The sequence below is a fragment of the Pholcus phalangioides genome, unplaced genomic scaffold (genome assembly GCF_987345545.1).
Source record: "Pholcus phalangioides strain wild (caught in Gottingen) unplaced genomic scaffold, Ppha-v1.0 ptg000002l_1, whole genome shotgun sequence".
NCBI classification, from domain to species: domain Eukaryota; kingdom Metazoa; phylum Arthropoda; class Arachnida; order Araneae; family Pholcidae; genus Pholcus; species Pholcus phalangioides.
Genome location: NW_028301595.1, coordinates 4181226 through 4253314, shown reverse-complemented (window position 1 = coordinate 4253314; position 72089 = coordinate 4181226). Strand labels below are relative to the sequence as shown.

Genomic DNA, 72089 nt, shown 5'->3' with positions numbered 1-72089 from the left:
CGGATCCATTTGCAGCATATAGTGAGAGTTTGTGAGGTTTTGTCAAGTTAGTCAGGCGTTTCGGAAAACAACTGATTGATGCGCCAGTGTCGATTAGAAATCGGAAACCCATATCAACGTCGATGACAAATAGGCGACTATGGAGAAGGCTTTTGTCAGCTGTCGCAGAAACAGACGAGCCCACTAGTTTTCCTGAAACTGACATGGAGGAATACATTTATGAGCTTTTTCCCCAAACTGCTCATGGTACCAGCAAAGCCTACCGTTTTTCAAAGCATCGCCGAATTTATTTCGGTTACGAGATTGAGATCGTTTGCGATAACCGCGAGATGGTCTAGGAGATCGCGAAAGCCTTTCAAATGATTGCCGTAGCGAAGCAATTTCGTTTTTCAAATCATCAAACTCTGAAGTGTGAGACACAGCTGAAGTATTAGATGACACATGAGAAACCTCACAGATTTTGTCAGCTATTTTCGCTAACCCAATTAACGGTTCGCTAGAAGCTTGTAATATTTGTTGGGAGTGCAAAGGTAATCTCTGCATCCAGAGATTTTTCAAAATGTCACTTTCCCTTTTACCCTCAGCTAACGTTTGCATTTCGTGCAAAAGCTGGGACGGGCGTTTGTCACCTAGTTGAAGCTCCTGGAGTAACATTCGCAATTTTGAAGATTCTGATTGTTGAAACTGCTCGAGCACGCGAGTTTTGAGAGTCTCGTACATGTGCTGTTGAGGAGGATTGCGAACGATATTAGAAACATAGTTCAAAACTTTGCAATCAAGAGCTCCTACAACGGCGTGAAATTTAGTTTCATCGGCGGTTATGCCTGCCGTTTTGAATTGCGACTCAATTTCAAGACACCAAATCTCTGGATTCCCAGAACGGAGGGGCTCGAAAGGAAACACGTGAAACTTCAGCTGATGCAACAGGTTGAGCCATGACAAATGTACATAAGTATGGAGACCGGCAAATCGAGAGTAGAAAGTTTATTCCTCACCTTGAATTTCCAGGAACGTCTCTATATTGGGTAGAAACGAGTAGGCTTGGCTTGAAAAAAAAATATCCAAAAGACTAGGAAATTAGAAAAGTTTCATCTTTGAAGAGCGTACGAACGGAAAGCACAAGGCGCGAAAACGATATGTAAACGATGGAGAAATTAACTTCAATGTCCAAAATCAGATGCGTCCTATAGGTCACCAGTGATCCAATGCTTATAGTGACAAGATAAAACGTAATGAAAACTTAACGATTTAATGTACGAAAGAAACATAACGAGAAGGAAGACACGTGTATACAAACAGGTGATACAATTTGAACTGACAGTTTTCTTTTTTTACAATCACCAGGAGCGTGAGGAGGGTGCGCCATCTATACAGATAAGAACGCACTACATAGCAATGCAAGCCTTCAACCGCAAGGAATTCACCTGCGCAATGTGCTTGGACATTAGCAAGGCTTTTGACAAAACGAATCACGTAACTCTGTTGGCCAAGCATGTTGAATACGGTTTTCCTGACCACTTCGTGTTGTTCTTCAACAGCTATCTTAAAGAAAGGCATTTTCTGGTAAAAAATGGAAATGCTTGTTCTTCTATTCGTCCAATAAGAGCCTCGGTTCCCCAAGGATCAGTTCTTGGGCCTCAGCTCTTCTCCATCTACATTCTACTCTTCTCCATCAATGACTTTCCTCCCCCACAAACGGGAGTACTGGGATTAGTTGCGGATGATGAAATTATTATCACCAACAACAGAAAATCTGACAAATACAGAGAAAATCTTCATTAAACTGTAGAGGAGGTTGAAACCTGGTGTGGAGGTAATGCTGTTGAGCTTAATCATGCCCCGTGTCAGTTCATCTGGCTAACAAGAAGAACCAAATTATCACAAAAAAATACAAAGGCGAACTCTTCGGACGACCAGACGTAAACATCACTCTTCATTCGTGTGAGTTCTGACCACGAGGTCCTGATGACGGCTCTCCATTGAAGAGCCGAAACGCGTCGACCATTCGACCAGTGTAATTTATTTGTCTTAAAAACGTGGCAATTTTTGTATAAATTAAAGAACCAAATTCAATAGAGCACCAATATACTTCGGCAGAGAAGCCATAAGAACTGTGAAGGAAGTGAAATATTTGGGATGTATTCTGAACCAATCATTATCGTTCGTTCCTGAAATAAATCACGAAAGAACTAAGGCCACCCAAACCATGGGAATGATGTCACGCATTACATTTCCAAGTGCAAGACTAACTCTTAAATCAATCATTAGACCTATCATGACCTACGCCGCCTCCAGAATGGGCTCATGTTTTAAAATCCAACATGCAGCGTCTGCAAAGTCAACAGAATAAAATATTGAGAACCCTTGCCCCAAAGTACATCAGAGGGGTTGACATTAGAAAAGACCTAAAGATTCCAACCATCCTCAGCTACATCCAACAAATCTCAGAGGATCACTTTGAAAGGATGGGGAACTCAGAGGACGAGCATCAGAGAGAGCTGGTCGATTACGACCCACGTCAACGACTAAAATTTCTCAGTCCTCAAAACGAGTTGCACGTGCCATGGTCGGTGCGTTAGGGTCTGAATTACTGAGTTGTATAATCTTTGTTTATCTATCATAATATTTTTGTACTTTTATCTTGCTATCGAATTTATTGACCAACTCTATTGCATTGAGAGACATTGTGGTTAAATATACATGTCTGATCTTCCATTGGTATAGTCTCGGCTAACACAGTTGTTTTTCTATTACTTCTTTTGCATGTTAGATTTATTATTATTATTATTTTCTCATTAATGCATTACGTAACATGTTGGTGAATTGCTCATAAGAGATTTCATTTTTGTATCCATTATAATACTTGCATTTTCGCATAATATTTCTTTTCTTACTATTGATTTTGCTGATCAACTCTATTGCATAGAGTGCGTTTTGATGAAGTACGCATGGCTGATCTTTGTATATTGTAGTATTCTAATGGTAGCATTTATCGGACTGTATGTTTGTTTTTTTTCCTTCTATTAACTTAAAAGCACTTCACATCTATACAAACACGCACAAACTTGTCTATAACCCCCTTCATAGCTAGCAAGGGCAGTCTGTGAGTCGCCAGGCAGCCCCTTCGGGCTGGGCAGCGACGAGAAAAATTAAATTCTGTCTGTCTGTGTCTAGTCGTTCTTTATACTTCGCATCAACTAGCAACGGCAACTAGTCGTTCTTGAATTTCTGTAATTGTAATAAAATATAATATGAAAAGCTGAGACGGCTACACCTTACGAGCTTTACTAACGTTACTTTACAATATTCAAACATTATCTGTTAAAATTTAGAGACAAATTTGATGTTTCCATGTTACACTAGGTTTTTCAAATAGAATCATCCGATTTAAAAAACCATAACTATTCATCTTTTAACCCGTTTTGATCGAATAAGGTATGGGTAGAAAGCGGGAAATCTCGAGTTTCACGCACTTGCCGACAGGTAGCACTAACGCTCTTCCTTTGGCCGCCACTTCGGTGTATGTCAAGATTGGCTTTTCCCACAGTTAGAAACCGATTCGGATGACTTCACTTTCCAGCATGACGGGGCACCACCACACTGGAACTTGGACGTTCGAGAATTTTTGAACAATTGCATTCCTAAACGATGGATCGGCCGGACGGGACCTGACGATTTGGTTAAACATCACTGGCCTCAAAGATCGCCGGACCTCACAGTGTGCGATTTCTTCTTGTGGGGGTTTATAAAAGACTACGGTTATGTGCCTCCCCTTCCAGCTACATTAGCCGACCTGAAGATACGTATAACAGCAGCAGTGGAAGCAGCGGATGCAAACATGCTCGCATAAGTTTGGGAAGAATAAACATATGCCGTGCATCCCAAGGTGGACATATTAAGCACCTTTAATTTGGTTTGTAAAAAAACTTTATGATTAGCCATGTAATATAAAATTAATCTTAAGTGTCTATGTTCAATATTTTTCGTAATATACGCATTTCAAATCGGGTGATTCTTTTTGAAACATCCTTTATTATTGCTTTTGAAATATCAACTAATATGATATCATATTGCTTTTTTTTCATGCGTTACATTAGTCAAAAACCAGTTACCAATTTCAATCGAAGATATCTAACAACTTTATTTGATAGGTGGCAGCACAAGTTCCAGGTTGAAGATGTTTCTCATAAATCATAATATAGTAAAATCCGGACTATCTGGCTTAATGTGGCGGAAGGACGAGCTGGATAACAGAAAAGCTGGATATACCAGAGTTCGAGGGACGAGGTACATGTATGGTTTGGTAGTGGTTCTAAACCTTTTTTTAGCCCATGGCCACACTTTGAACTATATATTTTGTCTCGTGCCCCTCTCCGTCTCACACAAGGCTCCTTTACCCTCATCCAGGAGCGAGGTCCTTCCCACTTACTGAATTTAATTGAATTTGGTCAAAACTGAATTTACAATAAACAAAAAATTTATAAATTAGATGGATCTCAGGAGCGCTGCGCCCGGGCACGGATCCTGAAGATAGGTGATCATTCCTCCCGGAATTATGAAGGACAAATGGGTCGGTGTAATATACGGGACGATCAAACTAACCAACACAATAAATCGACTCTCCTGACCATCACCCTGGATTCACTCTTGCCCTGGGATAGAGTTTAGTGAGCTTCCCTCTCTCGGGGATTTAAGAATGGCCGTCTCAACATCATAGAACTCTCAGGCAAAGTGATATTATGGGAAGTAATAGCTTACATACGTACTGCTACATCCGGAAATCAAGTACGAGACCTCATTATGTGAGCCTCTATGGGGATATGAGGCCTGGGTTCTATGGACAGCTCTGCTGAATTATGAAAGCAATCACACTTTTTCTCACCATATTTCACTTGAAAACTTTATTTATTCACAATTCTCTGTGCCCCCCCCCCTTTAGCCTCTTGTAGCTCCCCTTCTTCTGATTTTCATCGTGACCCTCTCTCTTAGAATATCCCAGGACCACGGGGGCATATGGCCAAGTTGAGAACTACTGAAACGATACGATGTGCCTCCATCTCGGGGAAAAAGGATCAAAGGGTATATTTTAAAAAATTATACTTTTTTTCCCTTTCTCCGCGAGCATCTGGGTGCTCATGATGTCCCCCCCCCCCCTCCAAGACTGAGAGCTTTGGTGGGGGCCTCTGCAGTGAATGTATAGTGTAAAAACAAAAACACAATGAGATTTGTCGAGAGCCCCCGTGATAGAGTCCTGCGAGCCCTACCCTTGGTTACTCCTGTGGGAGGAAAGTGCTCATTCAAACCATTGAGGATGGATACTCGATTTTGTATTCAGGATACACAGTAAAACCTCTCTTTTGCAGACACCGCGGGCGAAAAAAGTTCGTCCGTAAAAGAGGGGTTTGAAATGCATACTTTCATCACACAAGGGGAAATTATGATTTGGCCGTGAAAGAGGAGTGGCCGCATCTGAGGGGTGTCCGTTTACAGTTGTTTTACCGTAATAACCGACTACTCGGAAGAACACCTTATCATCCCCCCCGTCTCTCATCAATCAGCCGATCCTTATTACTCATTCAACTGATTTTGGATTTTTTGAGCGAATTGACATTGGAGAAAAATTTCATGAGAAAGTTCGACCCCTGATTTAGTGAACGGCTTTAATTGGAAGGGGGGGGGGGGTGTTCTATGCAGTGCTGTTCCAACAGCATGGGTCCTTGGGCAAAAACGATTTTCTGTAGCTCCCTTACTTTAGCTGGAAGCGACGACTTAGGTATTTACTTTCTCTCGCAAACCACGGTACCGGATCTCATCGTGTAGGACCCATTATCGACATCAAGTTCATGTGTTAAGATAGCCCTGGTTTTATTCAGGGCCATTTTAGGTGCATCAGCCCCCCCCCTCCCAATCTCACTGGGAGTACAACTTGTACACAAAAATTTACATACTTTTTCTCGAAAATAGTATCAAATTTCATTACCGTTTTCGGGCCTTCCCACGCACTCGATGCCACGGACTGTGTCTGAGCGGGCTCGTGGGTTTGGATGGCCCTGACTCTATGGACATTTCTACTTCATTCTGAAAGTGATCACACTTTTTCTCCCACCATATTTCACTTGAATTTCATTTCCTTACATCTGAATTTTTTTTCCACAGCTATTTGCGGCCCTCTTAGTAGCTTGCCATGGCTTCCGGACGAGTTAATTTTCACTTGTGGCCTCCTTGGAGTATCTCAGTATCGAAATGGGGCCACATGGCTCGGGTTGAGAAACACTGAGTTGAAGCATATGACAGAGTTCTTGTGCGGGAGCATTTCTATAGGTGATGGCTATAATTAAAGCTATTGATTCGCGAATATCCCTCCCAATAGGCTGACAGGGCTCCAACCTCGTGAGTCCCAACGACGAGTTCAACCAGCCACTGCGCGGGGGACTCATGGCCCTCCCATCCTGCCGCTGTGGTGGTCGAGTGGTCATAGCGACGGACTCGAAAGTGCCGGGTTCAAACCTCACCGTCGCCGCAGTGGTGGTTGGCCGAAGATAAATACCGAAAGAAATACCCTTTTTATGCTATCAATTTCTGTTAATTTTAATGCATTTTGAAGGTTAAAATCGAAAAATTCCTCTTTAAAAGAATCCTTGTACTTTGCCCCCAAAAATCTTTTGTGCCTCATCCAAAGGTCGATCCTACGTACGCCCCTTGCACGGCCATGCGTTAGAGACTCCTGACTTGATCGATTGAGATCATACCATTTGTTTTAAATAACGTAGTTTAATAGTTTTTGCAACCAGTGACTCCCTTGCCCGATACATGGGTAATCTGTGACTCCCCCAGAACTGTTCAGTAGATATTTTCCCTCATAAAAGAGCCACTCTTCAAACATTAATAAGTACGCAAATAAATATCTCCAGCCAGAATGAAATGAATTGACAAATGAAAGGAACAGTTTCACAAAATAAATGAAAGAAACAGTTTCAGAATTGATGAAAATTCAGAATTTATTTAAAAAAAAATTCAACATACGGTGGAAATCCAGAATTTATAAAAGAAATAATTCCAGAATTTCTTCTTTCGGGACGAAAATGCAAAGTTCCAGAGTTATTTCAGTCTATATGAAAATGAAGATTTCCAGAATTTATGAAAAAAAAACTATCGTGACCGTAAATGCGGAGGCCCGGTGCGACCGCACCTGTCGCACACCCCTAAGGGCGGCTCTGCTTGAGATATTAATTATCTCCGAAGCATAATGTACTTAGTTTAGTGATTCGACGCATATATACACACCCAATCCTTACTAAGATACATCTGTTTCCCACAACAGAATCGATAGATTGAATCATTACTTCTCTCGTTGGCAGTTTTACTCTTCTCGTCTCGGAAAAATAATTACCATTATACGTGCAAAAAGGAAAAAAATAAGAAATAGCTTCATTATCTTCGCCGAACGAATGTCTCACGTCACCGTCTTATAGTTACATCAGCACCGCCAGTAGTAATCTTCGAAATTGCAGTCAATTAAATAGCTTTCCCATACCATTCGTTGCAGTGTCACTGCTTTCGTCGTCGCGTTAAAATATCGGAAGACTCTATTCCCCCATCGAGACGTAATAATAAATTGAATCCGAACACGCTTTCCTCATTCGTAATAGTAATAGGCAAATGACGTGACTGGAATCGATGAACGGCGTGAAAACCTGCGTTGAGAGCATATACATACAGTATATATTCGGAGTCGAAGAGAAAAATTGCGTTTGCACGTTTCCCTACAGCAGGCATCTTCTTACTCGCGAGCACCACGGTGCTCCCTGATGTGCCCAGAGCGCTCGATGCTAGTGTTCAGTTTCGTGCTCGCGAGCACTTTATCAACGTTCCAATCAAACACCTTGGAGCAATTGTATTCAAGGATTGAAATCATCGCCTTCTCATGCATTCATGTGTCAAACTTGCCGTAAGGATGCTCTTCTTTTGATGATGGGTACAGGCAGTGCTCGCAACTGGAAAAAGGTTGAAGACCTCTGCTCTACAGGGTGATTATAATTAGTTCCCGTATTTCTGAGTAGTTTTCTTCAAAAAAAACTACTCATCCGAATACAACCAAATTTTCAGGATGTCTTAATGAGACCATGGGAGAGAGATTTATGCAATAAAAAAAATAATTTAATTTTTGACCACTAGGTCAAAATTTTACCAATAAATCGTGTTTGTTTATGGAATTTCCATATTTCCATGGTCCATATAGCCTATATATCGAGTTTCAATGGAATACGTCCACCAGAACGGGCGCAACATAAGTCTGAGTAGTTTCACTGTACTAACACTGCTCAGAGTATACTGACTCTATATGGACCATGTAAAAAGGAAAATGCAATTAAAAAAAGCGCCATCTTTTTACCTGGTGGTCAAAAATTGAACTATTTTTTATTGGATAAATCTCTCTCCCATGGTCTCATTAAGATATCTTGAAAATTTGCATGCGTTCGGATGAGTACGGGAACTTTAATTATTAATCACCCTAATTATTAATTTCCCGAGGACAGGTAAAATGTCTTCGACGGACCACTTGTGTCCCGTGTAACGGGATGTCCCAGTATTTTCAGTTGGTCCGAATTGTTTTATACATTTGTCCAGTTTTTTCATTAGTGCTTAATTAAATTTATATTGCTGACTAAAATCGTGAATAAACAGCGTTTTCATCATCATTATTAAGACAATTATGGCTATAAATACAAATATTAATCGCATGTATTTGTCAGGTTCAACATTTTTTCTCTCAATTTTTCAGTGATTTTAACTATAATTACGGATTTTGCCGACTAATATATGGCAACGTTTTTGATGATAATTGTCGACGTCCCGTATTTTACCGCATTTAAAAGATTCTAGTTCCCCTTATATTTATTAATGAAATATGGTCATCTATTCATTTGAATCGTTTTTTTTCCTTAAAATATAATTTTGTTTACTGCGATTTGTACAAAAACCGTTTATTTCCCCCACCCTTTACCCATTTTTTGCAGTAATTAGCAAATTTGCCATAAATTACATGTTTTGGCTACAATCAGTGTCATCCCGTATTTAGGATCGTAATGTTTACCTGCATTTTCCTTGATGAGGTAGGGTGAACCAAAGCACGATGGTACATTAGAACTCATCGATAACGGACACTCAAGGGGCCAAAACTTTTGTCCTCTTAACGGGGAGTGTCTGCTGTTGGGATACGATAGAACCTCGTTTATACGACTTTCATATTTATACGACGCAACGTATAAATGAAGAGTCGTTTGGATTCGGTTGTAATTGGTTCCTACATGTTACTGTGTGTAAAAGTGATACACCGATGGTTATGCATAATCATCAATGGTCTCGATAAAGAAAGCTTGACTAAATTTCGCTACGTTTATCACTTTTACTGGCGATTATGCATAATTCGCAAATAGTTGGAAAGTCGGATAAATATAGAAAAAATTATAACATTTCTTCTCTTCATTAAACCAGTTAATTAACTTTTACCCGTACATGATATTTGCACTACATAAAATAAACAAATTAGAGTTTGCCTGATTTTACAGTCCGCTATCGAGAGTCTTCTATCTAACGGGGAGTGTCCGTTAACGGAGGTTCTCCACCGTACAATTTTTATTTCAACCCATATGAAGATATTAGTAATGTCAATTACGCGACAACTGAATAATATTTCATTGAGTTGGAATCGAATTACCAAGTCTGCCTGTGGAGCACCTATGCCATCGTTGCCGACCATAGGTTGAGAAACGCTGTGCTACGCCATTTCGTTTGCATAGCGATCGAATAACCAAGATGAATAAGATGAATATGGGAAGTTAGTTTACGGGAAAACAGTTATTATACGGGCTATTTATGTGTTGGATTCGGTTCTAACACATCCCTGTTATACGGCTTTCTAGTTAGATCTGATGGATATAGTTAAAGAACGGGCATCTATTTCTTTACACGGGTTTTATTTTGGCCCCACTTTTATAAAACTTTTGTTTAATCTTATGGTAGAAAATAACAAATAATAAACACCGAGATTTAAGGCAATTTTCGGATAGTTCTCTATCCAAGTGGGACCATGTAGTGTACCAAGTGTACCAGTAATGGCCACTTTCATGAATGAAAATGGTACATGTAATAAATTTTGAACACCAGTTTTGGCCACCTACCATAATTGTTAAAAGTAACTAATTTAGGTATGAAATTAGAATAGGAAGAAAGCTCGCGTTCCGAAATCTAGTAGTGTCGATTATTTTTAGAAGAAATACATTTCTGAATGCCTGATGATAAATTTTGTAAAACCTTGCTCTTAAACGAAGAACTTAACACTTGTGAGCACGCACTACAGGTTTCTGCATTTACTCATTTTGCAAGTCACGTGTTATGAATAAATTAACCATGAGATTGTAAATGATAGAATTGTGTTTGCTGAAGATGTAAGGGGGAATGCATCTTTTTGGTTAATATCAAATCATAGGCTAAATACTGTGACAAACTGGTCTGGTGTGCATAGGCGGAGATAGACTTGGAAGTCTGGGAGGGGACACGGTCATTATTTCTGGGGGGGGGCACGATGATGATGATGCCAATTCATATATGCATATATACGCCGCTGTGGTGGTCGAGTGGTTATAGTGACGGACTCGCGATGCGAGGATCCGGGTTCGAACCCCACGGTGGTGGTCGGCTGAAGTTGGTTTTCTGTGGTTCCCAACTTCGAGGCACAAATGCGAGCCGATCTCCCCGTTAAAAAGTCTCGCCACAGAGAGCAACAGTCCTACAACGATAAATCATTCAATCATAACACTTCACTCATAGTTAGAAAAACTGGTGGCAGATGGCAGCACTACACATAACAAGCATTACAGAGAAACAAAAAACTTCACGTCAGGTTTCACTACACGTACACGCACATTCCCGCATGTACCGATTCGTTGGGGGTTCCACGGGGGGGGGGGGGGTGCATGTGTGGTGTAGCAGTAGTAGGTAGGGCCTCCAAAAAATGGCTCGGGGATCCATGATGTTCTTAAGTCAGCCACCTCGTTGGCAATTTGCCTGTTGTGGCGTGGTATTTGTATTTGTATACATTAGATCAGTCAACTTCACCTTTGACGCTCTGGGGGGGGGGCAATGCCCCCACGCCCCCCGTATCTCCGCGCATGCTGGTGTGTCCAAAATTAGTACCGTGACCAAAAGCGGTTCACTTACCCAAATAAATACTGAGATTTAAGAGGTAGATTTTAGATAGTTCAAACCTTTCGGCAGAGTTTCTCAACCGCCGGGCCGCGGCCCAGTACCGGGCCCTAACATGAGTCAAATCAGGCCGTGAGTGGTGAGGTTTACCGTTCTTCTCTAGGGTAACTTTGTTCCGCATCAAATATTCCTATTTTAAAACACTGTAAAATATGATTGAAGCAATGGAAATCCACTGTTTTGGGAGTAAAAGTACTCTTATACAAAAAATACATGTTATTTATTTTTAGATTGAACTGATACTTCTACACTGATACATTTCTCAAAAAGAAAAAATAATGTGTATTACAAATCCATAAAGTAAAAGGACTGAACAACATCAGTCTTATTAGAAGTCTTACATAGGTACGGTACCTATAAGTATAACCTTTGTGTCAGTCGTCTTTTATAAATTCAAAAACAACTTTCAATTTTTGGCTATACAATATTAACATGAAAGTTCTCTTTTCAATAAGTAGGCTTGATCACTTGCGCGATATTAGACCATTTGAAAGAAAAAAGTGTCTTTTTTGTAGTTTCTCCATTCAATCCACAATAGTGTCAATATCTGGTACACTCATAACCAGTCCCGGGAAACATTTTTCCTTCCAAGAAACGAGGCACTTCAATATTTGCTTCATCCAAACTGTAATTTAGAGCAGCGGTTCTCAACCGGTGCTCCGTGTGCACTTTCCAGGGGCTCCGCGGCCACTCGAGAATAATAAAATAAATCAATACATTTGATAAACAAACAAGAAAAGAGGCCCAAATCGTACCGCCATATAAATAATATACAAAAAAGGGCTCCCAGAGTTAAACAGGGCTCCGCCATAGAAATTATTCACTGAAAAGGGCTCTGCGAGTCAGAAAAGGCTGAGAACCGCTGCTTTAGAGAATGGGTTTCAACACTTTGTGGTGAAGTTGATTCTAATGGCTCATTTTCCTCAACACACTCGTTCTTAGTTTTACCAATACAAGTTCCCGGGATTGGCTCAAGCATTTTCCGCTGTTTTGACTGTTTTTCTTCGGGGACAGCGAAGTAACTTGATTTTTGGAGTTGGCAGTATTATTTTATACCTTATACCTCTATAATTATTCGTGGACTAGGAAGTGTGTAACGCTTCCCCTAGCTGTTTACGTATTACAGATAATTTGTAACTGCATTGTTTATTCATTTATTCTCAGGTAAAAATAGTGTATTGTTAGATATTTGGGATTCAACAGACTTGCACGTGTACTCTTCTCCTAGCCACTAATTCTGCAATCTTTTCGCAGGTGCACCATTGCATCTTTTCTCAATAAGTTTTTATATTCAGTATCATCTCATGCACTTTTCTCCCTTTCCAGTAGTGACAGGTGTAATTTCATGCATACCCAATTTTGTAAGCAATGCAATTTTTTTTTCCTGCAGCCCTTGCTTTTAACTGTACATGCATTTTTCGATACTTTGTTTCTAATACGTCGTTTTGACACTTTCTGCCCCTATACGAATTGCTCGTTAGCCAAAGTTCCACTGAAATGAGAAACTTCTATGGATTGAGAAGTCCGTTATTGAAACGTCATCTAAAGTACGTATAAATGAATTTTTATGTTTCTTCAGTCCCCACACTCAGGACATACGTACAAATATATTTAATTATAATTTATCCGCAAGTTGAATACAAATACGTTTTGGCCCGATTCTCGACTCGCATGTGCATAGTGTCATTTGTGACATTTTTACGTATCGCGTGCGTTTGTGGCTATCGATCTCTCTTCACTGTCTTATTATTTGTTAATGGTAAGGCTGAAAGGGATGTTCTCTAAGGCCCTTTGTTCATTGTCACTGTACGGATATCATACGTTCTTGTTCGTATCATTGGGTTTTGATTTAGCCTTGGACGAACGCGAGACCGTCCTTGGCAAAGACCCTGTTGAATAGACAGAAAAAAAGGGATGTGGCCTTTTTTGTGTTTGTATTTTTCTAAGAACAAATGTTCGTCTTCGTATGAGAATCGCACGTGGATATCTTAACATTATTATTAATGGGATTTTTTCCATTGTCGATGTCAAACTAAGCTGAATCCATCTAAAAATGAAGATTTCGTTTCCTATATCCCTTTCAGGTCCTGGTGCCGCATGTGGGTTGCTTTTTCCTTAATATATAATTTTGTCTTTTCACCTCAGAGGAGTTAAGTCCTGACTTAAAGGATTGTGTAAGTTTTGGGTTAGGATATATTGAATATGAACTTTGGGGGGCTTTCAACAGAAGGCAGTACTCAAAGTTGAACTTTCAGGGGGATTTTTAAGATGTCTTCCAGGAGGAAGTGCCCCTGGGGAAAGTGTGATTTACTACATAAAATTTAGCTATAAAATTCTGGAAAAAATTCTATATGAAGATAAAAATATCCTGTGGTAACTTGGCTGAAAAAACTTGAACGAAGTGAATTATTTCTTCACAAACATATTAAAAATTTGAAAAAAGTGCAAAAATATAAATATTTGATGACATTTATGTTTTTAAGGTATTTCTTCAATATCAAAAATGCAAAAAATCTTGAAAATTCAAAAAAAAAAAATTCTCGGGTCTTAAAGGTCTATAGTCATTTTTTCATGTTCAAAATGCATGAAATCTATTTTATTTAACTGATTCAGTAATATATTTTGGATTTTTACGTCTGTTGATGTCTAAAAAACGTTTATTTTATAAATATTGTAATAATAATTCATGTAGAAATAATTAAAAAAAACATAATTGATTTAAATATATCCCATTTCTTCAGTTTCATTTTTTAAGACGAACATTGAAACACTACGTAAAATGTTTTGAGAAGAGATTATAACTCAAATAAAGTATAAATATAATAAGAAACACTCTGAGAAAAGTTGTGAATAATATATCTGAAAAAATAAATATAATCCAGGACTGTCACAATGATTTTAGATTTGACATCAATAAACTCTATCTTTACAAAATATTATTCTTTATTCAAAAAAATCCCGATCGGTTCGAAATTAAACACCAGCAGAGACAAACAAGACAACACGGAATTCAATACGCCATAACTAAACCAAACAAAACCATAATACAAAAACAATTCATATACATAGCACCTAAAGAATATAATAGATTGAATGACGAAATAAAAACGGAAAAATCACTACACAAATTCAAAAAACTACTCATAAACAAAATCAACACAATTGAATAACAATCCCTTATACATGCATCTTTTTTTCTCTCTTTACGAATGTATTGTGAGGACTGAATATTATATCTTAATTATATACACCATTGGTCTGTTGTCAACCCCAATATATACTACACTATCAATATGCCCTGGACGGATTATGTAATTCCTTGGGCTAATATATAAATATGTTTTTTGTATATTGCGTCTGTATTATATGTTGTACATGTGTGTGTGTGTAATAATAAATTTCAAATTTCAGGAAAAAAAAGAAAGAAATCATGTTCACAATTAAAATATAATTGAAAAATCCACCTGAATAGAAGAGGGGACGTGAACCACTTCACCCCGTAAGCGTTGGAATTCCGATATTCTTTGATTTTACATAATTGTTTACATAATTGTGACAGTGAGGTCTATAATGATTTTTGTGTAATTTTATCTAAAGATTTTACTATTCTAAGATTTTTTATTTTTAACCGGGGTTCTTAAGAAGTAATCCTATGATATCTTCATCGCTAGTGGTTTTAGAGAATTTATTCGTCGAGAGATAAGGACACCGTGGGGAGAAAATTCATCGCCATGCAATTTTCCGAAAAGAAAATTTACTGCTGCGAATATTTACCGTCACGCAATTCACCGCTAGGAAAATCCACCCACAAGCTATTCATGCAAATGAGTGAGAAAATAAGCGAGTTGATGAGCAAGTGAGAGTGAGTCACTTTTTATACGGTCACTCATTCAGTCATTCCCTAGCTTATTCATCACTCATTTCAACACTTGCTCGCCATAACTAGCTGTTTTGGTAGTCATTTAACAACTTATTTGATAACTCACTTGCTCAAGCATTTAAAGCCGAAACGCACTACACTAATGTGGCATTTCTAAGCCTACTACTCTCCATGCACGTTTCACGCACGCCTTTTGAGTTTTTTGACGGTTCACACAAGTTTCCAACTCATTTCCAAGACTCAGTACATATTTGAAGGGTCACGCACGCCTTCTAGGTTTTTTTTATCGCTTCACACATGCTTTTAGCCAGAGCTAGGCGAGCTCCTCACGCATTTTGAGGGTTACCCACGCCTTCTAGGTATTTTGGTGGTTCACACACGCTTCCAACACATTTCTATAGCTACTACACTGCGTTGTGACTTCAAGGGTTACTCACGCCTAGGTTTTTTATTGCCTCACACAAGCCAACTAGGACTACGCAAGTTCCTCACTCAGTTTAAGGTTCACGCACGCCTTCTAGGTACTTCGTCGGTTCACACGCGTTTCCACCTCATTTCTAAGGTTCCTACGCTCCGTGTGCATTTCAAGGGTTACGCACGCCTTCTAGGTATTTTATCGGTTCACGCACGCTTCCATCCAGGGCAACGCAAGCTCCTCGCACACTTTAACGGTCACGCACGTATTTTAGGTTTTTGTCCGTAGGTTTCAACAACGTCTCGAAGACGATTAAAAGGTGCGTACTTTCTACGCATTTCAAGGAGTACGTTCACCCCTCCCTTCGCATTTTCAGGTTTGGTAAGGAGTATCATTAGTATATATAAACGGTTGGAATTCTGTGGTGTTCTAATGAAGTTCTTTAAAATTTTTGGGGAATTCTCTAAAACTAAAATATTATTTCAAGGGTTCCGTTAAGCTTACTGTAAAGAGCTGCTTAAAATGATGTATTTGCACTGGAACACGTACGAAGCTATAACACTGTTCGATCTACATGTGTCAGCAAAAAAGCCTATACATATTCATATACGGTTGTCATTAATGTGTTCAGGGTGGTCATACAGTTTTACATAATTGGTCTTTTAAAATGGACACCATCATCACCATCCATGAATCAAAATCTCCTTGACAGTGACAAGGTTCCCCCCACCCTCCATCAATGGTGTCGCAGAACCGAAACGGGAATGATTAATCTCTTACCACGTGTGTCACAGTTTCGGTTCTAACACGAACGGATGTTTGCGGTTAAAGTTATCATTTCCCACCCCATGGCCATCTCGTCCATCTCTTTATACATTACTTCTGGCCATCACATTCCCGGCATAACTCGATAGTTAGCGTTATTATATGACCCGAGGCCCGTAACAAGATTAAAAAAAAATTATCCAAACAAGTTCCCCATGTAGTATTGAATTACAATCAAAATCCTGATTCAATTAATCAATCTCAACACTGCACGGCCATCAATCAATGGACGCCCTCTCTCTCTCATTCCGACGCATTATAGATGACACGGCCGAAGAAGAGGGCAGGCCGGACACCGCACCTGACTGGGCCGCTTCCCAAAAGGTGTTTTTTCTTGGTCACAAAGGGCCTCAAGCCAATCGCCACTGTCGCTTTTGTGATTGCGTCAGTCTAAATCGATGCGTATAATATACGGTAAGTTAATTGGAGTCCTTTCTTTTCCTCGAATCACACCAAACAATCTAGAAGGCCTAGATGACGACTAAAGACGGCCTTGTGATCGACTCCACCCGTTTTGTACCTACGGGAATCCGTTAATTTATTGATAATGCGTTATGTTGTTGTTATTATTATTTTTTGATTATGACTAAGGTCAACGGATTGCGTGGATGACTATAGAAAAGTAAAAAGCGATTATTTTTAATTATTTATGTATTATTATTATTTATTTTTTTCTTGTAAGTTGATGACCTTGTGGGTTACAAATGACAACATAACCTACGGTTCTTAAAGACCATATAAATTTAGAAGATTCCACTAGAGTTCACTGTTAGAGGTTTTCCATCCTTTAGTCGGTTAACACATTCCAGCTCTCATTAGCCAGCCAGTAATATGAAGGTAGGTCCGTTGTGTGTATCTATATTACTCTGGGGCATCTAGGAAATGAAATTTTGGCAATTTTCCTGTAAATTTTGAAAAATTCATTCAGTTGTGAATTATTTTGCATTAATTGTGAAATGAAATTCAAAAAATTAATTTTTTTTAAAATTAAATGTAATTTTTATTTGAAATTTTGTTTAAATATTTCTTAGTTTATAAATAACTTATTTAAACCTAAAATTCTTCAAATGTTAATTTTTTTGTGAGAATTGCCAATTTAGGAAATTTATATATTTAAAAAAAATATTTGCGGCATGATAATAATAATTGAGGGAGAGAGAGATTTAATACAAATTCTTCATTAAATATCTTGCAATTTTTTTTTGCGTTCTTATACAGTCGAATCCCGTTTTAACGAATACCGTTATAGCGAAAATCCCGTTTTAACGAATACCGTTATAGCGAAAATCTCGTTTTAACGAACACTTTCCTGATCCCCCAGATAACTTTAAATTGGAACAATGGAAAAATCGGGAATTCCTTTATAACGAAATTTCGTTATAACGAAGCGATTTATCCGGTCTCTCGGAGTTCGTTATAACGGGGTTCGACTGTACTACCGAAAGCCTTCATAACATCGAAGAAAATTTTTGAGTTGTCTCAGTTTCAATAGACAATGAAGCTAAAGATGACACTATTTCCTCGAACAAGATTTGTGCGACTTTATCTTTTTTGATAAAAGGAGAAGGATCCTTCTCCAAAAAAGTTTGATATGAATGATGTTGATTAAACGCTGCGTCTCAACCATTTGTAGAGAAATGTCTCTTCTCAACTTTTAGCCTTATTTAGCATTTGTAAAATTATGTGTCACCAGCCTGAACTAAGGATGAAAAATTTTTAGTTCATCTGTAAGAGCATCTACAAGATCAAATACATAAACATTTTATCGATATGCAGAATGCTCATGTAGATTTAAGGATTTCATGCTGATAAAACATGCAAACTTTCTTGCTACCAGAAATGGATGATGATTTGTTTGCTCAGCCAAGATACATGAAATCAATAGGCTATATAGAACCCGAAATGAAAACTTCGGGGAAAAAGTATTGTTCCTTCCACCGGGAAATTAATCAGTGCCCGGTATGCAAGAAGTCCTGGGTTCGATTCCCGGTGCAGAGAACGACACATTTTTCTCAAGCTCACCTCGGCACAATATCCAGATAGCTTATTGATTTCTTGCTATACTGTTTCATAAATCATTTTACGGTGAGAAAGATGTGAAATTGAGGAACCTCACAAAACACAGTGACACATTAAAATACAGTCCAATCCCGTTATAACGACCTCCAAGAGACCGAGAAATCATTTCGTTATAAAGGAATTCCAGGTTTTTTTTTGTCACAATGTAAACTTATTTTCGGGGATTTGAAAAGTGTTTGTTAAAACGATGTTTTTCGCTATAACGGTATTCGTTAAAACGGGATTTGACTGCATATATATTATTCTCGAGTAGTTAATTGCATTTTAGTATTTTTTTCTAGATCTTTGCTCTTTCGTGTTTTCTTTACTCGAAGATATTCATAATTTTCTTTTCACCTCACAATTCCAGTGCCAATTTTTTTTATGCAGTTTGAAACTATCAGTACGCAAGCATGTGTTGCGTGAAGTCTTTTTATGACTTATACAAAGGAACAACATGAGCTAAGTTTGCGGACGCATTTTGCAGTTATTCACTATGAAGCATTGTTTCCAGAGATTTGCTTGTCTATTCCGAACACATGTTGCTCAGATAGAGTATTGCCACTCTGAGTATGAAGACCATTAAACTTCACTTGTGATCGATTACTTTAACACATCAGCCAATCAAACCTTGGCCTTCAAATTCAGAGAGGAGCAGAAAATAAAAGCCACTTGATTTTGCGGGAGTTGATATTTGATAACATTTGCTGATGGTGGTCACTTTAAAAAGAGTAAAAATGTGATTTTGAGGACATTTTTTTGATTAAGTAAAAAAAAAAAAAAAATACATTTTAATAAATTTGAGGGCTCTCTGAAACATGGGGCCTTGAGTAAGTGCCCCTATTGCCCATGCAGAAATCAGGCCCTGACTACTCAACCCATTAACCATACTCGTATATGCACAAACATTCTCATATATGTGAATAGTAAACATTCTCCTTGGGGAATTTCTAACGAAAATAGTTCATTCCGGAACATGTGTTCAAAGTGTGCATGGCCCTAACATATTTATGTTGTCAGTGTTATGCTTGTTTCGTGTTATACTGATAGTGCCATCTGTATTTCATATTTTGAAGTAAAATGGCGAATGACCGAATTTTCATATTATGTAAGTATCGTAATCGAAGTTTGCAGACTGCTTCGTTTTTGTAGACTCATGAGTTGCTGCCGAATTCAAGTCACGTTCAGAGATTTACATTATTCATTTCATGTCATATTATTAATTTGATCATACGTGGTGCTCTTCTGATAATGAGCCTAACCGGTGCTCGTAACTCGAAAAAGACCACATTTACTTAGTTGTAGTACAGGGTGTCCCATAAAACTCGGAAATAATTTAAAAATTCAAAAAATTTGAAGGAATTCGTATATTTGAAAGCGGTGCGCGCTATAAAGTTATTCCTAAAAAGGGGTACATGAAAAAATTAATTCACATTTTAGTCGATAGAGGACATTGCGGGATATTGAATCACAGAATTCTGGACCTGAACCTTTCTTTAAGCCCTCTTCTGCATCCGAAACATTCGTAAAGCTTCAGCCGGAGATTCGTGGCTGAGGTAAAATAACTTAACATTCTTTTATCGTACATCCTGCATTTTATAGGACTCTGATTTGTATATTTCCAGGAATTCAGTTCAATTTTTTAGGAATTTTTAATCTATACACGAATTTATGGGACACCCTGTATATATAATATCGAGCACTCTGAATAGTATTCAGAAAATTCAACGCGAAACGACTCTGATCGACGCAATTTTTTTATTTACAGGTTTTAGTGCTCTGTGCCCTAGTAGCGGCAGCTCATGCTACGGCAGTGGCAGTTCTCCACGCTCCAGTCGTGAGCACGGGTGTCAGCAACCAGTACAGGTCACAAGACGTAAGTACCATACGCTTTTACTAGACATGCACATCAATACAGTCAAATTCGACAATACAGTCAAATAACGACATCGCAAGATTCCGGGAATTTTTATCGTTATAACCGAGGTGTGGTTGCGATCGAAATTACCATTTCCGAGACCATTTTGACGAAAAATTTAATCAGACGAAATCAAACGCTGTGCAAGAAGCTGTTATTTCATTATGATTAGGGTGACTATATTCCACAGAGAGAAAACGGTAAATTGGGGCCATTAATACGAGATATCCCAAATTCTTGTCAAAAATATAGCAATCGCCAAATATTGGCTAACGCATAACTGATACTGAATTATTAACAAGAAAACGGGACATTTTTGTAATGGAAAAAGTCGAAAAGGGCGGAATTAATGAGAAAATATAGTAATGTCCCGTATACGGGTCATGGTTTAGGAGTACGTCGGAGCTCCAGACCTTTTTAAAAATCCTTTCATTTTCCATCGTTAGGTGTCAAAAACTCCATAGAAGGACGAAAAATGTGTCGTTATAACCGATTTCGAGGTATTTTTATCGATGTTATAAGCAAGGTTCATTGACATCATTCTCTATGGCAGCGTTTCTCAACCTATGGTCCGTTCACCATACATCATGGTGGAAAATGCGGGAAATCGCGATCGTAAATACGGGATATGAGTTTTGCCAAAAAAAAAAAAACCAATTTTTTATGAAAATACGGTAAAATGTGATTTTTTGTAAATGGGGTGAAATACGGGTTACAACCAATTTTCATCAAAAACGTTGCCGGAAGTAGGCAAAGTTACCAATTTTTTTATTAAAAGTGCTGAAACACTGTAGGAAAAACGTTGAACCTAACAAATATTATACCGCAATTTTTTGCCATATAATTATCATTACATATATAATTTATATTATAAATATACTGTATGTGTGTGTGTGTATTCACGACTTTAATAAAATTGCAAATTCGAATAAGCACCGTTGAAAAAACAGGACAAATGTATAAAAATTAAATTCGGAGCAACCAAAAAATTACAGGAATGTCCCGTAATACGGGACACAAAAGGAAAGCAGAATTGTTTCAGAAATTTTAGGATTCAGAAAAGTTGAGGAAACACTGCTCTGTTGGGATCAGCCCGGACCCCCAATTATTGACGTTATAACCGAGTTGTCGCCACAACCGAGGTCGTTATAACCGAGTCCGACTGCTCGTTGTTCATTACGTACATGAGTGACATTAATTGGCTACCCACCGGAGAGTTCTTCGTGTGGTAAATGTTAGAACGTTTAATGATATTTTCTCATCGTCCTCCTCTCACATTAATTGCAAGAGCTGAGACAGTGGTCTTGAATCTTGATTCAGAAGAGGGCGAGTCCTCTTTGGGAACGATAATTATAGGTGTGTGTGTGGGGGAATCGATAATAACTCATTCTGAGCTCGTCGGCGTAGCGTAGTAGCATCTGGTATTTCCTTGGGGACGTTTAAAACAAACTCCAAGACCTCTCTCTCTGCAAGTTCAGTCAAGTGCAGTGACGCTACCGTGACCGCGGTCATTATGGGTGAATACATTTTGGAGTCTTCTCTTTCCTCTCCCAGAACGGACATCCTTTCAATTCGGATGGTAATTGGTTTTTTTTTTCTTCTAGTCTCGTTACCAGTCCTTTCAACTTCCATTTCTCTTCCAGGTGTGTGTGTGTGTGTGTGTGCATTAAGCCTGTTTTATTTTACGTAGATGTTGCTGCTGCTGCTACAACTACGCACCTGTGCATAAGTCAAGTGTCGCAAACGGCGTTCGTTACACCACTGTTCTCACGGAATCGTTTTTTTTGAATCTCTTGCCTAAAATACCTTGTAAATCATTCCACTTAGTAATGCACGCATGACTGCTGTATGGGCATGAGTAGTGTGTGTGTGGGGTTTTTTTTTTCTTCGACGTCAAAAAATCTTTTGATAGAGTTACTCGCTTATGAGTTATTTCTCGTTTTGAAACGTCACGGTGACGGGATATTTACGCGTGTTTTTTTTAATACTTGTTTTTATTTGTCATCAGTGATGAGGGGACAAGGTGGTGGTGGTGGTCCCCTTCTTTAACCTGTGATTCGATGCGTATAGCAATATAACATGCCAGTAAACATTCGGCTTCTAAACAGAATTTGTAGCCCAGCTATTTCTCCCCAATAACATTACGCTGCATAAAATATGTGACAATCGTTGAACTTGACACACTATGGCAGTTCTTTTTCTTTCGCACCGGCGGAAACTATTTTCCCGTGTGATAGTGTGACTCTTTCGCGAACTAACGGTACGTTTTTTGGTGATCAAGGATACATTGAGGGGGTTAATTATGGGTGTTATGAATGAAAACAAGGAAAGTTAATTTATGGAAATATTTCGAAAAATAGATCACACCAAATATAAGATCGGATTTGGTGTAAATACATAATATAAAGGCAGAGCAGATGTCATCGTCCTCAGAAAACGGTCTTAGTCAGGGTTGAGGGGTGCGCGCACAATCTATTAGACGCGTTACAGTATTTCTGCGACTGGCGGGCCAGAAACTTCTACGTATATTGGTGATTATATGACCTATATTTTACGGGACGTTCCGTACGTAGGGACGATAATTTCGTCCCTACTATTTATAAAATGTCCCGTTTTCCTGTCTTAATTACAACAAGGATTATTTTTTGAATTTTTGAAATCAAGAACTTAGATTACTTTCATGACTTACAAGTTTATTTTAATTCTCTATCGTGATTAATTGTAGTCCTACACATGTATGTTCTTAAGTCAGCCACCTCGGTGGGCAATTTGCCTGTTGTGGCGTTGTATTTGTATTTATTTCAGATATTTATCAAATATGTACGTTTTTTCACGAGTTTTTTGCCCATTATGGTTTGCAGTAGCCTTCTATTTCGCGCCTTTGGCGATTTTCTAGCAATTTTAACGATAGATGACAATTTACCTGAATTTGACAATGTTTTTTTGTCTATAATTGGCAATTTCGCTTGCCTTTGCCAGTTTGTTTGGCTGCAATTGGCAACTTTACTGGCGTTTAACAATTTTATATGCTGTAATTGGCAACTTTGCTTGAATTTGACAATTTTTTTGGCTGTAATTGGCAATTTAGTTTGCCTTTGATAAATTCTTTTTTATTGTAGTTGTGTCAACTTTCTTGTCAAGTTCTAAATGTTGAGGATATTTTTTTGGAATCAATCAAAATGTTTAGGGGTTCTGGAATAGTTTAAAATGTTGAAGACTTCTGGAATCAAGTTAGATTGTTGAGGTTTTCTCTTAAATCAATCTAATGCGTTGACGGTTCCTGGAATCAATCTTAAAGGTTCCTGGAATCAATCTTAAAGGTTTCTGGAATCAGCCTAAATGTTTAGGATTCTTAGAATCGGTGTGAATGTTGAGGATATTTGGAATCAATCAAAATGCTTTTAGGGTATCTAGAATAATTAAAAATGACGAACACTTCTGGAATCATTATAAACTGTTGGTACAATTTAATTTCCAATATGCCTCATATCTCAGATGCATAGCGATAGGGTAAGCTTATTTAGTTTCTGAAGTGAATACTCACCATTTTTTCATTGCATTTATTATAATAATTTTTAGCCTAATAATTTATTATAGCAAATGTCTAATTTATACAGGGTGTCCCATAAATTAATAAATAACTTGAAAATTTATAAAAATTAACCGAAATCGTATATTTGAACGGGATTTCTAAAAAAAGTTATTCTCACGAAGAAGGAGTTCTTATTAGTAGAGAAAAAATTACTTAAATTTTTAATCAACAGAGGGCAATGAACGAAAACAAATCACTGGAAAATATGCAAATCAAAGTTCTAAAAAAAGCAGTGTGTACGATTAACAGTGTATTTCTGAATTTTCGTGTTTCTGCGTAAGGTTAAGGTTCCCATTGCGATGTTGACATTGATAGCAAAGTACTGCACTGTTGTATTGATAAAGTTGTTTTACCTCAGACACGAATCGCAGGCTGAAGCTTGACGAACGTTTTGGACGCAGAAGAGATTAAAGAAAGGATCAGGTCCGATCATTGTTACCGAACTGGTTTCCAGTGCCCTCTATCGACAAAAATGTGAAATAAATTTGTTTTCTGCACCAAAAAAAAAAAAAAAACTCTTCATGAGAACAATTTTTTCGTAGATCACATTGAAATGGGAGACCAAAAATATTAACATAACGCGTGATGAGGACAAATAACTATTTACAGAACACCAACTTCGGCGCTCATGGGTGCCGTTATCAAAGTGAATAACAACTACGTTCTTTCTCAACGTAAAACGTGGTCAGAATACCAATGCCACCCACATTCAAAATATCCCGATTCCCTCAATTTTTATGAATTTTTAAACTATTGACGAAATATTCTGAGACATCCCGTATTTTAAAAAAATGTGCAAAATTAGCATTTTTCTTTTCTTACATCCAGAATCTCGGCAATTACAACTTCGGATACGACGAATCCCACGCAACCGGTGGCACCTTCCGTCGTGAAACCGGTGATGTCTTCGGCAACAAGTTCGGCTCCTACGGTTTGAGGGACATCGACGGACGCCAGAGGATCGTCAATTACGTCGCCGATGCCGCCGGTTTCCGGGCCGATATCAAGACCAACGAACCAGGGGTCGAACCTAAGGACCCGGCTTCGACAACCATCAACAAGGCGGCAGTCCTCGTCGCTGCACCGGCCCGTCATTTCACTTTCGCCGCAGCGCCGGTCTACCACCGTTACGCTCACTACGCTCCAGTTCCAGTCCTGCGCTTTGCACCGTACGCTGCACACCATTTCCCTATCTATGGAATCCCCGTAGCTCACTAAAAAAAAAGATGTTTGTTCGATTGTTACATTACTGTCTTTACAGCATAACGTAAAAAGCAACATATCCCCGATCTCATATCTAATATTATCATTAACGTGTTTGTTGATTTATTTGTGCTGAATAAATGCCGATTTTTGTTACCGAAGAACTCGGTTTTTGATTTGTTTTTTGGTATAAATATCTATTTTTTTATATGTGATTAATATGTATACCAAGGAATTTCAAGTTTCCTTTTTTTTGTGGTAGAGGCACTTCTTCGCAAATGCGAGTCGGTGACCAATTTGAAAAAGGTCTCCCCGCAGAGAACAGAGCAGAACAGAACGGAGCAAGCACGACCATGATCTGTCGCGTACGCGATATAAGCTGACAGAGGACGTGGTCCTAGTGTGGTAGCGAGTTAGTAAATGAGTAAGTGAAGGACTTGGTGTGATGGAGCAAGTGCGTGGATGAATGAGCAAGTGAGGAAGCATGTGAGCAAATGATCGAGTAGGTGATCAGGTGAGTCAGTGAGTCACTCATATGGTCACTCACTTACTTATTCACCCTGTAACTCACCCATTTACTCACTCACTCTGTAACTCACCCATTTTCTCGCTCACTCTGTAACTCAACCACTCACTCGGCCATTAATATTGCTAATCATCCACTCAATCGGTTACTCGGCACTCACTTGGTTACTCGTACGGTTATTCACCGGGACATTCAACCACTCATTTGGTCATTCACACCGTTACTCATTCAATCATTCACTCGAACGGTCACTCACTCACTCTGTCACTCATGCGGTCACTCACTCCCTCTCACATTCACTCACTTGCTCGATAACTCGATTACTCATGCACTGGTGACGAACTGTTGTTGGTGAATTTTGGTGATTATTCCGTTGGAGAATTTTCCCAGCGGCAAATTTCCGTATCGAATTCACCGATTGAAGGCCGTGGTCGTGCCGGAGAAAATTCTGAGTAATAATTGGGGTCCCCTTATCAAGGGACCTAAACCAACACTTTCTAAAGCACATAGCTATAGATGGCGTTGCCTAAACGACCCCACCTAGTCATGTATATGCATTCATATACAATTACAAAAAACCATGTGCGAAGTCAGACGCATACGAAGAGAATCAGATTATAAAACGAGTTCGGGGTTGCCCTATTTTAGGGTCCCTAGAGCAGTGTTTCTCAACCGCCGGGCCGCAACCCAGTATCGGGCCCTAACACTAGTCCTACCGGGCCGTGAGTGATTCGCAGTTTCATTTTCCCCCATTAATTTCTCGTTAGTTGTATGTATGACCGGACCTTTCACTTACGCAAAAGAGATTTACCGGGCCGCGGGCTTCCAAAGGTTGAGAACCACTGCCCTAGAGGACTCCTTGATATTATGTATTCAAACTATCATGCACATGTAGAAATATATACAAAAAAGTGCGAACTACACAACAAATACGTAGAAGTTAAAAAATAATAATAAATCGGGGCCCCTGGTGTGGGACTTGAAGGGCCCCGAGTTAATTGTAAATTCAGATACAATTCAAAAAAGCATGTGCGAGAGTAGGCAGATGCGAAAATGATCAGGTTACACAAGAAGTTCGGGCCTCCGTTATAGGGTAAATAGAGAACCCTTTGACAATATGCATTCAAATGCGAGATTTAAAGAAGCGTATACAAGTATACACACAGTGGCGTATTTACTGGGAGTGGGGCTTAGTCCAGGGCGGCAAGTTCAGAGGGGTGGCAAATTTGAGGAACAAGTGTCCAAGAAAATTGGTAGAATGAGAGAAAGGCGACGAAATGTTTCTATAACCCTCTATAAATCCGCCTCTGCCCAGACAGCAAGGGACTAGGTCAGTGAGTGATCACAACAGTGACCTATAGTAAAGGTGCTCAACCGTGTGGAGAGTACGGGCCACATATTTCATCTGTTACAGTGCTCCAGGTCACTTAAGTGATCTGTAAATATGCCTTGGGCCACTTAGGTGATTTGAAAATGTACCACGAGCTGCTTGAGAAATCTATAAATGGACCAGGGGTCACTTAAGTAATCTGTAAATGCGTTGCGTGCTGCTTAAGCAATCTGGAACTTCGTCGCGGGCCACTTAAGTCATCTTCAGCACCCTTGGACACGTGAGTGATCCGGGAATGTGCCGCTTAGTTAACTTTTACAAAATTAGGTTTGATGTCGTGGGCCACATCAGATGAATCCGACGGTCACGATTGGACCGATGGCTATGGGTTCAGCATGTATGACTAAGTTTACAAACTCACGAGTGAACAAAAGAGTGACTCAGAGCGTGAACAAAAGAGTGACTCAGAGCGTGAGCAAGTATGTGATATGTGAATGACCAAACGAGTGACATATAGGATGAGAGATCAGGTCAGTGAGTAACTAAAACAGTGCACAAGCATGACCAAAAATGAGTGACTACTTTAACAGAGGTGGTACAGTCAAACCTCGTTAGTGCGTCACCCGGTTAACACGTCACTCCGCTTACCGGATAACTTTTTGGAAGTCCCAATTATCGTCAGACAGGAATTGGCACAGCTATGGCCTACTCCGTTTAATGAGTCACTCCGCTTATCAAGTCATATTTTTTGCTCTCCCAAGAGTGACTCATTATCGAGGTTTGACAGCACATAGTGTGCGAATTCAGGAAAATAGGCAAGAAAATTAGACTGAATTGGAGAAGGACGGCAAAATTCGTATATGCTTACAGGCGGCAAAACCATAAATGCACCTCTCGGTTTCCACATAAGTATACCGCAGAGGACAGGCACATCTTCATCACGATACTTACATAACACGAAAAAAAAAAAAAAAAAAAAAAAAATCAAGCATGTACCATCTTCACTTCAAAATATGAAAACAAGATGGCAGCACCAGCAAGAACACGAAGCAAGTACAATTCCGACAACATAAATGCGTTAAAGCTACACACGCACCGAATTCCTGCATGTACGGATACGGGCGCGGTAGCCCAGGTTGATAAGATACTCGCCTAAAGTTAGAGGTGTCGCGAGTTCGATACCTTCGTCCTTGTCAGCAAAACGTTCCTGACACAGGGGTACAACAGAAACTGCGACGTGACCGCCGAAAAAATTGCTACCACAGGGAGTCCCCCACCGAGAGGTTAGCGCATCAACCTCTCGATGAGTGTAAAAACAAGCCTGCCGTTCGGAAACGGCAATAAATTGTAGGCCCCGGCCTAATTAGCCCTCGTGTGCAGAAAATGACAGTGGTGCGACAAAAATGATCAAATGTATCGATTGTTAGAAATTCCGCAGGGGAATGGGAATTGGGTACAAGGTGCATGAATGGTTAAGCAGAGTTAGGGGTCCCTCCTCGTATTCCGAACTATAGGGTGCCCCATGAATTCGTGAATAGTCTAAAAATTTATAAGGAATGTGAAGGAATTGGATTTGAATGCGGTTTGCGGAAAAAAATTATTCTAACGAAGGGGGTTTTTTCCTTAAGTAAAAAAAAAAAAGTTCAGTTCAAATTTTCGTCGATAGAAGGCGCTGAAAACGAGTCGAATGATTGATTAGACCTAAACATTTCTTCAATTTTTTCATTGTCCGAAACGTTTGCAAAGTTTCAGACGGTGACTCATGACTGATGTAAAACAACATCAGCAATAGTGCTTCATCCACCAATCTCAAAATTACAATGAAAACTATATGGAAGTATCAGTGACAGGAAAAGGCCCGAGTGGCATTGTGGTAAGATGCTCGTCTACCATCGTGAAGGTTGTTGTCAGGGTCCCGGGTTCGAATCCAAGGGAGGATATAGATAAGATATTTTCCCTGAAAAACGAACTCGAGGCGACCACCGATAGATAGCGCCTTCACTTACGACCCATCTCACTAATGGCAGTAAATTGCAATACAGCGATATGGCTAGAGTTGGTGTTTGGTGAAGTAGTAGTAACAGGAAAAGGTTAGAAATAAGCGGTTAATTTTTTACACCCTGCATTTTATAACTCTGATTAATATATTTCTAGCGGTTTATTTTTAAAAGCGCTATCTATCGACAAAAAAAGCATCAAAATTTTATCAGGACTTTTTTAAATATAATTTTTCCAAAAATAATTTTGAAAAGAGTATAAAACTGAAGTAAAAATTATTTTTTAGTTATGGTAATTATGTGATTATAATAAGTAATGACGATTGTTTTTTAACAACAGTAATTATTTTCATAACAATCATAAATAGCCAAGCGCTCGCATATGTATTAGCTGTAAAAATTTTTAAAATAAATTTGCTCCATGTTACTTCATAAGTGAGTGTATACATGAAAAATCGTGTTCGGAAAATTCACTGATATAGTGGTGAGTTGGTCACTCTGGAACTCTCTCGCTCGGTAATTAATATCGCCAGTGATCCACTCACTTATACAGTTATTCACGCGAACGATCATTTACTTACTCACACGGTCACTCAAGCGCTTGCTCACACGGGCACTCATTTACTCACACAGTCACCCAGTTACTCACTCGGTCACTCAATCGGTTACTCAATCACTTACTCCCATGGTCAATTACTCGGTAATTTACTCACACGGTCACCCAGTTACTCACTCGGTCACTCAATCACTTACTCCAATGTTCAATTACTCAATCGATTACTCACACGGCCATTCAATCGCTTACTCACATGGTCACTCACTCAATCTCTTACTGAAATGGTAACTCACTCTGTCACTCATGCGGTTACTCACTCGCTCGCACATTCACTCACTTGTTCAATAAGTCGACTACTGCTTTACTGGTGACGAACTGTTGTTGGCGAATTTTCCCAGCGGTGATTTTCCCGTAAATCATGAAAAATTTTATCTTTTACGCATAACTTTTTTTTTAAAACGTAAATATTTTTTTCCTCTCATTATTCTTCGTTGTCAGGAAGCTTCTTCCATTTCCAAAATCATAATTTCAAATCAGACAAAACACAGCTCCATGATGAGCTAATAGAAAAGCACGCATAATACAATATAATACCACCATCATCATCATCATAATAATACACAAGCTAGCAATACATACACACGTGTATACACCAACAACAAAACGCCGATTTAATACAAAATAAATATTTAAAAGTGTCGAATATTTCCCAAACATTTCTCAATTCCTAGAAAAGCCGAGACATAAAAACTCTCTCTCTCTCATATATATCTAACAAAGAAAAAAAAACCATATACAAATATGTGCTTCATGGCACATACCCTTTAAGCCATTATTATCATTATTTCTTATATACATATAAATATATATTTATATTATTATTATTTGCCTCCAAAACGTTTATGTATACGTCCAGGCCGTAAATCTCTACCAAGGCTCCCTTATGGAGTAAGAAAAAAAGTAATAAAATAATATTTGGATTCTTAACAACAATAGCCACTATTCGGGTACGAAAAAACCATTTTCATTTTACTATTATTATTGCTGTATGTATTCGGCATTCCAGGCCGTTTCTTGTTTTTTATTTCTTTAAACAGAGAGAAGGTCGATACCGAGTGTGACCTTCCCCTACTAAAATGAAAGTAAAAATATATAGGTATAGGTAAAATTATATGTGGAGATGCGAAGAAAAGAATGGAGAAATAAGTAAGAAGAAGTCAACTTTTCTCTTTTCCCATATGACACAGAATTTTTTTTTTTATAGGAATAATTTCGCCATATTACGGCGGCGACGTCACAATACTCGTACATTTGGTGTCCTGGTCATAATTTTGTTGTTTTGTTTTTTTGGTATTAACCCTAGTATATATAAAGTGAGTGTTTCGCTTCAGAGGTAGTACGGCAGCTATGCTACTAGGCACCATCATCTGCAAATCATCTCTTGGATCGTCTATATTTAGGATTAACATGAAGGTACAGTACTGGTGAAAAAATAAAAAAAATAAATAGATAAGAGATAATTAAAAATTTAATTATATTTATGAATTGAAAATAATAGTATTGATGAATTATTTGTATAAATTAATTACAATTTGTTTATGGGAAAATAATTTCAGATATTTTTAAAACAAATCTCTGAGAAGTTATAGAAATTATTAAGATTTTTTTCGAAATTTATTAACAGTTTTACTATTTATATTATAAATTTTGTACATGAAATTTATTATTCTATTTTTGAAAATGCAATTTGTTGCTCTTTATTTGGATATTTCGACTAAATTATTTACTATTGATAATTTTGACTAATTTTATTCATTTATTTATTTTCTATTTATGCCGAAAGAATGATTTGTTATAACCATTACAAGATGTAAAGAAATTTCTTCAAATTTATAAATTTAAAAAAATTTAATTTTTTTTGTCTTAGAAAATAACTTTTGATGTTTTTAAGATTTGAGACAGATTTTTTAGACTTATCTTTTACTTTTAACGATATAGAAATTACTTTACAAATTTTACATCGAATTAATTAATAATAACTATTTATATTATAAATTTATATATGGGATCGACAAATTCGTCCATTCCCTTATTCAAATTTGGAAAATGCAAGTTGTTCTTATTTATTTGCATATTTCGACTAAATTATTTACTATTTACTTATAGGCCTATTTATTTTACTTTTTAGTTAATATGATGAAAGTACAATTTGTTATAGCTATTGTATTTCCACTAGCTATAACACCTGGCGCTGCCCCGGTTTTCTTCAATGAGGCTTTTTGGATAACGTGATATCTCCCTCTTTCTTTGAGGGACAAACCGTGTTCAAGTTAACTAATATGGCGACTTCAAAGAGAGAGAAGGTCGATACTGAGTGACTTTCCCCTACTAAAATAAAACAAAAATATAGGTATAGGTAAAATTATATGTAGATGTGAAGAAAAGAATTTTACTCATGGTAGAAACAAATCTAGATTTAAAGAAATGAATATATTGTTGTTGTTTTTTTCAAGGGGTGCTAGGTATCTCGATCTCCCCTCGAACTTCAAGTTATCCATCTGCCTGTTTCTGCTTCAAAAAATGCTTAATTAAAGCTGTGGAATTCCTTCGATGTACTTTACGGGCCCATAATTAATTTTAAAACCGCCTAAAATATATGAATTTATGCAATTGAATATTAAAAGACAATTACGGAGACATTAATTTTCCAATTACGGAGATTTAATTTTAAGATTGAGAAGATATGAATAAAAAGTTGAAATCACAATGTTATTGCCTGGATATCCAACTCAAAAGTAGGTCCGGCCAATTAACTTTATATTTACTTGTGAGCTTCGTATCTCTAAGCTAATTCAATATTTCAAAAATTGAGAATTCAACATTGTAAAGGCATATACACGTCTGAAACACATCGCTAGGAAACCACGGTAACCAAAGTAAACGGTCCGAAAGTGATTGTTGAGGCCCAAAAACCATTGTTGCCCGACAGTTTTTAGCCCATTTCGTGCGTTTGCCCCGCTTTGGCGAACTTTTAAAGTAGCCTATCGTTTAAGTGGGGTCCCATTTGGTATATATGCAAAATTTGGTGAAGATCGATCTAAAATTGTAGATTTGTAGAGAACACACATTTGATATTTGTAATCCTTCGCTTTTAATTATAGGGATTATTTTGTGAATTTTAGATGGAAATTTATAAACAATAGCTATTTATATTATCAATTTTGTATATGGAATTGATAAATACATTCAATATTATTCTATTTTAGAAAATGCAATTCGTTCTTATTTATTTGACATTTTTTGACTCATTTCCTCAAAATTTAATAATGATTATTTCGACCAAATTACATATTTCCTGTCGACTATTTCGACTAATATTATGTATTTACGTAGTTTTTCGCTAATGTGGTGAAAATAGAATTTCCTATAGGTAATTACATCTATATTATAAGATGTACAAAATGTTCTTAAAATTTAAAACTGTTTTAAAAAATAGTTTTTGATATTTCTTATTTTTCGTTTTGAATAGTAAAAATTATTTTAGAAATTTTATATTGAAACTCATTAGTTAGGAATTTTTTGTATTATAGGGAAATTCGTTCAATGTTATTCTTCTTTAGAAAATGTTGGTTGTCGTTATTTATTCGACCGAATTCTTCACTATTTACTATTAGCTAATTTGACGAAATTATGCCTTTATTATATTTTTTGGCGATTGTAATAAAATTACGATATATTATAGCTATTAGTATGTTTATATTATAAAGTAAGATACAAAGTTATTGAAATTTTAAATAATAAAAAATATTAAATTTCTTTTTCCTAAAAGGTATTTAGTAAATGTGATGTGGGAATTTATTTCTAATTCTAATTGTATTCTAATCTTACTTTTTTATAAGTATATGGAAACGAATAATTATTTTTACGTTATTTCATTTCTTTATTATTCTATTTAATATTATTCCAATTCGATGAAAATACGATTTGTTATAGCTGTTATATTTCAATTATAAGATGCAAAGTTTTTAAAATTTTGAATCGATTCATTAACAATAATTGTTTATATTATAAATTTTGTATATGGAATTGACTATGAAATGAATTCATGCAATGTTATTTTATTTTGAAAAAATACAAGTTGTCCATATATCAAATGTATTTGACAAATTTCTTTGCTATTTACTATAGACAATTTCGACTAAATTACTTACTATCGACAATTTTGACTAATAATGAGTATTTATATACTTTATAGCTAATATGATGAAAAAATACGATCTGTTATAATATTTCTACTATAAGATATTTACAAAATTCCAAAAATATGTTTAGGTGGGACATTTTATATTATTGCGTATAAGATAATAATTATTATGCATAATTAATTATATTATGCTATTATATAATTATATTATGCTATTATATAATTATGCTATTTGCATTATTTAAAAACTGCATACGCCAGTAGGTACTGATACTATACCATTGTTTTCTTTTTGATTAAAATTAGATTGTATAGATAATAATTCAAAATGTAGTTTTATTGTTGGGATATTATAATAATAGGAAAAATTACAAATCTCTGTCTTAATGAGGAACTATAAACACAACTTAATATTATTATTGTACACAAATGCAAATGAATGATTAATGCATACGAATGTACAGCAGTACAACATAATTAATTTTTTATTTTATATTGTTTGTGTTTAATAACTTTGTGTACATACGAAATGTTCTATCGATTCACAAATGGTTTGAAAAATTATAAAAACTAAAAATATTTGTATTTAAATGCAATTTTCGGAAAAAATTTTCTTACAAAGAGGGGGGGGGGTTTGGTATAGAAAAAAAGAATTAGTTCGAACTTTTTCGATAGAGGGCATTGCATGAAAATAAGAAAATCAATGATAATATTTAAATCGAGTCCAAGAAAATGCAGTCTTCGATTAACGGCTCTTTTCGGAATTTTCGTGTTACTGGCGCTTACATTAGTTTAGGTTTAAGCTTTACGAACATTTCGGTCACAGAAGAGATTGAAGAAAGGTTCAGGTCCAAAATTCTATGATTTGCTTTCCTGCAGTACTTTGTGCCAACAAAAATTTTAATAATTTTTTTTCTGTATTCCCCCAAAAAAATCCACCTTGAGAATAACTTTTCGTAAACCCCATTCAAATATACCAATTTCTTCCATTTTTATGCATTTCGAAACTATTTACGTACTTGTGGGACAACCTGTAGTTGTTGAAATATTCCGAGGATTGGCGGTTTTTCTTCAATGATTGCTTTCATTTTAAATGAAGCCGTACAAAAGCTGCATCAGTTCGTCCATGGCAACATAAAGCCTGAATTACTTCTTAGGGGAGGGGGGGGGGCGCATGAAAACTGAATTATTTGATGAAAGGTGAAGTGAGTTGAATATATCTTTCGAGGGCAGTATAAAAGTTGAATTATTTCGTATTGGGCCGTAAAATAAAGGCTAAATTAGCCTCTTTGGAGGGTCCCATAATAAGTCTGAAATAATTTCTATTCGAGTGCCAAACAGAAATGATAAACGCAGATAAAAATCTTTATAATTATTTTTTCTAATGCTTCAGGATGAATATAAATCTTTAACCCTTTTGTGACCATGGTGCCACAAATGTGTGGATTGCTTTTGCATAGTGTGGAATTTATTTATTTTTTTGACCTCAGAGAGTTAAGCGCTGACGTAAAGGGTTGTGTAAGTATTGAATTGGAATATTGCGAATATGAACTGGGGGGGGGGGGGCTTTCATCAGTGAGCAGCACTTAAATTTAAACTTTCAGGGTGATTTTTAAATTTTTAAGATGCCTTCCAGGAGAAAGTGCCTCCGGAAAAGCGTGATTTATTACATAAAATTTAGCAACAAAATTCTGAAAAAAATTCTTAGTGAAGATGATTATATATATATATATCCCGCATCATCTGGAAAAATGTGAAAGAAATTAACAATTTCTTCACACAAAAAAAATAATAAATTGAAAATTTGGAAAAATAAAGATTTGCTAACATTTATGTTTTTAATGCATTCTTTGGATATCAAAAATGCAAAATTATTTTGAAAATTCAAAAAATGAATGTTTTGGTCTAGTGCCGGACTCGTGATGCGAGGATCCGGGTTCGAACCCCACAGTGGTGGTCGGCTGAAGTTGGTTTTCTGTGGTTCCCAACTTCAAGGCGCAAATGCGAGCCGATCTCCCCGTTAAAAAGTCTCGCCACAGAGAGCAACAGTCCTACAACGGTAAATCATTCAACCATAACACTTCACTCATAGTTAGTAAAACTGGGGGCAGATGACAGCACTACACATAACAAGCATTACACAGAAACAAACTTTACGTCAGGTTGCACTACACGTACACGCACATTCCCGCACGTACCGATTCGTTGTGGGTTCCGCGGGGGGGGGGTTGCATGTGTGGTGTAGCAGTAGTAGGTAGGGGCTCGGGGATCAGCCACCTCGTTGGGCAATTTGCCTGTTGTGGCGTTGTATTTGTATTTGTATTTGTATAAACAGTTAATAGGTTGTAGTTTGCGCGCACATAATCTTGATTCAAACTAAAGTATATTATAAATGCCAAAATTTCTAAAACGTCTCACGTATTTTACGTTCCACATAAAAATTTATTTGTTCCTTTTTTTCGTATTCAAAATTTTTATAATAGAATTATGTGGAAATTCCAGTCAAATCGCGGTTAATAAGTGAAAATTCAAAATTAAAGTCTTGAAAATGAAAACGTAGATAAAAAGTATCGAGAATTGATCAAAAATTCAGAATTTATTTATCATATTCTCACTGACAACAAACTAAATAACAATGGTTTTCAAATCAAACATTTTGAATTAGATATTATACTTCCTCCAAATTTTAAACGAATTATTTTCATTCATAGGTGCTATTTATTTTGTCTTGTCTGTCTCTGGGTCACTGCGCATTGGTCCTGCAGACATTGAAAAACCCAGACGATTATGGTGCATCACTGCAGTTTAACAACCAGGATGTAAGTGACGAGCAATATTTGGTTTTTTTATGATTACCAAAATTTACAATTAGCAATTCATCAAGTGATGTACAATGTTATAAGTTAGTCTAAATACAGTGAAAACTGATAGCCCAGGGTATTGTGCTGTACTGGTCACTTATAAAAAGGCAATTACATTGCAAAAACGCACACGTAATATGTATTTCTTATTACATGTCTATTTTTATAACGTGACTACCGTATTACTATTAATATCAAGCGATAGGGAGTTGCTCCAGATGAACTTGAATATAGGCTAATGAATGGAGCACGAGTTTCCGCTTTGACAAGCGAATGGTAGCTCATTTTGGTTCGAACAACCCACGTTTCCCTTACGAGTGAAATAGAAACACAGCAGACATCCATTATAACGACAGTTCACAATCACGAGGAAACAATTACTGGACGTTGAGATGTTATAACGGACTTCTCGTTGTAAGTGAATTCCCATATTTTGCTCTGTAAGGTTAGAAAGTTGTTGGAAATTGCTGCTTTATCTGCATTAAAACGCCTTTTAGATGAACATGAAATTGAATTTTTAGTCTCACACACATTTTGCATAGAAATTTCGTATTATCAAAGCTATTTAGTCGACCAATTGAAAAATTAAAAGCTGACTTATTATATTACTGCTCACTTCCATGGTTGCATGGACTCGTCACAATTTTCTCGCTAATTGGAAAGTTTTTTTTAGCACGATTTTTTTTTCAGTTATTCGAAAACGCCTTTAAACTGCAGGTTCTGGTCCCGTGATCTTAGTCACTGAAAGAGGCAAAAGTCGAATAGGGCGAAAAGGGCGCTGTATCCCCCGGGTCGATAAGATACTCACCTAAAATACCAAAGGATGTTTAGAGGTGTCTCGAGTTGCCTTGCCAGAAACTTTAAGAACATAGAGGTACAACCGTAACGTGACGACAGGAAAAGATTGCTACAGCAGGTAGTCCCACACCGAAGCGTTAGCGCACCAACCTCTTGGTGAGTATAAAACAAGGCTGTTGTTCAGAAGTTAGGAATCGGCAATAAATTGTAGGTACCGGTGTGCAGAAAATGATCGCGGTGAGACAAAAATTACCAAAGGATCAAATAATTACATAGCCCATGTGTATAGTGGGGAAGCCCGAAAATAAGACGTGGTTAAAACACTTTTTAATGGACTTTTCTGTGTCTATTATTTGTTACAAGTACCCTTACAGGGTACTTTATATGAGAAAAGTGTGTTATGATGGTCATAATGTCCAATTCTTGTAGAGAGACAAGGAAAACCGGTAATTTTTGGGAAGTCTTTTGACGTTATAGTGAATGATTCCTAATTTTCAACTCGCGACGACAGGATATATTTTTTTGGATCTTTAACATTAACGGTTTGACAATCACTCGTTATAGCGAGATTCTCGTTATAACGGACTTCTACTATATTATTCCTGGTGCTCCTTGGGGTAGGATGTAAAGTTTGACTTTTTATTTTCTCTTTTTTTTTCTGGAGAAAATAAAGGTTCCCTCCGGGAAACTCCTATGGGGGAACATATATATATATATATATAGATATGAAGTTATAGTACTTCTTACTGCATTATTCCCGATGTAACTAGGATCACCGATTCTAGAATTCTCATTGAGGAGCGGCTTAGGATTTCTCAACATTGTTCAGCGGTGGTCAAAATATCAAATAGAATGTTCGGGTGGGAGTTTCATTTTTAAAAAAATCTCTTCGCTTTCTACTAAAGTCATTCTTTCGCTTTTTCGAGGCTTAGTTCGTTCTGGACTAGATTATGTCACAAGGTTTTGGAGACCAACACCTAAAGAGGGACATAGACTTAGGTTGGAAGCGTGCAAAGAAGAGCGACGTGTGCTCTCGTTGGTACAAGGGTTTTGAGCTATGAAAAAGGGACTTAATTTTCTGAATATGTTCACATTGGAAAAATGCGGGTGTCAAGTGATATGAATGAAGTAATTTAGTCCAACTTATAGTCTAACGGATGAACTATGAGTAATTGATGCACCACCAATCAACTGCTTCAACAAGGGGACACCAGTATCGTTTATTACGGGACGATTACAGATTGTGATGTCGCAGGGGGTTTTCTCCAATAGGGTTTCCAATAAATGGAATACCTCACCTCCAGGGGTCGTGAATTCTAACACGTGAATTCTAACATACGTTTAAAAAGAAGTACGATAGAAATAGTCGGATAAATCGAGAAGCTATACATACTTAGATAAGGCAATCATAACATTTTTTATGGGCAATGTATTTTATTTTATCATAATCATTTGTTTGTATTAGTTTTATTTTGATGTGTCATTAGTTTTTTCGAGATAATGGCTCATATTTTGGGTTGCTGCTTTTTAATTGTATTTGTGGCATCCAAACTGTTTATGAGCATCTTTTTTTTCAGTCACCTCGTTGAATATTTTACCTGTTGTGGCCTTTGTATTTTTTGCAGTTCTTTGATCACTTCTTTATATCTCTCTTCGTTGAGACGAAGCGATGGGATGATCTGGTTAGGAGGACGCCTCTGTATTTGTCTATCAGGGGCATTCATTGTTAAAACATCACGGAAACTTATTAATTTTATTGTACTTTATATATATATATATTTTTTTTTTTCTTTGATTAATATGCTAGAGCATATTATTTTGTCCAGAATGCAAACAGATTCACGTGACAGTACATTTCTCCGGAATGCTGCAGCAGCAAAAAAGAAGGAGGATAATGATCACAAAAATGTCATGAAAAATAATTAGCTCGATGAACTTCATGAGCCGATATCGAGATGTTTTTGCGGAAATACATGGGTTTTGGTCCCTAGTCTCGGATACATTTTGCTTAGTAGGATTTCGTTTTGATTGCGCAATGAAATTTAAATGCGGTGTATAATAATTGAAAATTACCAACAGTTGAAGTCATTTTTTTGTGTGCAGTTCCTAAAAATGGAGATTTTCAAGATGATAGAAACTTACCAACACAGCGGAACTACATCTCCGTTATCGGAAGTTTCAGCACACGGGCACCGACAGTACAAAAAGTTAATTTATTTATTTTTTATAAATACCATACCCCTCAAAAAAGATACGTTAAGAAAAACTCGTGTTATTTGAAACTTTTGTTATTGGAAGTAAACTTCTAAAGCCAATGGTTGCAGATTATTGTTGTTCTTGCACTGACAAACAATTGTTACTCGATGAGAATCAAGCTGTATTTTTGCACATAACCGTCACCTAAAAATTGCAAAATTGATTACAGAAGCTATTTTAAACGCCAGGAATCTCAGTAGAGTTGGTAATGCATCATGCTTTTGCATTATTTTTTTGAAGGCAGGATCATGTCTCGAGTGGTAGCATGCTTGCCCGGTATGCAAGAGGGCCTGGGTCCGTGTCCCGGCGGAGACGAAATGACTGTTCTTTCCGAGTTCACCTCAGCATAATATCCGGAAAATAACTGTTTCCTTGATTTACCAGTAAATTTAAAATATTAAATGGATGGAGAATTACCTCAGCGCTTATGTGCAGAGTCAATTCTGAATTTTTATCTTCGAACTAGCAGCAAGCGTCTATAAGGCTAAGATTACACAATAAAAGTTTGATAAAAGATCTTTTACAAAACTTGAAAAATTCAACCAATAAGCGCATTGGTTGCATTCGAGCAAATTTTCTCATTGGGTATATACAATATACTGAAGTAATCTTTTTTGTTTTCTCCAATTGATTCGCACATTTTTTTATTATTATTATTATTATTTGGTTGTAATTTTGTCTATAATGCTATTTCTCTTGAGAATTGTGGTATTACATCGTCCAAGGCGCTGTCTGCCCTTGTTCTCATATTATTTTGCATATTAATGTTTTTATATCCTTCTATTATTCCGGAAAGGGTCTGCGAGATGCAAGTCCAGCACCTACAGTTATTGGCCTAATTGTTATACACCTGGGATCTCTTTCTTTTTCGTACTTTTCAGGTGGACTTTGTGGCGGATACGATGGGAGAATGTGTTGGCTTTCTGCGCCTAATGGAGTGCATTGGGCCTCCGTGGGAGGTTTGACTTTTTTCCTACATGCTCCCTATACGTTAGAGGTTCCTGTTGGAATGTTAACGTAGGAGTGTGTGTGGTACTCGGCCTTAGACCCTTTGAAAAAATGCAAAGCTACGCATTTAAAGGGTCAACCATCGTATACACTAATCGATATAAAATTAGACGAAAATCTCTCCCTCTCTCTTCCATTGAATTTCCATTCAAAAAGAAAAAAAAACAACTCACTTTTACACTCCGTTTTTAGTTCTGAATTAGCGATCTTCCGCCAAGTGTAATTTAGTTTTCATTATACTTTATAAGGACAATTAATTTAATATGGAAAGAACGCTGATTGGTGACTTATTTAGATATTCCACTTCCGTCTCAGAGAGCTGCAGGCAGAATTAGGTGTCTGTAGTTCATGGATCCCCGGGAAAAGACCGAGCTTCTTCTAGGGAGTGATAGCAGAAATCGCTCTTCAAGACGACGTCGCTTTTTGAAATGATGATGTCCATGCTCTCTTTCTGAGTTAAAAAACTGGTAACCCCCTATGGCTGAGTGACGAGTCATCGATTGCTCGAGTTTTTTAGTAGCCATTTCTTCGTCAAATTGGGCATAATAATAATCAGATGACAGTCATGCTCCAAAAATGAATTAATTTTGGCATTAACCCTTTTCAGACCTATGTCGAGGCGGAATCGACAGGAAAAAACGGTACTTCATTATTATAACTGCCTCTTACGGTTACCGAAAGGCATCTAGATATTATCTTTTGTGTTTTTTGGATGGCGTAAATGTACAATACATAGCTTATATTAGCTTGTTAAATACGAAAGCTAATTCTGGATAGGCCTTCTCGCAATCGTGAAAGTACAAACTATAAAGTGCCAATGATGTATAGAAAAACCTCCGGACCACAAGGTGTTAGTATGATGTTCTATGTTGATTTACCAGGGGTGTTTACCAGGTATAAAGGTAAGAATGAGTAATTTTTCGTGTTTGGTACACTAATACCTTTCAACTCTTTTTCATTTGAAGACTATCCAGCACGGGAGAGTTTCTCGTTTCAACTTTAAAAACTTTAACAAGTTTGCCAACTTTAACTGAAATAATTCCACTTATATTTTTCCTTAGGAAATTGGGAATTACAATTTCGGCTATAATGAAGGTCATTTATCTGGAGGCTCCTTCCGCAGAGAGTCCGGGGACGTCTTCGGTAACAAAGTCGGTTCCTACGGCCTGAGGGACGCCGACGGCCGCGTACGCATCGTTAGCTACGTAGCCGACGCGAACGGGTTCCGCGCCGACGTCAGGACGAACGAACCCGGAGTCGAACCACAAGACCCGGCTTCGACGACCATCAACAAACCCGTTCTAGTCCCCAGCGGGAAACCCATCGCTCCAGTCGTAGCGGCCCCACCACCATCGCCACGTGTAGCCGTGGCTCCACTGACGCTACCGATCGCACCACCGACATACCAACAGGTGTCCTATCAACCCCTGGTCAAAGCAGCACCGGCACCAGTGGCACCAGCAGCACCATACGTGCGCGCAGCCGTCTTCCCATACGCAGCCGCAGCAGCTGCCCCGGCACCGATCGCGTACCAGAACTATGGGGCGTATCCCGGTGCGTATTATGCCAGCCCCTACAGTAACAAAGTCGTGGGCACCTTGGGGGCACCCACGCTGCAGAATTACTACGCTGTAGCGCCTCCTGGGTACGCATTACCGTACGCGGCAAGCGCTGGTGTCAAATCTCTACCCGCGTATCAGCCGTTAGGCTATTCGTAACGTGTTCAACGCCTCTCTTCTAAAACAAACAAAAAAAAGGGTAATAAATTCCATCGACACCTGTAGATGTCGCGAAACGCCATGTTTAGGCGCGTTAACACTAACGAGAAGATTGCTGGAACATTGATAAGAAGAATGAATGTGGTGTGATCTCATGTCGATAGATCAATGCAATGTTCAATCAATGTGTGAACACTTGTGATCTCTTTCTTGAAGTGAATTTAGTCATGGGACTCATGTAAAGACAATGGAATGTAAGAAAAATAGTGTCAATGTTTGTGTCATGATTTTTTTTTTTTCGATACGCCATGTGAGAAGTCGAATTTACTGGAAATCACATTCACTCAAAATTCATATAAATTATAAATTTCTGTTCAAAAAATGTTCCTTCAAATTTAATTTTTGGTTTGTTTTAATTTATTTTTTCACACCTTTGAACAAAAAAAATTTACTTCATGTTATTTATATTCTTTTCCATGTTTCAAAAAAGTTTTAACTTCATTGGTGATTTCTAGGAATATATATTTTTTAATATAGTGTGTCACTGATATATATATATATATTTTTACTTTTAATTTTTTTGTGTAGATTTTGTTGTGATTTTGTGATTGATTTGATAGGGTGTTTTATAATGAATCGATAGCGTTTTTTTTTGTGAAATAAAGTTTTACAATTATAAGCTTGTGGGGATTTTTTTTTTCCTTTCAATTTATTTGTACGATATTAACTACACTGCCACACATGCATATTCCTCTCGGGAACTTCTAACGAATTGGTACATTTTTGAGTGTACGTGTTGTGAAACTACCGCGACGTTTGTTTGTGTATAATGCTTCTTATAGTGCTGCCATCTATTTTTTGGAACCCCGATTGAAGATTCGTACCGTTGTAGGCCTGCTGCTCTCTGTGGCGAGACTTATTAACTACATTAGGCAACAAATCCTGACAAAGGTTTTGCTTACGAAACAAAAATACTCATTGCTCGTGTAATTTGGTGTGCTGAACCAAGGCTTCTGCACTGTTTGCCATAAAAGTCATTCAGACTACCTAGCAAGTTTGCCACATTTTGAAACACAGCATCCTATTTCGTTTCTTCTTATTTTGGCGTAGAATCTTCCTGATTGGCTCACAAATAGTGATTGGATGTGGAGAATAGAAATTCTCAATTCTGAGCCTTATCACATCATTTCCTCACAACGATGATACTGGCACGAGCAGGGAATTTTTTTCCCTGAATATTCCGAGGGAAAATGGACTATTACTGACGTCACAAGCAGACTGCGGAGGCCTTCTATCTGAACACGAATTAAATACGTGAAAGTTGAATTGGCTACTAATTTCCATAAAATTACACATCCATAGGTGTCAATGATTCCGATTCACCCGGAAGCATTCAGATTATTTCAGTCATTGAAATCTTCCGGCCGGAAAACCACATTGAGAAACTAGGATTTTAAGTACGAGAAATCGACAATTGTCGGCAAATATGGTGGCAAAAGTAAGCAAAGTCTCCAATTATTGCTAAAATTGCCAATGGCGGGAGCACTACTGCAAATCACAGTGGATTAAAAACAATTTTGTTAAAAAAAAGGTTTAATATGTGTGCGTGTGTGTGACATGTGAAACACAATATTGACATTTATAGTCGCAAATTTTCATTTATAAGTTGGCAAAATAATTTTAATGCTTGATTCAATGAAGAATGAAAGATTCAAGTAGGCTTCGTTGAAAATACGGGAAAAACGGGATATTTTTATATGAAAAAAATCGGGATGATGGAAAACACACGGGAACGTCCCCTGAAAACAAGTTGCATGGTCATAGCACAGTCCCAAAAAAATCTCTCTTTTCCTTTGCACGACATGATTTCTTCAGTACGGAATATTTCATCACGTGACAAAGTGCAGATTTTTCAAGTCTGGGAATTAATACCTATGCACATTTAATTCTTGTATGGTTACACAAATACTAATTATCTGTAGAAGAGAAATGTCCATAAATGTTGCTTGAAATAGAGAAACTTTGCGTTATGATTCGTGCTGCCCCCTATCAAATAACAAAAGTATTTGTTATAAATTCTTCAAGTAAAATTGACTGTTGGCTTTATACCGATGTGCATCATGAAAAACAACGATATGCGGTATGATACCATGTATTTTTTTTTATGCTGCGTAGGATGTAAATCTTATACGACATAATACTGGTTAATATATTTTTATGTTTGCCAAAAAATTAACAACAACTGACAATTTTGGATGAAAACACCTTTAGCATATGGATATATGACCATTATACCAGTTGAATCAATTAAATTAAGAAAAATGAATGCATGTTCTATGTATCATATGTACTCTCTCCACGAACACTTTCAGAATTCCTCAGGAGATATCAACGGAAAACTATATTCATGCCATATTGAATTTAATTACGTACTGCCTAAGCTTATTTTGTTTGGAAAAATCTCAATAATGTACTTCACGCATAATACGACTGTTGTATGAATCAATTTCTAGACATCGCTTTTTACATGCACGTCGGTTATAACATACACTTTTGAAATCACCAAGGTGGGTATGCTATAAGCGAACTAGACTGTATTTCTTTCATTAGTTGTAGATTTTCATAAATTTATGAAAGAAAAATATATTTCTTTCGTTAACTAATTAATTAATTTGAACGATTCTGGAGTTATTTCTTCCATCGATTCCTGAATTATTTATTTCATAAATTGTGGGATTATTTCTTGCATTAGTTCTGAGTTTTCATCGTTTTTCGAAATTATGTCTTTCATTAATTTTCAATTTTCATCAATTCTGGATTTTTTTTGATTAGGTTTTAATTTTCATTAGTTTTTTGGAATTATGTATAATTTATTTTAAACTTTCTTCAAATTCTGAATATTCATCAATTCGAAATTTTTTCATTAATTTTGTGTTTATAATTATTTTTATGAGTATTTTTCAGCATTTCTGTACATTTTGTATTAATGTATGTATGCATTCTTGGGAGGAGATTCCCTCTCCCCAACAAAATATATAATATCTAGGCTGAAGGGCCCACAAATAATTTTAAAGACCCAAAATTGTCACGTTGCCCCTGGCCTGTGCTATTATTTTTTTCACCGAGCCCCGTGTCTTTTATAAAGACTGCATCGTCCTTTCAAGCGAAGTTCGGCAAATAAAAATCACAGACATGATCGTCAATTTGCATGATTTGCCAATTTGCACTGTGTGCTTAAACTTGCCGGCAACTGGTCGGTCAGAAGTCGAATCTGCCAGTGTCTGGGAAGCGTACGAGATGGCCAGTCACTTCACGAAGACGTCAACGTATTCAATGCTTTTCTTGTTTTTGTCATTGCATAGCACGCACGTGATGTTCCGTCACGAATTAAGACCAAATAAAATCAAGATGATGGCAAGGGGAAAAAACACTCCTATAAAGATAGGATGTAAACAAGAGAGAGAGAGAGGGGGAAAAACCCAAATATATATATTCTCTGAGAATAATAAATATTCAACAAATTATAAATCCGACCGTAAATCTACAGATGAAAGGAATTGTGGGTAAATTCGCACTTCTATAATAGAAAGGTATACGCTCACGAGTATTTCATCATGAATTGAATTGTGTACAATTTTAAGCTTACACAAACTCGTGACTGAATTGTCTGGATAATGAATATTATTAGACATACAACACGAGACACAAAATAATATTCGCTAATTGTAACTCTTCCTTTGTTGAAAGTATTTATATTCAGAACAAACACGACGGTAACAATTTCAAAAAAGACAATGATAATGCACAGAAAACAATAACATGCTACATTATATGTACATAATTTCTTCTTAGTATTATCATAAGAATGAGGTAACAGAAATTTTTACACAGGTTTTTCGCGAATAATATTCATAAGGATTTCTTCACGCATGTATATACACTACAGTCTGTCCCACATTGTTTGCACAGCGGATATCTCTGAAATCTTTGACTTCAGAAACACACGCGGATATACTTTAGAAACATGCTTCGGATATCTCTGCAACCGTTGAAAGTGTGTTTCTGAAGTCAACGGTTACACAGAGGATAGTACTGCAACCGTTGACTATAGATTCAACTACAAAATGTTTTCAGATGACGTGCAATTATTTAATTATCAAAACATTTGTTTGAGTGGGGGGGGGGGGTTCGTATACATCAGAATAAGGAATAAAATTTTTATACAGTCCCCGTGTGCTAAAAGTTCCAATTATTGAAATTTAGATCCCACTCTGAAAAGAATTTGCAAAAGAAATCATATTTTTAAATGCAATATCTATCGACATATTGAATATATAAAATCCCTATGTACTGGCAATTTATAACTGTGTTGACAAGTTTTCATTGCTCAAAAATTGCCATTTTTAGGGACTGTATACAAAAAGTTTTCAAATGACGTGCGGTTGCTCAAAATGCCTTAAATTTCCCAAGGAATCGTACACCTACAAAATACTATAATCAGCATTTTATGTAGACACTGTGCGCTGAAACTTCCAACTGATAAAATGTAAACGCCGTCCTGAGAACTTAGTGCAAGAAATTGCGTATTTTTAAATTAATTACTTGTCGAGATATTTGACTTTAACATTTTCAGTATTTCTTATCAATGATTGAGGGTGCGGTTCACAAATTGCGAAACGTAAAATAATTGTTGGTTGTAAAACTTCTGTAATTGTCAAAATGTAATGTTCTTATTCACTATGAGTACAAAAATAAATAAAACGGTTGCGTTTCGTTCTAATTTGTATACAGTCCCTAAAAATGACAGATTTGAGTCAATAAGACCTGCCCATAATGTGGTAAGTTGCCGAAACATAGTAGTTTTATATACAGTCGAGCCCCGTTTTAACGAACGCTTTTATAATCCTTCAGAAAATGTTTACATAAGAACAACGCAAAAACATGGAATTACTTTATAACGGAATTCAAATTTAACGAAGTGATTTCCCCGGTCTCTTGGAGTTCGCTATAACGAGATTCGACTGCATTGAATATCTTGACAAATATTGCGTTTAAAATCATGATTTTTTTGCAAATAATTTTTCAGAATATTTTTGCAAATTCTTAATTCAGATCTATATCTGAAATAGTGGAACTTTCGGCACACGGCAACCGTGTGAAAAACCAATTTATATATTTTTTCATGTATACGACCTCTCGAGCGAATTTAGAGATTTTAAGTAATTGCACGTAATTTGAAAACTTTTTGTAAGTGAAAGTACGTTTCTATAGTCGACGGTTGCAGAGATATCCACCGTGGGAACAGTTTGCGACAGCCTGTATAATACACTATAATATACGACTATATGATCAAAAGTTTCCGGGCGGTCAACATATAAAATTAAGTCTTAACCGTGACGTCATGAAAAAGGATAAGAATTGGTTTGAAACGATGTTGGTATGTCTGGTTCGCGGCTGGGCCAGATTTCGGCTATTAGGGCGTTTGCCCAGAGCCCTCGTAATTTCGGGCTCCCATATATTTTTTGCTAACTAACCAGATACAGCACCATTGACCTCAATCGGGAAGCTCCTCCATCCCAAGAGATCGATCTTATTTATAAAATTTTTGCTCATTATGAATTTGGTTTTGATTAAATTCGATTAAATAAGTAGATGGGGATTTGGCTCTTGAATGTTAGTAAGGGGGTCCTTTGAAAACGACAGGCGAGCCACGAGAAGAATACAGTGAATCCCGCTTATAACGTTTTCCAGAAAACCGCCATGAAAAAACGTTGTAAGGGAGAAAACGCCTTAAACGGGAAATCTTAATGACAATTTGTTATAGTTAGGACCACGGAAATGAGTCGTACTAAGCCGGAAAACGTTGTAAGTGGGAACGTTATAAGCGGTACTGACTGTATATGGTCAAAAGGGGGGATTCAGTGCCGTCTTAACGCATGGGCCCACTCGGGCACGGCCCGGGGGCCTCAAGAAAAGAGGAGCCTCACAAAAATGAGAACCGGTTCAAATTTTCAAGAATTCGCCAGGTAGGGCCTCAGAAAAATCAGTTGGCCTGGGGCCAATGATGCTCTTAAGACGGCCCTGGGGGGGGGGGTATGTGTTGAAAAGTTTGAAAACACATGGAAAATCCGCCGTTTGCCTGCGACGAAGAACGCACCTCCTAAATGCCTCGCAGAACTGACTACTACTATTGAACCACACATACACCTCGTCCACATTCCCCTGAGGAATTTCTAACGAATTGGTACAACCCGGAATGTTCGTGTACGTGTTGTGAACCTAAAGTGAAGTTTGTTACTGTGCAATTCTTGTTATGTGTATGCTGCCATCTGCCATAAATTTTTCTAACTATGAGCGAAGTGCAGTGATTGAATAATTGTACCGTTGTAGGCCTCACGCTCTCTGTGGCGAGAATTTTTCAAAGTGGAGATCAGAGGGCAGAACCAACTGCAACTTCTTCTAACACAGTTGTTAATCAGGGGTCAACAGATTCACCTATTGAAGGAGCTCTTGGGGGTCACTGGAGAAATTTCAGTGTCAACGTGAGCTTGAATGAGAAAACAAACCAAATTATTATTGTATTTTTGTTATTATATACTGGGTAATATTCTGTAAAGGGGGATATGTGAGATCATCTTACTCTCGTCCGGGTACTTTTGATCACATGGTGTACGTATAGTATTTCCATGAATTGCCAATAAAGTTAACAAATTATTTGAAAATATTGAAAACACATTGATAATGATGAAGACGTCGCAAGTATTTCTAATTTTTTTCCACATTTGATAAAGAAAAATTGATAAATTTCAACATATTTCATATTTAGACAAATTTAAAAGTAATTTAAATTTAGAAAGAGTAGAGTATTAATTTTTTTTTCAATATACGTATCCATAGGCTGATTTCTTGGCTGAATGCTTAACCGTCGGCACATGGTGAGGATGATGATGGTGGTGCTGGTGGTGTACGTCGTGTGCGTAATGGTGCACAGGCGGTGCCGAGTAGATCGGCGAGGACGCGTACACCGGTACGTAGTGAGTCGGCGCCGGTTTCGGTGCCAACGCGACGATCAACGGCGCCTTGTTGATCGTAACCGAAGCTGGGTCCTGGTGTTCCACTCCTGGTTCGTTGGTTTTGACGTCGGCTCTGAAACCGTTTTCGTCGGCGACGTAGGTCACGATCCGCATCCTTCCGTCGGCATCGTGTAGGCCGTACGATCCAGCGACTTGTCCGTGGCCGTCGCTGCTCTCTTGTCGGAACGAGCCTCCAGTTGCGTGGTCTTCAGCGTAGCCGAACGTGTAATGGCCGAAATCCTTTTATAAATAGAAAGTACGGAAAATGTTACCTACAGTATAACATTAATGTTTTAAAATCTGGAGAAGCATACACAACAACCCTTTATAGAGATCTATCCCCCGTCAGTTCTCTGAATCCCAAGTCTAGCTTCCAAGCTAGGGTTGTAAATAGGATTTTTGAGCAAAATATTTAGGGCAAACATGAATTTTCATGCCCTCTTTACTGTAAAATTATAGCAGTGGTTTTTATTAATCTCTAAAATCTGTCGCTCAGGGCAGTTGTCCCCCTCTAGTTCCGGCCCTGTGACCCTCAGGGGACGGTGGGGGGGGGGGGTCTATGGCCGGAACTAGAGGGCCTGACCCTGGCAAAGTCCCGGAACTGTAACAGGGCCCTGTGCGTGATTTAAATTATCGCGCAGGCTTTCTTCGGATTGCGAATATACTGCAGGGCGTGCAAAACTTTTTTTTTAGAAGGCGGGCCAGCGCGTTCTGCTCAAACCTTTCTGAACAACAACTGGTATACAGGGTGCCCTGTAAGTGTTAATGCGGCCTTTATCTCCTCAATTATCAACCGTCCGTCGTAAAGGTATAGTTTCAATTTAAAAATTCTCAAAAGGCATTCAAAACTTATCCTGTACCAGCTTTGAGAAAGAAAACACGGTGTGTCACAAAATAAAAAAAATCTAAATTTTTATGCGGTTCCCCCGCCTCCAAAACTCCGTTCCCTCGGCCTCTCCTGAGGAGAAAAACAAATCAATGTACTACTCATGTCCAATATTCGTTGAGACTTCCGAATTCAAAAATCGGAGAAAATGTGGGAAAGAACATCATAAACTAACGGAAAACGCTCCTTTCCCCTCATTTTTATGCTGTCCGTTCTCAACTTTTCTCTCAGATTTTATAATTCGAATATCTCAACAAATATTGCACTGAGAAACTTGAAATTTTTTCTGTTGGTTATAGAAGAGACAGGACAACAACTTTCTAATTGGGAGTTAGAAGACAAAGGGACCTTTTAAAAATTTAGGCTCTTTTTATTTCAAGGCTTCCCACTTAGGCTTTTTTATTTTGTCACATACTGTATTCTTTCTGTCTAAACTGGAGTAGGGTAATTTTTGAATGCTTTTTGAGCATTTTTTAAAATTTGAATCATACCTCTACGACGGAGGGTTAATGAGATAAAGGCCGCATTAGCACTTACAGGACACCCTGTATATCGGAGATTATTGTAAAACATCTTTGTGAGAAAGTTTTTTTATCTCTTCTACAGAGCTTCGTAAAGTTTGAAATGACCTGCTGATCCATGAGCTGAATGAGAGGAGTCGTATTTCGTGGCTGGAACTTTAGTCCTATGAAATATTTTAATTCAACCACAAGAATGTGATCTCAGACTTTTGAAATATGTTTCCTTCGAGATCTAGGCCGTTTTGCGTGTTCGTAAACCAAGAGTAGTTCGTAAACCGAATCATTTTTTATTGTTGGTGAAGCAAGACGTTCGTAAACCGAGGGTTGACAAATTTTGACCGCCATGAGAATCCTTTAGAATGTCCCGTTTATTTCAGAATTTCATCGAGGAATTTAGATGGCACTTGTTTTATGGGCGTCACGGCTGGAATGTGATTCACAATTTTGGCACCATATTCCCGTTTAAACGCCTCATATTTTCACATTAAATTTTTTACAAACTTCTCTGTGGCAGGTGCGAGCCATTATTTATTTTATTTATTTTTAATTTTTTTGTGTGAGCCATGATGGAAAGACCGGAAGGAACAACCCATCCAGGACCAGGCGCGAAACACGACGACGAACCCTCATATTTAGATTGAAGAAACAATCCTACCTGTCGATAGCTATTAGTTGATGGAAGAATTTAGTGTTTCTCAAATTTTTGTGACCCACAGTCCTTGCCCTAGCGAGAGATAGCCTGCGGCTTCCCAGAATATCCGCTATGGTGGTCGAGTGATCATAGTGAGAGACTAACATCGCGTGCATGGTTCCATGTAACCGGTGCCATACTCGTGAGCAAGTTGACTTTCTAAGCTTCCCAACTTAGAGACGCAAATGCTAGCCGAACGCCCCCCCCCCATTAAAAAGTCTCGCAAACAAAGAGCAACAGGCCTACAACGAGACAAATATGTAATCATTACACTTCACTTACAGATGGCAGCACTGAAAATTCAAAAACACGACACTAGATACGCACTCAGACTGTTAAGTACACACACACATATACTTCTGGCACAACTCAATCGGTAGTAAATTGCCCATTGAGACAAGGCGACAGACAGATCAGAGTTATGCTCGGTTTGAATGAATGAATGAATTTCTTCCCAGAAGTTTAGTAGATATTCTGCATCCATAAAAAAAACCACTTCAAAGCACTGAGAATAGGAGCAAGTAAAATATGCGAAATTTGCCTTCGAAATACGGGAAAATACGGGACATCGCCAATAATTTCCAAAAATGATGCCAAAAGTAAGCGAAGTCGCCAATTCGTGCTATAATCACACAAAATTCGCCAATCGAGTTTCAAGCGCCACTTGAAATAGCTGTGAATTAAAAAAAACCATGACAAATATGTAAAATAAATGTCCTTATTTGTTGTCTTAATTATCACAATGTAATTTCTGAGTTGCCCAGCCCCTCATCCGGGCAATGGCTAAAATTGGCAATGGTCGATAGAGCCTGGGCGGTGCACGGAATGAAATGAAATGAAAATGAAAATTTCTGAGTTGGGAAGATAATTTTAATCGCTGATTTCAAGAATAAAAGTCAAGTTGGCTTCGTTGAAAATACGTGAAAAACCGGGACATTTTTGCAAAAAAATCGGGACATCCAGAAAAACAAAAACCAACGGGACCTGCCGGCAAATGCAGGACGTATGGTCACTTCACATACAAATCTTTACATTTTGCTGCCATCTATTAGTGTGACTATGCACTGTTGGTTTTTAGTTCATTAGTATGTCGACAGATGACAGTATCAAGTCATTAGTTATTTTGTTAGTTATTGTTAATTCTAATAAAATTAGAATGACGTCATAACTATGGTTAAAGAAGTTCTATGAAGACTGGAATAATTTTTATTCTAAATAGAGTTTTTTAATAAATGAAATATTGGCGTAAAATAGCTTTTTGGAAAATACGTGTTGCCTTAAAAATGGTAGATGCGTTTGAAAACTTAATTAAAAAAAAAAAAAAAAGCCAAATAATAGAAATGCCCTATTAGCTGAATTATGCTGGGGGAAAAAAACTTTAAATTTTCAATGAGATAGAATTTGAAAATTAGTTGCAAATATTCGCAACAGATAGAGCAAAAACTGATGAAATCTAAAGTTTCATATTTTCAAGATCTCCGCCATTTACCGCAACACGTCTTATACCGTGTTGCATACCGAAGTGTGAAGTCATATGAATAGGGTTACTACACGTCCTCCTTTTTCATATCATTTTGAGCGTCCTTATACAGTACGGAAAATTCTCCCCGTTGTCCTCCTTTTTAGGTTTATTTTTCTTCTGGGCAAAAAAAAAACCTCTGTTTTTCTTTTCGAACTCTGTAACATATATCTCTTCTTTGATATCAGCGTTTGCTTTTTCCACACGTATTGACAAGTAGACGTGGAAATTCCTAGAATTTTTTCTGGTTTTTTGCTTTTTTTTTGGCGTGGTTGTGTTTTAGTTGGAAAAAATATAGCCGTGGCGGTTTTATTAGTCAGTATTGTGGTTCCATCTGTTGGATAAATTGGAAAAAGTGAGTTTAATGAAGATGCACGCATAGGCTTCCGCCTTTCTCAGTTTTCGGATCTGGGAGCTCTATATACTGTATAAATCGCGACCATATTTTTTAAGATTGCAGCGCCATCTTTTATCAAAATATTTAACTAATGGAAATTGAATGTTCGGGTTCGAAGACCCTCGTCCGTTTGAGTTTTAAGTTCTGAACGTTTAACCAACACTAGTGGTTAGCATCATCAGGAGAATTGATAAAACTGGATCAAAAGTTGATCAAAGTCTTTTTTAACACCCTTGGGGGAGGGGGATGACGGATGACATCCTAAATGACGGGTATGTCTGGGAACCTCAAAGAGAGTCTTGCGTACCCCTAAAAAATAATGTGAAAACATAGGCGGAGATAGATTTGAAAGTCTAGGGGGCACGATGATTGTTGGGGGGGGGGGGCATGATAATGATGATTCATGTCAATTCATATTTACGCAAATACATTATATCCGTCGGCTTTACCTTCGACGCTGAGGGGGGGGGGCGTTCCATGACCCCCCCGTATACCCGCACATGGTTGAAAACCTTGAGTTTCTCCTGGAAATGTTTAATAAGGCGTTCATATTAATTGGTTAGCGTAGAAAGAACGCGTACTGTATCCCCCAAAGCTTGAAATGCTTCATTAAGTTCCATTAGAAATAGAAGAATAAGAATACATATTCATTCAAGATGCGTAGAAGTATCCGTATCACTGATTCCCCCCCCCCCGCCCAGAAACACGCATAAGACGTACCTTCCACAAATAGAGGGTTTTCGTTCCGTTAGAAATGTACCGCATTTCCACAGAAATACGCGAGAAAGCTATGTCTTTACTATAAATGCGCAATAAAAGCGTAGGTACGAAACAGACGTGCATATTCATGGATAGGCATGAAAGGCATTTTTGTTCTTAAAATATGATAGAGAAGTGTGCGTTTACCTTTAAGAATGCGTCCAACCAAAAGAATTTTGATGCCAATGCGCCTGGCCCCTGAAGCAAGTGTATACATAGCAACAACAATTTTTTTAATGCTTATAGCTCGCCAATACCGATCATACGAAGTACGAAAGCCTGGATAACCAAGCGGAGATCAAGATGTTGTTCGGAAAGAAAATTCACATTCCTTTGTGGGGAATCGAACTACCAATCTCTCACTGTCCGGGCGAGTGTTCTAACCATTGAACTACAGAGGACAGTGAGAGATTGGTGGTTCGATTCCCCACAGAGGAATGTGAATTTTCTTTCCGAACAACATCTCGATCTCCGCTTGGTTATCTAGGCTTTCGTACTTCGTATGAAAAGCGGAGAGTGACATCGTTTCTCTCTAAATACCGATCATGTTTCACGTACATAATCTAATTTGAAAGTTTAACGCCGGGCATGAGGCTAAAGCCGGTCTCAACGGCAACTGAAAGGGCCCTCTGGTTGGGCGGTTAAATTGGGAAGAATTTCAAGTCCCAGTGACAATTTGGAATAAAATTAACGTCTTCCACAAGTAAACGTGGAAGTTAAATTCAGGTAAAATGCCACCGAAGACAACCTCTTGTGTTAGTCTTGTTAAAAGTACCACTGATCTATACAAAAGTTTTTAACAGGTAGCTGATGCAAAGATATATTTTGGAAAGAGAGAAAATTCAACTACCCCTGTGAGGAATCGAAACCACGTCCTTTCACTTTCCGGTTGAACATCCTAGACCTAGTGAAAAGACGTGGGTTTGATTCCCCGCAGGGGCAGTTGAATTTTCTCTCTTTCCAAAATATATATTCGCATCAGCCAGCTGTTAAAAACTTTAGTATGGATAGCAGAGGGTGACATCATCCTCGGACACTTACCTATATTATTACAATTTCATGCGCTGATTGAAAAGTGACTACGAAGATCCTGTTTTTGTTTCACGTAAAAGCAAAAGCTGTCATCTAGTGTCAAACTTTAGAGTGACAAATGATATGACGTATTATGTCATTTTAGCTGATTATTGAAATTTTCATTACGATTTAATAATTTGTATCGAGCAAAGTTCATAAATTAATTTTTAAAATATAATATTTTGCCCATTGTAATCACCTAATTTGAATTAATATATCTAAAAGGTATTTAAGATCATATATTACAAACAATTTAAGAAAGCCGTTATTGGGACTCATCCGACTGGTCGTTGTAATGGAATAGTCGCTCTAACGTGGGGTCGTTATAACGAGAGTGGAGTATATTTGGTTTTATTATTCACTGGAATTAAGGGGTGAAGATTATTTCATAACTAATAAATTGTATCATGATAATATGACTATGAATAAAAATATGCATCTAATCTATATTCATCGTAATTATGTTTCTTTTTCGAGATAGGACATTCATATTTTTTGAGGACATTTTTTTTTTCAGACCGCCCCCCTCGTTTGGGCATTTTGCCAATTATAGCATGTGCATGTGAATGTTTTTCGTGAAATCTATTTATATTCACTGCGATTTTTTGGTAGTCCTATATTTCCCGACAATGGGCAAACTTTTAGCAATTCCAGCCACAGTTAATAATTTTCTCCATGTTTGGAGGATTTTTTTTTTCATAGTTGCAATTATATGATGTCCCGTATTTTCTCGTATTTAAAATCCCTATTTTTCGTGCTTTTCTACAAATACAAATACCGTCGATGCTCAATATAACGACTCCCCCCCCTGTCCCGTCGGAAGCGGATGTTATATTGAAAGCAAAACATATATAATAGTCGCTCTATGAAAACCTTTGGGACTCATCCCATTAGTCGCTATAACCAGATGCCGTTATAACGAACGTCGACTTTATTTGTATTAGTAGAAAAGCACGAGATATATAAATAAGGATTTTAAATAAGAAAATATCTGGGATATCGCAATTCTCCAGCTATGAAAAAAAAAAATCCTCCAAACATTATAGGCTAACATTTCTGAAAGATCGCCAATTGGCGGGAAATGCAGGGTTGCTACAAATCACAGTGGATATAAATAGATTTCACGAAAACATTCAAATACCAATTTGAATATATACATATATGTTTAGCCTAATCATACAGAATTAATCCAAACGTTACGTGAGAGATGCATTCTTACATCTTGGCTTTGGTATCTTGAACTGACTCCAGTTTGGACATGAATCGGTCGAGCAATCAAACCAGCGCTGGCAACGGCCATAAATGATACAAATAAGAAAGCCTGTAGACAAACAAAAAAATATATTCCTTTATAAATGTCCAACCATGTAACATACATGAACATTAACCGGAAAAATTTCCATTGCACGTTAACAGTGTAATTCAGAATGGGCACAAAATAAATGTACACTGCACTTCATATAAAAATAAGTGTTGATTTATATCGTATACTGACTGCTGAGAACCACACACACTCCCACGTTAACATTCCAACAGGAACCTATAACGTACAGGGAACATGTAGGAAAGGAGTCAAACCTCCCACGGAGGCCCAGTGCACCCCATTAGGCGTAGAAACCCAACACATTCTCTCATCGCATCCGCCACAAAGCCCAACCAAACTAACTACATTCTAACTGCTGCTGTGCGGTGGTGGGGGCGTCGTAATGGGCTCTCATCGCGAGCATCCAGGTTCGAACCCCCGTTGGCTGCACAGTGGTGTTCGGCGGATGTTTATTTTCTGCGGGTTTCTAACTTCCAAAGGTGAATGCGAGCCGGTCTCCCATTTGAAAAAAAGTTTCTCCACAGGAACCAGGCAGACCTTCATTACGTTACTATCGTAACACGAAAACTTAGGCATCTGCCATTTTCACTTCGAAATATGGAAGACAGATTGCAACACCAGTGGAACATGAATTACGTATAACTCTGACGACATAAATTCGCTATGGTCGCACATACACTCAGGACACGGTATTCCCGCATGTACTGAACCGTTAAGTCATATGCAAGTTATATACAGTAAGATAGATGCCGGAAGGTTGTTAAATTCATCTGGATCAGATGTCTTCAACCTTTTTCTAGTCGCGAGCACTGCCTGCGCTCCTATCATCAAAAGAAGAGCACCCTGACGGCACGTTTGACATACGAATGCATGAAATCAGGATGATTTCAATACTTGAATATAATTTGTACAAGGTGTTCAATTAGAAAGTTGATCAAGTGCTCGCGAGCACCAAAGTATCGAGCACTCTGGGTTCTTCAGGGAGCACCATGGTGCTCGAGAGAAATGGGTTGGAGATGCTTGATCTAGACCCAAGTAGTCTGCATTCCTTTCATAGATACTGGAGATTTTGTATCTGCAGGAAACTCTCAAAATCAGTTTTTTTTCAAACGTTTTACATCTGCGGACAGTAAAAATAATTGAACCACGGCGGAAATGGGAGAAATAATTGCACAACTGTCAAAAATTAAGAAATAAGAAAAATAATTTGCAGTCCAGCAAAAAATTGATAAATAGAAAGGATTTTCGGGACAAAAATGTGTACAAAAAAAACCCGAACTGGGAAAAAAATGAATGTAAGAAATAATTTGCGAGCTAAAAAAAAAAATTCCTGGACCGCAAAAAAAAATTTTTAGGAATAATTTGTGGACCAGCAAAAGAGCAATAAATTTCATTGATAATTTTTGGAAAAATAATTTGCGGACTGGCTAACGGCAAAAACAGAAATACAGTCAAATCCCGTTATAACGAACGCCAAGAGACCAAAGGAATCACTTCGTTAAAACAAAATTTCGTTATAAAGGAATTCCAGGTTACCTAGCATTGTTTTAGCATTTTTCTTACTGTAGCTTGAATCACAAAGAAAGCAATTATATATTTGGAAAGTAATGTCACTTCCACACATTCATATTATGTGCGATTTTTGAGGCCCTGTACGTCTTCTTTGAGGCCCTGTTTTAGCAGTGCAATCTGATTTAGATTTTTTAAAATGATTTTTTTTTTCTCCGGCTTTCAATACGTGTGCTTAACTATTAAAAAAACATTAAGCAACTAAGATAATTATGTAGTGGTTGCGTAGATTGGGCGAAGATTTTTGTGGACAGGTAGAAAACTCCCACTGCCCTTCACCGGGGTCCGCGGACAAGAGGTTGAAGAACACTGCTCTGAAAAGAGAGCGATGATGACCAAAATGACTCAGATTTGCTCGATTGGATTCAAGTCTGGAGAATTGGGGAACCAGAGAAAAACTCAGAAGCCTTGTTAGTTTTTTTTCTACAACGTTTAGAAATTTTTAGGGACATAGGGTATGTCGTATTACCATAATCAATCGCTCTGATGATCGTTCCAGATGATACTACTACTAATATCACTAAACCAGACATGCACCTCGTCCATATTCCTCTGTGGAGCTTCTAACGAATTGGTACATGTTGGAATGTGTATGTATAGTGAACCTTCCGCGAAGTTTGTTTCTGTGTAATGTTAGTTATGTGTAGTGCTGCCATCTGCAATCAATTTTTTTAAACTATGGCTTTTTTCTCAACTCGCAGTGAGGGAAGTGTAATGAATGAATAATCGTAACGTTTCAGGCCTGTTGCTCTCTGCGGTGAGACTTTTTAACGGGGAGATCGACTCGCGCTTCGAAGTTGGGATCTAGAATATACTGTCAGCCATAGGGCAGGCAGTGAGGGATGCTTATGATCTACGAGGCTGAATTCATAGTCATAACGGTTAAAAGCAACTTCTAGAAATATCCATGAAGTAGGGTTAATGTTGTATGTACAGTAAAATCTGTCTATAACGATAATCTAGAGTCCTAGAAAAAATATTGTTATAGACAGGTTATCGTTATATACAGTTTGAGCATTTGTGCTATTTCCTATTAAATAGGAATTCCACCGGGACCAAAGAAAATATCGTTATAGGCAGGTTTATCGTACTGTTATACGCAGGTAAAACAGGTAAAAATAGCTTTCAGCATAAAAAAACCATCTTTACAATTTGATATAAACGGGAAGAATGGCATACGGACAGTTCATGAGTGAACGCTTTGTGTTGCGTATGCACAAAAGAACGATTTAATCCGCAACAAACGTATTACTAATAAACGCCAGCGGCCTTGGTAACCTTGTGAGTTATGTTTTTCAATGTTATATATCTTTTAATCAATTAAATTTATATCTTATTCTCGCGCCTATAACAACCTCGGGTGAAGTCATAGGCCTTATTAACAGAGTTATTAAATTCCATGAATTACGTGCCCGGTTAGAATTTTCAAGAAACTAATTGCGTGTATCGCTTGGGTGTGCCACTCTGTTCCCTTCCCCCCCCCCCCCCCCGTAAGCAGAAAACTACTTAAACTCGTATTCTCATCACGTATCCACTAAATTGCTGTTTGCAAAATTTAATTTATACGCTTTATTCTTCTTCTCGTGCTAAGGATGACGTAAAAACCCTTAATTGGACTCGATGACACAATTTAAGCGCATATTTTTGAGTCCTCGTGGTGGGAATCGGAAGCATCTAATTGTATGTTTCGATCCGAATTATTAACACGGGAAATTAAGGAAAAATGATCCTTTTTTGTTTTTTAAATAATGTTTTTCGACATTTTTAATGACAGGAAAATGCTATATCGTGCATTTGAATTCATAATTTATCGCTTAAGTTTTTTTTATTCCTTTTTTTTTCATGTCATCGCGCGTGGAGTCAATTTTTCAAGATGATACTATTGAGCCACGAAATAATTTATTTGAGAAATGAAAATTTAACTCTCTATGATCCAGAATGTACATGCCAAATACGTGGTCCAAAAACCCACCCATTCAAAGGCCTACAAATTTCTTTTTTAAACTTTCTTGATGTTTCTAGAAAGTGCATCTTTCAGTACCATAACAGGCACAAAATATGGAATACAGGGTTTCCCGTGAGTGCTAATGCGGCCTTTCTCTCATCAACCGTCTGTCGTAGAGGTATGATTGCAGTTTAAAAAATGCTTGGAAGAGTACCTCTTAGTTCATTTTACAAAATTAGGTTTGAAATAATGGACCACATCAGATGACTTCGAGGGCTACTTTTTGACGGCGGGCCATGGGTTGAGAATATAGGATCCAGAACGTATACAGAAACTATGTCATAAACAGGGACATATAAATATTATACACGCTTATGTTGAAATATTTTAAAATTCTTCATTTATAAATAATTAAAATGAATTTGGATATAAGGTAAGCTAACACACTAGATGGATGCTACGAATAGCCATATAAAATTATTTTACCTTCATGCTGAGACTGGATATCCGAGTGGATGACTTGATACAGAGAAGATGATGGATGATGAGCGGCATCTCGAGAGAACATCTTTATATATACGAAGTTCACAATGGAGAAATCCTGGTCCTTGATAGCAGTTTAAGGCAAACAATACCGAGGGTCGCAGATAAAGAACATAAGGTGTAACAATTTTGGACTATACACAACCTTCCTGCAGTTTTTTGGTGCTCTGATGCCTCTGGAGATTCGCTTCCATAATCCAATGACCTTATCGTATTCTTCCACCGGAAGATGAAGAATGAAATTATGTTTCCTTTTGAGGCTTTTGTGTGCTTTATGGTGGGGAGTTCTTTCATTATCTCTTTGGGATTCAATTCAGTAGGAAGGACGCGTTCTATTAGACTGGATAAAATTTATAGTTCATTATTTTCTAATTAAAAGTTTATTGATTATTACTCGAGGTATAAATTATGTAATATATTTTTTTACATATTCTTTGGGTTGTTTTTTCAGAGAATCCTGTAATTTTTACGATTCATGTCAACATCTTCCTCATTATGTTGATACTAACGCGTGTAATATGAGATCATGAAAATTTTACGAGCATTTTTAATTCAAGCGGTTTACGAACACTGATCTAGTACACGCAAGGCTCTATTTGACAGGTCTATTCTTGTATACCAGCCTAATCAAGTGGCACTCAAGAATTCATGTTATGCTTTGGACTGAGATTGAGGGTATGTTAGGATTCCCAAAACAGTGTCCGTAAGTCGAAAAGGTTGAAGATATCTTAATTTCGACTTCAGATAGGTATTAATGGCTAATGCCTATAATAGATACTCTAAGGTTGTGGCGAAAAAATAAATAAAATCAATGGTGTAATAATATAATATTTTTCTACTAGATAGTTTTCCTTACTACCATAGTTTTTCTAACAACACAACACAGACACGATACCATACAATTACAAAACAGAAATGAAAGACAACACAACAATACATACACTATGCAGCTCTTAGGTCCTAGAGCGTAAAAAAAATTTTCTGTGTGAAATAAACAGCACTCTCTTGATTTATGTTTTTTTCCTAAATCACCATGTTTTTTTCAGAAGTATTTCAAAAAGTTTGCCTTAGGCCGGGACAAAGTAAAAAAGCTTTGGGCCGGGATTACAATATAAAAGTTTTGTAAAAGTGCTTGTGTAAAACTTGAAAAATACGATGAATAAGCTGATCGGTTACATTCAAGCTAATGCAACCAATCAGTTTATTGGTTGTATTTTTCAAGTTTTATCAAAGCGCTTTCACAAAACATTTACAGTTGGTCACCAGCCTTGGTTACCAATTTATATTTCGATAAGTGTTTCAAAATTCGTTAGGGCCTTTGAGGCCTTTTGATCGTGTTAGAAGATATAAAATCTCCTCAAAGTAACTGACTACGTTCAAATAAATAATTTTTTGAAAAAGTTCTATAAATTTATGTGAGTGTTTTTTTTTCCACAGAATCCAAACCTTTTTTATTGCCATACACACGACAAGCAAAAACAAAGTTAAGGCTGATTGAAATCATCTGGAACGATGACTTCAAAGGCAACAAACATTTTTCAAATACATTTTTTGAAGATTCAGTTTTTCGTCACTTTATTCCACGCGAAACTAAATTTCCCAAAAAATTATGAGCAAGATATTCTTCGACAGCGTTCCATATAGCATTAGCCGTGCAATGAATTAGGATCTCAGCTATATGTTCAGAATTTAATATTTTACAGATGTACAAATATATTTACAAACAAAATTGAATTTTTTTGTCAAAATTCATGTATTTTTTGTTTCACGAAAACTGCTAAATCTCAGGTAAGATTTTGTATTTCTTGAAACTTTCAGTTCATTAAACAAACATAGCAACATACAGTGCCCAATGTACTCAAGAATCGAGTAATCTTGAACTTTACTTCATTATAGACTAGACCAGACCAGAATTGAACTTTGAGCCGATTCCCACCCCGCGATGGCCAACTGCCGGCATAAAAACTGGCCAAGAAGGGCTGTGAAGAAGAAAATGTGCCCATGTTTGTAGATAGATATGTATTTGCATAAATGTGTAGTGTATGTAAAAAGAACTGGTCAAATTGGTTAAAACTCATGATCTGGCTATAAGCAGGCAAATGTCATCACAGTTCACAGAAGCAGGTCACATAATCTGCAGCTAGCAACATCTGTTCCAAGTGGAATGGGGGAAAAAACATCACATGGGAGTCGTGACGCAAAAACCCCAGCTGTAACATCAAAAATGCAATACAGGTAATAAAGTTCTGTTTCAACTCAGTGCATCAGAAATTAATGGGGATTTACTATTGACAAATTTTATGTAAGCAAAACAATCCAAAGTTCAAAAAGAGTCTTCTCGCTCTTTTTTTTTTACACCTTTTTCAAATGTACATCATATGCAGGCCAAGTTCAATATGCAAGTTCAATTGGGAAATATATGTGTATATGCAAAATTCAATAATGAGAAGATACAAATCGAATAGATGCGAATAAATGTCAAAAGTGGATAGATACATAGTATGCAAGTAATGTGAGTATATACAATTGAATGAGAGAATTTATGTGTTAAAATAGTATGTATACAATGAGATTTGTAGAAGAAAGCATCTTTACAAATTCTCCCATGTAAGGCGCCCAATTTGTTTGGGCCTCCTATATTTCCTTAAGCAGTCAGCATCATAGTCAACAATTTCCCTCAGATGTTCGAATTGGGAACTAAACATTCGCTCGAATTGATCATTGTTTGATTTCTTAATGTATGTGAATATGTGAGGTATGTCCAAGTCTTGTCTGATGTTAATTCCACGAACAAACCATAGGGCTCCAACAAATCTTCTGAGTATTTTGTTCTGCATAGTCTGTAGTTTTTTGATATTCGTTTTACAAGCATGCGCCCAAGCTGGCGAAGCATAGAGTAGAGTAGGTCTTATTATGGATTTAAAAAGAATAATTTTGTTCTTTAATGAAAGTTTTGCCTGTGGAAATGTGATGCGATTGAGCATACCCATACTTCTATTAGATTTGTTTATTACATGATCAATGTGTGAAGAGAAAGATAGATTTTTGTTGAGGATACAGCCCAAGTATTTTATTTGTCTAACAGGGCTTAAAGATAGCGTACCAATTTGAAATCGTCTGCTCAATATTCTAGTGAACCAGAGTATATAACATAAATTATCTTAAAAAGTTTTTAAAATTTCAAAAAATTCATTGGATTTCCTTGTTTTACACGGTATTGTAATTAAAGCTATACATGCTCTGTAAAAACTTCACTGTTTTATAAAAAATGTTCTGTACACAGTCAGTCGCCGTATCTTCACTAATAGTTAGAAAATTGATGGCAGATGGCAGCACTACACATAACAAGAATTACGGAGAAACAAACCTTGTATTAGGTTCACAACACGAACATTCCAACATCTAGCAATTCGTTGGAAGTTCCGCAGAGGGATATGGACGACGTGCATGTGTGTGGTTCAGTAATAGTGGTCAGTTGCTTTAAAATATAAAAGTAGAAAATCTTGACAATGAAATATTTACTGGTATTTCGTTACTGAGCAGCAAACGAGAAATTCAAAATGCCTGAATAAAAAATATGCAGAAGTTATTAGCATATGCATGCATACGTGGGATATTTTTTTGTCAATGAATATGCACTAAGGAAATAGAAAATATGCATTTCAAAACCATATCTCCTTTTTTTTTTTGCATGGTGATGTTTTAATGCATTTTTTTTTTGGTACATATTTCGGAATCTTTAACTCTTCAGGATTTTTTAGTGCATATTTTAGGTTTTTTAATGAACATTTTAGGTTTTTTAATGAACATTTTGGGTTTTTATGCATATTTTGGGTTTTTTAATGAACATTTTGGGTTTTCATGCATATTTTGGGTTTTTTAATGTAACTAATTAATATTAAATATTAATTAAATTATTAAAATTTATTTAATTATTAAATTAAATTGTCAAATATTTATGAATTGATATTTGGCATTTTTAGTGCATATTTTTAAATTTTTGCAGTTTAGTGCATATTTTTAAATTTTTGCAGTTTAGTGCATATTTTTAAATTTTTGCAGTTTAGTGCATATTTTTTGCATTTTACTGCATATTTTGGTATTTCAAGTTCATATTTTGGCATCTTTAGTGCATATTTTGGCATCTTAAGTGCATATTTTGGCATCTTTAGTGTCCACGAAATTGGGCTGGAAGAGATCTCGGCAACGGGATAAGTCCGGTGGCAGAGAGACCCTGGCGTTCATTCAGTGCATATTTTGGCATCTTTAGTGCATATTTTGGCATCTTTAGTGCATATTTTGGCATCTTTAGTGCATATTTTGGCATCTTTAGTGTATATTTTGGCATGTTAATGTATATTTTAGCATTTTTAAGTGAATATTTGGATAATTTAATAGCATGTTTGGATAATTTAAGAGCATATTTGGCATTTTTAAGTGAATATTTGGATATTTTAAGAGCATATTTGGATATTTTAAGAGCATATTTGGATATTTTAAGAGCATATTTGGATATTTTAAGAGCATATTTGGATATTTTAAGAGCATATATAATCCGGCTCTGCTTATAATCAATACCCAAAACAGAAAGATGATAAACAGAATTTCGAATCACGTAATACACATGATTCTACATGAAGTTGGCGCTTCAAGAAAAAGGAGAAGAAAGAAACACGTGATAATAGTTTTCATCCTACTCTTGGCTCAAAAGTATCGAAGTCATTAGTAATAGTGGCAAAAAATATGTCTGAATGAAGAAAATCTGTCAACGGCATCTTTTTTTTTCACATGTAATTACTTCCAATGTAAATCGAGTCAGAAAAAAAAAAATAGAACAATTTCCATGTAAATATATTCACATACGGAAAAGAATAAGAGATAGAAAAGGAAGATATTATTATTATTTCTAGGGGAAAACGCCCAATACAAGAATCCCTCTATTCATCGGGAAACTTCCATTAAAAAATAATAATAATAAAAGTGAATTGGATATTTTCTTTCCTTTTTCATTCTTTCTTTCCCCGAGTGATAACATTGATTTTCACGTCTTTCCTTTTTTCTTTCTTTTGACACGAAGGTTAACTATGGTTTGAAGGAGAGAAATAAAGAAATACCACACCTTTTTGCTTTTCTTCATTTTTCTTACCTAAAACAGGAAATTCGATCATTTTTTGCTTCCGAAACTTGTTTCTTCTTGTTTCTTGCGGATCTTTCTGTTTTTTACTATTTAAATGAATTTTTTTTTTTTTTGTAATTATATCGATGATATTGAACTTTGATGGAAAGAAATCTAATCTGAGCTAATGTTATATACATAGTAATGGTTCTGGAGCCGGGTTTTTCCTAGGAGCAGGTTTTTTGTGCAGCGTGCAACTTGAATCGCCCAGCGCGACACGCCGTCCACTCACTTAATACGGGATTCCGTGTAAAACCATCACCGAGGAAACATATTTTCACTATGTTTAAAATCCAAAATGAAATAGCACATGCACATATGTGAATCCCATATACATTCCACAATTTCCAAACACATTTCAAAGATATTATCCCAAAAATTAGAACTTTGCTTGGTTTTAATTTATACAAAATATTGACACGCTTTTAAGACAAATAAAATTTTAATTGGTCGACTGGTCGAAGCGTTTCGGCTCTACAATGGAGAGCTGTCATCAGGACCTCGTGGTCGGAAATCACACAAATGAGTCGTTAAAGGGGTGATGTTTATGTTTGGTCGTCCGTAGAGTTCGCCTTTGTATTTGTTGAGGTGCCCCGATTCACATCCAAAGACCATTCGGCCTCAGCAAATACAAAAGCGAACTCTCCGGGCGACCAAACATAAACATAACCCCTTCAACGACTCACTTGCATGATTTCCGACCGCGAGGTCCTGATGACACCTCTCCATTGTAGAGCCGAAACGCTTCGACCAGTCGACCAATTAAAATTTTATTTGTCTTAAAAGTGTGTCGATTTTTTGTATAAATTTCAAAGATAGTAATGCATACAAGCAAAATAAAATAATACCCCTTGTGCATTTCATAAATATTTCAAAATTTCCAAACATTTCAGGCATAGGTACTGTTTTATTTATTTTTTTTTTTGCATGTATCACTATGTCTAAAATATTTGGCAATTGTGGAAGGTGTATGGAATGTACGGGGGGGGGGGGAGGGAAGCTGCTATTTTATTTTGCTTATATGTATTACTATGTGCATCCCATATAAATGTACATTCTACATTTCAGAGATAGTAAAGCATACAAGCAAAATAAAATAGCAAGGGAAATAAAATAATACATATGCGCATCCCATACACATTCCACACCAATGGGAAAAGCGTTACGACTGTTTTCCTACAGAGCGCAACACGCCTCACGCCAACACTTTAAGTCGGGCGTGATTGGCCGACAGTTTCTGGAGGAGTCAAATGCGTCGTGCGGCGCGCATTTCGCGGCTGTTCTCTTCACTTTTATTGTCTTCTTTCCTTTCCTTTCTGTCTATCTCTTTCATTGTGCAAAAATACGTGGATACGCAGACGACGAAACAGAGATGGTGCATCCCGCTAGGAAACCACAAACACGTAGCGTGATAAAATTACACGTTTCTGCCGACGCGAAATAGTCCTACTCGGTTCACGCAGCTCAGAAAAACCTGCTCCTAGGAAACCGGGCTTCAGCCGGGGTGTGAGAGAACCTTTTTAGGAGAACGAGATAGAAAAAAAATTATAACATGTTGACTGATTATTCAGGGAAATGGAAATGATGCCAAAAAATGAATTTTTCAATTATATTTATTTCTTAATCCTTGAACAAAAACATGAATTATAGACATTTTGAAACCTCATCCTTTAATTTACACTCAGGGAAATGTATTACATGAAATTCACGTTACGAAAGTTCCTTTTTCGAATAGCGTTCGTGTTTGTTTTCCATTTCAATTGAGAAAAAACGCCATTGATACCAAAAATGTGCCACGATTTATTTGCATTATTCGCGTTGTTAGCATGTTGCACTTAGATTTGAGACTGTTGTGAGCATGACCCAGGAAGAAGGTCAGAAAATTTAGTCATATTCCAAACAAACATATATACAGGGTGTCCTGTAAGTCCTAACTCGGTTTTTATCCCATCAACCGTTCATTTGTAAAGGAATGGTTCTAATTTAAAAACGTCTCAAAATGCGTTAAAATATCACCCTGTACTAGTTTTGAGAATGAAAATACAGTGTATCTAAAAAAAATCTCAAATTTTATATGGACGCTCTGTCCAAAATCACCCAATTAAACATTTGTTGCCCTGTCTCGTTGAGGCCCACAAAAAAATTGCACGTTTCTAAGTACAATATTCGTTGAGACGTTTGAATTCAAAAATGGGAAAGGACAGCATAAATACGGAGAAGAAGCATTGTCTGTTAGTTTATGCTATTCTTTTCCAACTTTTATCCGGTTTTTGAATTCAAATATATCACTAAGAAACGTAATTTTTTTTTGTTTTCCTCAAGAGACAGCGCAATAACTTTCCATTTTTGCTTTTGAGCACAAGGTTTCTATATAAAAATTTAGATATTTTACTTTATGACACACTGTATTTTCACTTTCAAAACTGGTACAGGGTAATTTTTGAGCACATTTTGAACATTTACAAAATTGGAACATTTTCCTCTACGACGAACTCTTGATGATGCTGAGTTAGGACTCACAGGACACCGTGTATATTGTTGTATCGGCTGGAATCAATTAGTGAAGAGCAATTTATTGCAACTTTTCCACAAATTTCAAAAAATGCAGAAAAAAACAGTAAATGTTTTAGTGTAGTTTTTAAATTTATTTCAAGAAAGGAGCTAAAATTAAGTATTAATAGTAGCTGGAAAAGGAATTAAATAATAAGTAAAAGAATTAAGTATTAAGTAAAAATTAATATAGATAATTAATGTAATTGATTATAGAAAAAAATATAATGCATAGAAAACTGATTATCTAGGGGGGTGCAGGAAGGTAAGTCGTATTGTGGGATGGAAAAAAGGTTAAGAAGCACTGTAATATAGTATACAGTTGAATTCGGTTATAATGGCATCGATTCGGACCCTGAAATTTTGTTGCTATAACCGAGGTGTCATTCATTCAACTTGAGCTTCTGACCTACATCAGGGGTCTTGAACGTATAGCCTGCGGGCCCCATTTGGTCCTCGGTTAGTTTTTTGCCTGCCGACCATTTTTAGAAAATGGCTAAAAAACATTGAAGAGACGATTGAGGAAAAAAAGGATAATTTGATTATCTTTTTTTTTTGTTAATTTTGTTATCCGACAGGCTTGTCAAAGTTTTTGGGGGATACCCAATACCCAAAACAGTTTTTGGGTGGAAATTAGGCATCTAAAAGGGTATAGATATACCTACCGAATTTACAGAAATTCTAGAGAAATACCTTCATGAAAAAATAATTTCAGAATTTTTGAAATAAATAATTTTCGAAGTCTTTAAAAGAAAAATTGAATATCATAATTCTATTCAGAAATTTTATGATGCTCTGTAAATCTTTTTCATGTGCGGAAATAAACTTAATTAAATTGAAAAAACTACAGTGTATTTTACATATACATACATGTTCCGGGCCCGTGAGCGGCAGAATTACAACGTATCTGGCTAGGGTGATCAGATTAGGTTCACGCAAAACCCCTTGGAAATCCATGTTAAAAACTGGGGCATCATTATCAATAACCAATTTTCAAAAATCTCATTTGATGGGTATTACAGTTGAAATTGCAAACCAAGAATGTATAATGAAAATATTATCACACTATTCTACGCAGAGATGCAAAAACGAGTTCTCGTCGGGATGAGAACCATGGTTGTCAGACGTCCCGTATATACGTGATTGAAGGGCGTATGCTATGAACGGTGAGTTGCATTGCATAATACTATATTCATAAATTACTGGGGGGGGGGGGGGGGAATTGCCCTGTCCCAAAAAAGGTTTGTGAAAAAATAGCGAAAAACGGGACATCTGGCCACCCTACATCTTGCCCGTGGACTGAAAATGTTGTGCCTTTTACTTGCTAAGCATAGTTTCCCACAAACTTTTTGTTCCATCTCCTCCTTCTTCAGAATTGTTTTTCCTCTCATCGCCCCTCGACTCAAGCGAACTCACTCCCCTAGATCATTCCATCGCCCACCAGGGGCCGATATTGCCCACTTTGGGAAACACTGCTTTAAAGGAATTCCTTCCTTCCCCAGTATTTCCAAAGTTTCAAATCATCATTGTAGTAGATACGAAACCTATATTTTCGATGCGATTTTTTTTTCTCAAAAAAAGCACACAACACGAGAAATAGTTTCTTGGAAGGACTTCTTGAGTCTCTTATTATTATTATGTAGGCCTACTTCATTATCATTGTGTCGTTTATTACCTTTTTTTCAATTTGTACGAGGACATATTGACAAAAAATTTAAACTCAGTACTAAAATTCACTCGATTTATCGCTATAAAAGGTATTTCTCTCGGCAATAAAAAAAAAATTCATTAATGACTATATAATGAACTAAATGCGTCGACTGCATCTGTCAACATTGTATGAAGATCTCTCCCTCAATTAACGGTGAGATAATCTTTTCTTTACTTAGAGGAAAATATAATTACATTGCATGTACTATATATTAGAGAAAAATTCCGAAATAATGGTTTAATTGACGATTGAATAATGCATTACATTTGCGAAAGTTATAAATTATAATATCATCAAGCATTTATTATCATGAATAAAATTATAGTTTGATCATTAGCCAGAGAATCATTGACAAGTATCGAATGGAATCTTGGTTCTTAGATGTCTTCCGTAGACAATCATAAAGGGAAAATTTTTCTTATTTCATACAAAAATCCTCTTATTTTCACTGACTTATGATTGATCAACAAAATTTTAAAGCTTTTTCATTCTATTTTATTTTAAAGCGTGTTGTGGATTTTGAATGTGGATTTAATACAACATGTGCAGGAACTTAGTTGTTATATATAGGGATGATGATTTTTGGAAGAAAAAAAATTCACTAATTTCTCTAATGGTACTCTAGCCACAGCCCTCAGTGGAGCACTACCACTGCACTGTAGAAGCCATGGAGAATTCCTTCCTTCGAGCGTATGTGTGCTGAACAGTGCTGTGCTGTGGTAGGTGACATCAATATTGTCTCCATCTCGTGGCTTTGATGTCAGCCGCTGTGGTGATCGAGGGTCATATTCACGCACTCGCATCGCAAGGACCTGGTTTCGAACCTCACCGTCACCACATTGGTGATCGGCTGAAGTTGGTTTTTCTGTGGTTTCCAACTTCGAGATGCGAATGCGAAACGGTCTTCTCTCGAATGCCAGTCGGTTGTTGCCCGAAAAATCCTGAAAAATGCCTTAAAAATGTCCTTTGAACTTGAGAAAATGCCCTAAAAATCAGAAAAAAAGTCATCGAAATAACAAAATACCGAATATACCCGTGAAATAACTGAAAATCATGTTATGCTGATAGCATCAAAACCATTTTTGTAAAAAAATTTTGTTTCCTCAACGTTTAGTTTTCATCAAAAATAGCAATTTTTCTAATAAACGAGTTGTAAATCATGAATCGGTTGAGAACATTGGCGTTATGCCCCTCACAAGTGTGGAGCTGACAGAACTCCCGCCCAGGGGCCTGAGACGATTCTCATTTTTCGTTTTTTCACACTATAGAAATTCATTATCGAGAGGTCCGTAAATAATCTCACCAGGAACCCACCAGTCTGGGAGCCCTTTTGCTGGGTGTGGAGCCCATGACCGGCATACTGGGGATAGGGCTGTTGCAAAAAAAAAGCCCCAGACACACACACACCCCAAAGGCGACAATCCTGCGTTGCCTTTGATTAGGAAGGCAAAAACCTTTTCTTTTGCGAAGAAATTCAAGCATATTTTTTTAAAGTGCTCAATACAATCAGTATTCATGTAATTGCCGCTGTGGTGGTCGATTGGTCATAGTGGCGGACTCACATCGCGAGGATCCGAGTTCGAACTCCACTGGCGCCACAGTGGTGGTCGGCTGAAGTTGGTTTTCTGTGGTTCCCAACTTCAAGGAGCGAATGCGAGCCGATATCCCCGTTAAAAAGTCTCGACACAGAGAGCAACAGGCCTACAACGTTACAAATATTCAATCACTACACTTCACTCACAATTTGAAGCATAGATGGCAGCACTGAAATATCAGACACAACACTAGCTACACACTCAGACTGTCAGTTGCACTCACTTTGTTCCAAACTCTGCCACGAAGCTGGGCTGGAAGAGATCTCGGCAACGGGATAAGTCCGGTGGCAGAGACCCTGGCGTTCATTCATTTAGTATTCATGTAATCGACTCAATCCTTTCCATT

General features: G+C 37.1%; 2 protein-coding genes and 1 pseudogene across 2 annotated transcripts; 2 read left to right on the top strand and 1 right to left on the bottom strand.

Moving 5' to 3' along the window:
• Positions 1-17115: 17115 nt before the first annotated feature.
• On the top strand, positions 17116-25320 carry LOC149089100 (cuticle protein 14-like). Its single transcript, XM_089237239.1, has 3 exons — positions 17116-17222; positions 20212-20319; positions 24782-25320. The coding sequence occupies exons 1-3, from the start codon at positions 17217-17219 to the stop codon at positions 25169-25171; spliced, it is 504 nt and encodes a 167-aa protein (XP_089093365.1). The 5' UTR covers positions 17116-17216; the 3' UTR covers positions 25172-25320.
• Positions 25321-30951: 5631 nt separating this feature from the next.
• LOC149089099 (uncharacterized) lies at positions 30952-43087 on the top strand. Its single transcript, XM_089237238.1, has 3 exons — positions 30952-31038; positions 36481-36588; positions 41754-43087. The coding sequence occupies exons 1-3, from the start codon at positions 30973-30975 to the stop codon at positions 42408-42410; spliced, it is 831 nt and encodes a 276-aa protein (XP_089093364.1). The 5' UTR covers positions 30952-30972; the 3' UTR covers positions 42411-43087.
• Positions 43088-49288: 6201 nt separating this feature from the next.
• Positions 49289-56651, bottom strand: LOC149089098 (cuticle protein 14 pseudogene; annotated as a pseudogene).
• Between the last annotated feature and the right edge of the window lie 15438 nt (positions 56652-72089).

Bases quoted from the DNA above. Each gene is read 5' to 3' on its own strand.
- LOC149089100 (XM_089237239.1), top strand. The intron at 20,320-24,781 runs GTAAGTACCATA...TCTTACATCCAG, and splicing joins ACCAGTACAGGTCACAAGAC to AATCTCGGCAATTACAACTT.
- LOC149089099 (XM_089237238.1), top strand. From the start codon at position 30,973: ATGCTACTAGGCACCATCATCTGCAAATCATCTCTTGGATCGTCTATA. The intron at 31,039-36,480 runs GTACAGTACTGG...TTTCATTCATAG, and splicing joins TATTTAGGATTAACATGAAG to GTGCTATTTATTTTGTCTTG. The intron at 36,589-41,753 runs GTAAGTGACGAG...ATTTTTCCTTAG, and splicing joins TGCAGTTTAACAACCAGGAT to GAAATTGGGAATTACAATTT.